Source organism: Aotus nancymaae, unplaced genomic scaffold (assembly GCF_030222135.1).
Source record: "Aotus nancymaae isolate 86718 unplaced genomic scaffold, 86718_ANA_hifiasm-v0.15.2.pri h1tg000020l, whole genome shotgun sequence".
Lineage (NCBI taxonomy): Eukaryota > Metazoa > Chordata > Mammalia > Primates > Aotidae > Aotus > Aotus nancymaae.
Window position 1 is genome coordinate 4,092,120 of NW_026988432.1, and position 72,089 is coordinate 4,164,208.

The following is a 72,089-nucleotide window of genomic DNA, read 5'->3' on the forward strand; positions in this document are numbered from 1 at the left end:
AGCCTCTTGGAAGCTGCATCTGACAAGGACGGCCTTTGTGACCTCAGGCAATCAGAGGTCTTTGTCTAAAAGCAGTGCCGAGAGAGAGGACTCACTCCTGCCACTTATGCCTGGTGGGCTTGATTCTCTGTCAGAGGTGACCATGGGGTCCGTTTTATTTTTCATGTGTTGATGGGCTCCACTGTCCAAACACAATCCTTATCCACCAGTGGAGATGCAGAGCTGCTGCAGCTTGGTTAGTGTTTGGAATTACTGGTGTCCAGTCTTAACAAACACCAGCGGTGCCACATGGTGTGTTTCCACAGGTGGAAAATGTGAAGGAAGACAATCCCACTGCCACTGCCAGACACAGCTTGGAAGCCACTCGCCTCCATGCCCTGGCCCAGGGCTTCTGGCTACAGGCCTGCCAGGTACAGATAAGAAACAGACTCTCGTCTCTTCTTGTGGCCTTAGAAGCTCACCCACATCAGGGGTTTATTTGTACTCAAGTTCATTGAAGGCCCTTGTTTAAGGCCCTGGACTACATTTCAGGTGCATTCTTACCCAAGATTTATGATTCCATAATGAATCGATGTGCAAACATCTGTATACAGCTGGCACCCAATAAATGTTTGTTGCCTGAATGAATATAGGACAGTGGGGATATAGGGCTCCCTGCTCTTGGCTCTCATGGTTGAAAAAAATCTGTGTTCTTTTCTTCTCCCTCTGCTGCCATCTCTTACTCCCAGCATGAGGATGTCTACTTGTCTCGGGTCTAGAGGGAAGGTGGCAGAGGCGTGAAATAGAATTGCTAGCAGCCACATGACTGTGGGAGGGAAACTCAAAATGCATGTCTCCCTTCTCACCTTTATCATTTATTTTAGAAACTTACTGGATGCTTCCTAGTGATTATAAAATCATTGTGGGCCAGGTACAGTGGCTCCTGCTGTAATTCCAGCACTTGGGAGACCAAACCAGGCAATCACTTGAGGTCAGGAGTTCAAGACCAGCCTGGTCAACATGGTGAAACTCCATCTCTACTTAAAATATAAAAATTAACTGGGCATGGTGGCAGGCACCTATAATCTCAGCTACTTGGGAGGCTGAGGCAGGGGAATCACTGGAACCTGGGAGGTGAGATTGCAGTGAGCTGAGATCATCCCACACTGCACTCCAACCTGGGTGACAGAGTGAGACTCCATCTCAAAAAAAAAAAAAAATCATTTTGAATAAAATCCCAAGCCTCCCGAAGGCCTCCATCTACTCCTTGCCCTCTAACACATCTGTAAATTTCCAGCACCAGATATTTGCAAATGTCCTTCTTTTGCCTCTCTTGTCCATTTCTCAGGGTTCTTCTCAAGTCTGCAGTTCACAGAGGTGTCTTCTCTACCTGTCCCAGATAGAAGGCAGATCCCAGTAGGACTCTCTTTGTCCACTAAACTCAGAGCACTGATTGTCTGGGCCACTTGTTAGTCTTTGTTAGGTATGCTGCGTGTCCAAGTTATTTTTTTCCAGTGTAAATATATCATGTAGATCAGGGGTTCCCAACCCTTTGGCCATGGACCGGTACCTGTCCATGGCCTGTTAGGAACCAGGCCACACAGCAGGAGGCAAAGTGGCAGGCAAGTGAGTGAAGCTTCATCTGTATTTACAGCCACTCCTCTTCGCTGGCATCACCACCTGAGCTCCGCCTCCTGTCAGGTCAGCAGCAGCATTAGATTCTCACAGGAGTGTGAACCCTATTGTGAACTGTGCATGCGAGGGATCTAGGTTTCGTGCTCCTTATGAGAATCTAATGCCTGATGATCTATCATTGTCTCCCATCACTCCAGATGGGTCTGCCTAGTTGCAGAAACACAATCTCTGATCTATCATTGCCTCCCATCACTCCAGATGGGTCTGCCTAGTTGCAGAAACACAATCTCAGGGGTCCCACTAATTCTACATGATGGTGAGTCGTGTAATTATCTCACTATATATTACAATGTAATATAATAGAAATGAAGTGCACAATAAATGTAATGCACTTGAAGCCTCCTCAAACCATCCCCCAACCCTGGTCTCTGGAAAACTTGTCTTCTGTGAAACCAATCCTTGGTCCCAAAAAGGTTGTGTGCTGTAGATTAGGTTCTAATTTTCTGTCACTTTGGGTTACAGAAAATGGAACTCTTATAACTCCATAGCTCTGAGGAAATGAGGGTCAGCAGGTGTACCTTCATGTTCTCTGGCTCAGGTTCTCCTAACCTCAGTGCTCTCTGCATTTGGGGTAGAGAACTCTGCTGTTAGGGGCTGAGGCAACAGATACAATCACATGCCCAATCTCCTATCTAATAATTTCTACATATTGTCTTCTGGATTTTCTTCCACAGAATCATCTTAGAAGAAACTCTTCAGCTCCTACGTCTTACCTTGTGCAGATAGAAACGTCCTCAGAAGTCCCTCAGGGAGTCAGATGAAGACTGCCCGGCAGGAAGCTAGTGGGAACTTCTAAGGTAGAAATGAAGTCGAAACCATGAATGTGGTTGACAGTGGCATTCATAAGCGATCTTATTTTAGAAAACTTGGGTAAAAGTCCTGTGTGATTTTTGGCTGTGCCCTCTGGTGGCTGCTGGGTGACTCTGCAGGAGCTGGGCCAGCAGTCAGGGAGGACAGGTCTGCGTGTGGAGGGAAGCTGGGCTGTGGGTGCCTGGGCCGGGCAGCTGCATGGGGTGTGGAGGGTTCCAGTGGTCACGAGCATGACTAGAGAATGTAAGCATCTCCCAGGAAGCTGTGGTCACATCAGGACTTGATCTCCAACTGGAGCCTGATGGAGGAATGAAATACAAGGCGAGGGTGGTTGCTGGAACAGAGCTCCTCAAGATGTTGACAGAGGCACAAATGTGCTGTTCTCAGACGAGGGACAGATGTGGCTAACGATCCCCGGTTAGGGAGTGTGGGTAGAGATCATGGTTTTAAGAACCTGGAGAATAAAACGTGCCCTCAGCTGTTTTGAGTTGAAGCTGTTGCAGGCTGCCACAGGACACCATAACTCACTCTATCGCCCTTTCTTCACCCCACTTCCTTTTTCAAAGTACACAATTCTGAATGGCAAAAAAAAAGTTCTGTTTTCTTCTCTTTAAATACTATCAAATTCCCTAACATTTGTGATTTTAAGGACTTACAGGAATTCAAATTACCAACTCCAGAATTTGTTCACTATATTTTTGTCAATTACTCCTTTGATTGTTAGCTTACAAGGCAGGGACCTGCACAGCCTTTCCTGAGGACAGCTGTCACCCAATTAAATAGTATTCTAACTCTTCTGCAACAGGAGAGATGACCACAGTGTCTCCAAAGTTACTAGGATTCCAGTGTTGTAAGAAGGAAGTTGAACAACACTTTCCAGGGACCATTATAATTAGAAAAAGGAGCTGGAATTATTGGGATTCAGTGGTTATTTTTATGCTGTAGCCACTCATAGAAAACAAAGCAAAATCCGCATTTTCTTGCCAATGCTCACCACCTAATATAGGAGTTTCTTCCTTATCATGCAATAGTAATAAGACACAGGTTGAGGCCAGATCCCAAGGTTTTATTTATATATAAATGGTATGCATGTATATATATATATACACACACATACACACCTACATACACACACACATATATATATATAGTTAAGGAAGGAGAATATATAAAAGTTGTAAATTTAAAGTTCGTGCAATTTCCTGCCTCCTAAGGGACAGGAACTTGAATTTCTCTTTGAGGCCTTCTTGCTTCTGGGAAATCACCCCAGTGGAGAATGAACCTCCTCCGGGAAGAAGATATAATGTGGCTTAGGCTCCAAGGATCTAACCCTTTTGGATAATAATGTAAAGGTTGTAATTATCGTGGTCAGAGTTACGTTGCTGCAGATTGCGATTCTTTAGAATAATTTTCTTTCCCAAATGTGGATCTAGACCACAATGTGTAAGCATTTTATTGCTTATTTTTGTGGAGTTGGTGCGTAGCTCCTCACAGGCAGTCCCTAGACAAGTTCCCTAGACTGTAGGAAACCCTGGCAGCTTGGCCTTCTCTTCACCTCTCTGCACTGGAGGAGAGATCATTGCAAAGGAAAAAGAGAAAGAGAGAAGGAAAAGTAAGTCAAGGTCAGGTCAGGGGGAAAAAAGGAAGGAATGAATTGGGCTTGGGGCAATGCGACTTGCACTAGGTCACTGGTGTTTCATCTGTTGCGTGGGTTGGAAAGGATAATCCAACCTTTGGGAAACGTACCGATGCTGGGCCATGAACCCTAATATTTTAGAAAAATATGGGTGAGGATTATCCCAACTAAATTTCACAAATAAAATATTCTTCTAAAGTAAGTGGATATAATCATTGCTGATTACCCTGGGAAGGGTTCACTAGCCCACGGCAACTGTAGCCCAGAGTGGAATGAAGAGACTGAAGGGAAACGCGTGAGGGAGTTGTTCTGTAAACTCCACTGCTTACTCACCTCTTTAATGACTTGCAAGTAGCTCTGATCCAACATATGCGACAGTAAACCCATGGAGTTCTTGCATACCCTCCCCTACCCATGTTTATCAACCTGGGTTTTGCCATTTCCATGAATGTCACCATCATTCACCTGCTTGCCCGTGGCAGTAACCTCAAAACTGTCCTTGACTTCTTGCTTTCTCCATAGTCTCTGGATCCCATTAATGAGGGTACACATGCTTCTGGTCAGGAGGGAGTAAGACAGCCTGTGATCTCCCTCCCTCTGTAAGCAACTGTAAAAAAAGGATAAAATATAGAAAGCAGCTATTTCGATATAGGGCAAAACAAGATTGTGATTCCTGAGAAAAAGGAAGAAAACAAGGTGAGCCCTGCCATCAGCCTTTCTGCCTAGAAGTCAGTCCTGGGCTACAGTCCAGGGAGGGAGAACTCCAAAAAAGTCAGGCAACTTCGCAGAGCTGAAGAGACAGAGGTTAGAGATTGGGAAGGCCAAGAAACTCTGAAGAATCTGTGAGCCAGAGTTTGCAAGAGAAGGGGCTACACAGATAAAGTACTCCAGAAATCTCATGGGAGTCCATGGAATCTATAGAAATATAAGGCCAGATTAGAAAAGCTTCTGGTGAAAGAGTAATTATGACGAGTTCTTTTTTTTTTTTCTTTTTCTTTTTCTTTTTTTTTTGAGACAGGAGTCTCACTCACTCTGTTGCCCAGGCTGGAGTACAGTAGAACAATCTTGGCTCATTGCAACCTCCACTCCCATGTTCAAGTGATTCTCATCTCATGCCTTGTCCTTTTGAGTAACTGGGATTACAGACACCCACCATCACACCCATCACATCCAGCTAGATTTTGTATTTTTAGTAGATACAAGGTCTCACCATGCTGGCCAGGCTGGTCTTGAACTCCTGGCCTCAAGTGATCTGCCAGCCTCAGCCTCCCAAAGCACTGGGATTGCAGGCATGAGCCTCTGAGCCCAGCAAGGAGTTCTAAAATGAATAATTCCCTGAACCCATGGAAAGCCAAAAATCACTCAAATTTTCTCCAGCCAGAGGGAGAGAGAGACCTCTCTGAATATATGGGGCATTTAGAAGAAGCCCCAGAAAGGCCATGACTTAGAAGAAGTGGTGAAATCAGTCCCGGAATAAAGGCTACTCTAGGCCCAAAAAACCTTATCAGTAAACCTCAAAAGAATCAAACTAATTTTTGAATAATTTATAGAACAAGTAGATAGAAAATCAGTATAGATATAGAAGACTTGAAAATAGTATTAATCAAATTGACCTCACTGACATTTACAGACAGCTTTACTCAACAACAGCAGAATACATGTTTTTCATAAGTGCTTGTAAAACATTCACTATAACAGATAATATACTGGGCTACAAAATAAGCCTACATAAATTTAAAATAGATACCACAGTGGAATAAAACTAAATAGCAATAAGAGAAAGACATAATATATGGAAAAGCCACAAATACTTGAAAATTAATAAGCTTCTAAACAGAAATTGGAAAGTATTTTAAACTGAATGAAAATGAAAATATAACATGTCAAAATTGTGAGATACAGCTAAAGCAGTAATTTGAAGAATATTTATAGCATATCATGCTTTTATTGGCAAAGAAAAGTCTAATGTCAGTCATCTAAGCTTTTACCATATTCAGTTAATAGTAAGTCCTGTCAACTGTACTACGAAGTAATTCTTAATCAGTTTCCTTCCCTCTGTCATGCTGTCACAGCCTCTGATCCCCCTATCTTGAGTCATCTCCAGTCCCAAGTTCCTTCTCGTCAGTTGCATCTCTCACCACTCCTTCCTCCTTGCACTTCAGCCTTACTGACGTTCTCTAGGTCCTTAAAGCGCTCGTGGTCTTCTCTGGGTCTTCTCACACACGTTTTCCTTGCCTGACCACTCTTTTATTTCCTATTCCCCATGCTAATTCCCACCCATGGCATTTCTCTTCTTCCTGGAAGCCTGGATCCTGCTATATGCTTCCGTTACAGCTCACTGTGCTTCCTTTGTGGTAGCGCTTAACCTATCGTAGTGTCTTCTTCAGTCTTCACCAGGGCTGGGTCTTGTCTTGTATATCAGATTGTATCTCTGGCCTCTTGCACATTTCCTGGCACTTACTGAATGCTTAATATCTACTCGATAAATGAATTAAAGCCTATTTTAGAGGAACAATTACCACGAAGCTTGTGGTTACAGGTTAAGAAGATCAGCATTTCTGGATCACAGTTTGCAGTCAACGTGGGTCACCTCCCAGCATCCATTTGTCTTTCTCTCTTAATAACAGCCCTGAATTCTGTCTGGGGGCTCATGAGCTTCCTGAGAAGCTACTTACCCTGGCTCCAGTAGTTACTCAAATATTCATCCTTGAGAAAACTGATCTGCTTTTATGGCTTAATTGCTTAAAACTATAATTACTTAAAACTGTCATTTCTCAGTTAAACATGTTATTGGGATTTCCTATAAGTGTACAGGGTCCTCTTATTCAGTCAACTCCCTTTAATGAATGGGACTAGGATACAGTTATCTGGCAGGTTCCTGTCAGGCTTTTCTGGCTGGACTATTTACTTTTTAACTTCACATGTTCAAAATGATCTGGGTGCTTACCCAGTACCCTAGAAAGAGCACAAGCTGTAACGTGACGCCCTGAGTGAAACAGGCCTAAAGCCATGAAGGAGATACAACAGATAAAGTAAGAATAAGACAAGCAAATCAAGGTGGAATTAACCTAAATTTAACACTATCATTCCTGTGGCATTTTTGCATATATCAAGCAAAAGGAAGTAGCTATCTGGCCTAAACAGAAAATGTCGTGCCTCATACCATCTTTTTAAAAAAACAATAATATGAATGATCTTTTCTTTGATAATACAAATAATTCATATCATCATGGCCAATTTGGATACTTTTTAAAAGTATTTAAAAATGAGTCACTCAAAATAATACACAAAATAACCGCTGGTAATGTCTTTTTTTTTTTTTTTTTGAGAGTCTCGCTCTGTTGCTCAGGTTGGGGTGCAATAATGTGATCTTGACTCCCTACAACCTCCATCTCCCGAGTTCAAGCAATTCTACTGCCTCAGCCTCCCAAGTAGCTGGGATTACAAGCGCCCACCACCACGCCTGGCTAATTTTTCTATTTTTAGTAGAGACAGGGTTTCACCATGTTGGTCAAGCTGGTCTCAAACTCCTGACCTCAAATGTTCCACCTATCTGGGCCTCCCGTGCTGGGATTACAGGTGTAAGCCACCGCACCCAGACCATTGGTAATGTCTTGATGCATTTCTTTTCATGACTTTTTGTACATGTACAGACAGATGTATATTTTTCTTTTCGAAATTAAGATTTTTTTGTACATCACTTTTTTCACATACATCGTAACCCAAAAAAGTGATTTTTATAACTTTCCATTCTGTGGATGCTATCACTTTTTAAACAGCGATTTTACTATTGTTAAACATTTAGGTTGCTCCCACTTTTCTACTATTACAAGTTACTCTGTGTGAGAGTCTCGGCTTGAATCACAGGTCAACTCCTCCTCTCGTGTTCTGGGTCATCTTTTGCTTTCTCAAGGCCTTCATCCCTGCAGTTCTCATTTGCTCTATCAACGTCTCCCTGTCCAGCGAGTTCTTCCCATCCACACACGCATTCTCTAATAACCTCCATGGTAAATGAACAAAAGCCCTCCTCTCACCCTGCATTCCTCTCCAGCTTTACCCTGATATCTCTGGCGCCCTTGAAAGCTACACTTACTATGGGAACATCTGATCTTGGTTGCAGTCCCCACTTCCTTGCCTAGTATTCACTCCCACACACGCTGACCAGGTATGTCCCCTACCCCTGAATTAAAACTGCTTTTTCCAAGGTTACCAGCTATTGCTGATCAGAGCCACACCTCTGTCCTCATCTTATCTAGCCTTTGGCAGCATTCACTAGGGCAAACCCTCCTTCCAGACACTCTCAGCTCCGGCTTCTGTCATCCACCCTGTGGGCTCTCCTCTCACTCCCGCATCCTCTGCTGGCTCTTCTCCCTCATCTTGTCTGAAAACTGTTGAGAGTACTTTAGGGTTATCTCTGGACCTCTTCTTTCTTTTCTTTTCTTTTTCTGTTTCTTTTTTTTGAGATGGAGTCTTGCTCTATCACCAGGCTGAAGCGCAGTGGCATGATCTTGGCTCACTGCAACCTCTACCTCCCAGGTTCAAGTGATTCCCCTGCCTCAGCCTCCTGAGTAGCTGGGATTACAGGTGTGTGCCACCATACCCAGCTAATTTTTTGTATTTTAGTAGAGACAAGGTTTCACTATGTTGGCCAGGATGGTCTCAATCTCTTGACCCTGTGATCTGCCCGCCTTAGCCTCCCAAAGTGCTGGGATTACAGGTGTGAGCCACCGCGCCTGGCTGGACCTCTTCTTTTCTAGACGTTCCCTGGGTAATCTTATTCTCTCCCCTGGCTTTAACTACCAGAGATCTACCGATGATGCCTAAGTGACTTCTCTAACCCAGACCTTTTTCAGAGGCATCACTCTAACTGCCTGCCAGCTACTCTCTGTGTGTCTATTACGCATCTCAAACCTAACGTTGCTAACACAAGTTTTCTTTTCCTCGTATCTCTAAAATACCAGTCTTTCTCCTAGCCTTCCTCACCTCCATTACCCACCGCAACAGCCACCTGGTTTCTCAAGGCAGGAATGCAGGACTCAAGCTCAAATTCTCTCTTTTTCTCACCCTTCATGTCCAACCCAGCAACAAATTCATTTCTCTCCCTCCAAAAAACTTTCAGGTCGTTCTCATCTTTCCACCTCCAGCTCCTCTTATCTAAGCCACCATCGCATGTTGCCTGGATTACTTCAACAGCCTCCTAATGGCCCTCCTGCCTCTGTTTTGTATAATCTAACCTCTACATGTCACCTAGAACAGCCCCTGTACTAGCCACTCACTGCATCCAGCCTTGACACAAGGTCTGCGTGATCTTGAGTCTGTCTGCCTTTTAGCTCTTACCTCTCATGGCTTTCCCACAGGCTCCTGACGCACTGGCCACTAGGGCCTTCTTGCTCTTCCTCTAGCACCCCAGGCTTCTCCCTGCAGCCTTGGCATGTGTTGCTGCTGTTTGGAACACTCTGCTCTGTTCACGTGGCTGCCTCCTTCTTACCACTGGGGACTCAGCTGAAATGCCACTTCAGTGGAAAGGTGGACCTCCCTTCACATTCACCTCTAGGATCCAGACAAACTTACACATATGCAAATCATACACAAATGAAAACAAATAAAAATGGCAACCGGAGATGATCCAAATTCCTTCAATAGTAGAATAGATAAATTATGGTAGATTCATAATTTATGAGATTGTGTATCTAAAGGAAAATGAATAAACTACAACTAAGTCGTTGACATGGTTGACCCTCAAAACATAATGTTGAAAAAAAAGTCACAGAAAAACACATAGAGTATTGAGTCCATTTAGTAACATTCAGATGTACCGTATAAAATATATTCACCAGTGGTGAAACTCTAAAAAATGCAACCCCAGGAAGAGCCCACCGGAAGCTCCTGAAGTTCCTGTCGGGGTCCGTCCTCAACCTGGGTGATGGTGCAAGCTCTTTGTTTCGTTATTAGTCACTATTAGTCTTTACATTGTACATATGACTGCATGAACTCTTTTGAATCCATGATATTCTTCATAATATAATTTTTTTTAATGAGGAAGATGGGAATATATACAGTGGCATAATGGTATTTGCTCATAATCATTATGTGAGTAAGAATTGCATACCATCCTCGTATTTCAGCTCCCTCCCTGCCAAGTGAAGGTGCTGGGCTCACAAGATAGACGATTCCTTTCTGTTCTATGTCCTGTGACTCAGTTAACCGCAGGCAGGCTTAACAGAATCTTGAGGGAACTCCTGGGGCATCTCCATTACTTTCCCTGCAGATATACCAGTTAATTAAGACCAGTTCAGGCAAGAGAGTCAGTCTGATTTGGAAATCCCACCTATCCCCTCCCCCAGGAAGAAATTACACAGCCTGGTTATATCATCAGCTTTAAGTACCTGAAAATTCTTTGTTTTGACCTACACAGATTTCCCACAATTTGGAGCTTCTCTCCCAACAATGTGACAACACATTCAAGGTTGGCAAATTTTTGGAGGACTAAATCTAAATGGAGCTGCCTGTCAAAATGTCACAGTTCCCACCAGATGATGGAAATCTATATTCTTTCCTAGACACAACAGGGCAGAGAAGCTACAGGATAGGGTGTGTGTGCATCTACACACGTGTGTGAAGAGGTGAGTAGTGAGGCGTGCTGGTTAGTGTTCTTCTCGGCCAAATAAAGTTGTGAAGTTGATGGCACAAATGCAATGTCCAGTGATCTCTGAAGGTAGAACCTGCCTGCTGTGTGTTAGTGTTCCTATACAGCAGGGAAACTCAAAACCATATGTTTCAATGTAAGTATTTTCTGATAATGTAGAGCAAGTATTCTGTTTCTCATAGCCCCGGAATTGAACTGCACTTGAAATCAGGTTAACTAGAGCTAAATTTAATCACAGTGTGACCTGATTGAGTATATGCAACCTGGGGTATTGGATATCCTCCTTTATGTTGTTTTTATTCTCAATTTCATCTACTTATTTCCTTCGGGACCACAGAGCAATGGTAGGTGGCAAAGTAATGAAATGTGGTAAATCTGGCTAAAGAGAAATATAACTAAAAATACTCTCCTTTGTTTCATCCCGGCAGGCCTGTACATAGTGTGGTTTACTTTGGATTACAAAGTACTAACGTTCTTGGGAGGAAAACAGCTGAATTTATTGCTCTGGGAAACACCAAGCTTGCTCAATTTTACATTATATAAAATTTATTTGTTTTATAGATATGCCATAAAAATCTCAGTTGTAACCATTAGCTGTTATTTATATTGGGGGCCTTAGCAAGTTTACCAAATTTCCTGGGGAACTTCTGAGGCAGTGGATCACATGGGCCACGTGTGTCTGGGGCTCTGTCAATCCCCCAAACTTCCCCGCCTGCAAAACAACTGCCTGGTCAGGGACTGGGATTGGCAGGGAATGGTGTTACCACTGGATGGACTTTGGATCCCTGATCACAATCTGTGAGGGTCAAGCCTCTCTGCTGATAACTGAGGGGCGTTTACACTTGTTTCTCAAAAAGTTCCCAGTGCTGTAAACTAGGAAGATTTCAGGGCACTGGCCCATACCAGTTCAGAGTGATTCCCATTTCTAGGTCCTTGAGGAATTGCCACACTGTCTTCCACAATGGTTGAACTAACCTACACTCCCACCAACAGTGTAAAAGTGTTCCTATTTCTCCACATCCTCTCCAGCATCTGTTGTCTCCAGATTTTTTAATGATCGCCATTCTAACTGGTGTGAGATGGCATCTCAGTGTGGTTTTGATTTGCATTTCTCTAATGACCAGTGATCATGAGCATTTTTTCATATGTTTGTTGACCTCATGTATGTCTTCTTTTGTAAAGTATCTGTTCACATCCTTCATCCACTTTTGAATGGGCTTGTTTGTTTGTTTGTTTCTTGTAAATCTGTTTTAGTTCTTTGTAGATTCTGGATATTAGCCCTTTGGCAGATGGGCAGATTGCGAAAATTTTTTCCCATTCTGTTGGTCGAGGGTTCACTCTAATGACTGTTTCTTTTGCTGTACAGAAGTTCTGGGGTTTAATTAGATCCCATTTGTCTATTTTGGCTTTCATTGCCAATACTTTTGGTGTTTTAGTCATGAAGTCCTTGCCTACGCCTACGTGCTGAATGGTTTTGCCTCGGTTTTCTTCTAGGGTTTTTATGGTGTTAGTTCTTATATTTAGGTCTTTAACCCATGTGGAGTTAATTTTAGCATAAGGTGTCAGGAACGGGTCCAGTTTCTGTTTTCTGCACATGGCTAGCCAGTTTTCCCAACATCATTTATTAAATAGGGAATCCTTTCCCTGTTGCTAGTTTTTGCCAGGTTTGTCAAAGATCAGATGGTTGTAGATGTGTGGCAAAATAGAAATTCCATTTGAACCAGCAATCATTTGCTATATACCCAGTATATACTATTACTGGGTATATACCCAAAGGATTATAAATCATTCTGTTATAAAGACACATGCACACATATGTTCATTGTGGCACTGTTTACAATAGAAAAGACCTGGAACCAACCCAAATGCCCATCAATGATAGACTGGACAAGGAAAATGTGGCACATACACACCATGGAATACTATGCAGCCATACAAAACAATGAGTTCGTGTCCTTTGTAGGGACATGGATGAATCTGAAAACCATCATTCTTAGCAAACTGACACAAGAACAGAAAATCAAACACCACATGTTCTCACTCATAGGCAGGTGTTGAACAATGAGAACACATGGACACAGGGAGGGGAGCATCACACACTGGGGTCTTTGTTGGGGGTTAGAGGAGGCACAGCAGGGAGTAGGGAGGTTGGGGAGGGATAACATGAGAAGAAATGCCAGATATAGATGATGGGGTGTTGCATAGGTACATACATGGCCACCTGGCCATGTATGTACCTATGCAACAATCCAGCATGATCTGCACATGTACCACAGAACCTAAAGCACAATGAAAAAAAAAAGTGATTCCCTGCTGCAGTGGGTTGTTGGTAAAAAGAAGGAAAAAAAAAGAGTGAAGGAATGATTCCCAAGGACAGCAAAGGAGCAGGCGGGAGGCACTCCCTTAGTACCCAGCTAACTTCAGGAGGGGCTTCTCAAATCTACCCACTCCATGCACTGCGTGCAAACCCTCAGTCACCCGTGAGTGAAGTGAGAAGTGAGTTTACACGGGAACGGGGAAGGACAGAGAGGACGGAGAGCTCTGACTATGAAGAAAGGTTTTCAAAGGAGTTGTATGTACATACAACGGAGACTGCTGACACCCATTAGAATGACCATGTGAACATGCCTACTAGATCCTGCCTTTAGATCACGTGTTTTTGTTTGTTTTGTTTTTTGAGATCGAGTTTCACCCTTGTGGCCCAGGCTGGAGTGCAGCAGCAAGATCTCGGCTCACTGAAACCTCCGCCTCCCAGCTTCAAGCAATTTTCCTGCTTTAGCCTCCTGCATTGCTGGGATTACAGGTGCACACCACCATACCCAGCTAATTTTTTGTTTGTTTGTTAAAATTGTTTTTATTTTTTGAGACGGAGTCCTGATCTGTTGCCCAGGTTGGAGTGCAGTGGTGCAATCTCTGCTCACTGCAACCTCTGCCTCTGGGGTTCAAGTGAGTCTCCTGCCTCGGCCTCCCGAGTAGCTGGGACTACAGGCTCCCACCACTATGTCTGACTAAGTTTTATATTTTTAGTAGAGATGGGGTTTCATCATGTTGGCCAGGCTGGTCTCGAACTCCTGATGATCTGCCTGCCTTGGCCTCCCAAAGTTCTGGGATTACAGGCATGAGCCACTGTGCCCAGCCTTTTATGTGTCGTCTTCAGGATTAGCTAGAGAACAAGAGGACATCAGAAAACTAAACACTTCTTGAAAGTAGCGACCCGCTGTGTGGCTTAGCAGGGAGAATGCTGCACTAGACGCTGAAAGATCTGATTTTTGCTCTGTGTGTCACCGGCCAGCTGAACTAGTTGCAGGCAGAGGTCAACTTGCCTCTCACAGCCTCGGTTTTCTTTTAAGCCTGCCAGGCATGGCAATGCCATGTTGCCCCTGCCTCCCAGGATTGGCCCAGGAGCCCAGCATGGCCCAGAGAGAAGTAAAAGGACAATTACAAAATCAAGAAAGTCCCACGAAAGGGAAAATACAGAGTGCTAGGAAGGGGGCCGCTAACCCTGACTTGGGTTGACCAGGCTTCCTGATGGAACTGACATATTCAGCACTGGTGGGAGTTATCCAGGGAGGGGAGCCCTGCATTGCGTCATGTCCCAATCTTGAGATGACAGTTAGATCAGTGTTTCCCACAGAAGGGTTGACTTGGTAAGAACACAGGTTTTCCCAGACTTTCTGAGGAATCTGTTTCGGATCGTAAGGCTTCAGAGCTTTGTTCTCCTCCTAGGCAAAGCAAGGTGAGAGTGAGCCTGGTCTAACTTGCATAGACATATTCTCATATTTTTCATATCACTGTTCTCAAGTGCTTACCTAGCCATTTCAAATGCACCCCCTCGCTCTTGACCTTGTTCCTACACTGCACCACTGTGTTATCTATTTCCATGTAGCAAATTAACCCCAACATCCAGTGGCTGAAAACATCTGTGAATATCCCTTGCAGTTTCTGTGGGTCAGGGATTTGAGAGAGGCTTGGTGCTGGGAAGAGATGACACAGTCCACACGCAGCAGAAGGTGGGACTCTGTGGAGCCATCCTGGAGGCTCACACTAAGCCTGGCAGGATTAATAAGATGCTGGGTGGACTCTGCCTCCCATCTGTCCCCGCTTCCTGTTGGCAATACCAACTACAGCTGTGAATTCTGTTCCCCCATCCATTCTCAAACAATCAAATTTTTGGTTACTATCTCCTGCTTTTCTGGGTCACTTAGTTTTTGGAGGGGGGCAGTTCCTCCTCCTCCCTTTAAAGTTTAAGATATGCCAGATCCCAACTTTTTCTTTTCTTTTCTTTTCCTCTCTTTCTTTCTCCTTCCTTCCTTCCTTCCTCTCTCTCTCTCTCTTTCTTTCTTTCTCTCTTTTCTTTCTTTTCTTGGTTAATTATATGTATATTTTACCACAATGTAAAAAGACTTTTTACAAATGAACAGACTATAGACATCTGGTCCTGGCTTTTCTTCACAGTGCTTCCTATTGCACGGTATAACAACTGGGATTTGTGTTTCAAGTGAGTAAAGGAATAGTTTTCTGATGCAATCTTGTTCTCTAGTTAATCCTGAAGAAGACACATAAAATAACAATACCTTAGATTCACGTGGGTTATAATGAGCTCCATCACGGAACTTTCTTCCCTCGGGTCTATCTCTCAGCACCTTCATTATGTGGATATCTATTAAATTAAACTAACTTGGAAACAGAATATGAGCTATTGGTATTTTCTGGAACTCACATGATTTGATTTTTTTAAAAAGAGGCCCCAAAAGTAAAAGCCATACAAGCCACCTGCAGGCCTAAGATCACAGGTCAGTTCACATTCTTATCACTAACCGTTTGTAATGTAGACTTCTCCAATACCCTCATCTGATTACATTACATTTCATACTATAGCAGGTCATATGTCAGGCTTATGATCGAGTTCTACTAAACTGTGGCATACTGGTTAGCAGCCACATTTTCTGAGAATTCTACTTATTTCTAGGACTTCAATTCACTCAGAAGTTAAAAATTGCAATACTATCTCAGGAAAGCATTTTATAGTCTTACCAGCTACATAAAGTGATTTCCTTCTTCTAAAGAATTTCCTTCTTATTAATAGACACATTTTCCTACATAAGGATCTGGAAGACAAATCGTTTCTTGTTCCATTTTCTAAACTTCCTAAAAAGGAAATACATTTCTTTGGAATCGTGCTGGATCTCTGTCCCGTAAGCGGCTGTCCAAAAGAAGACCAGAACTTACCAATAACAAAAAGAGGATCCCTGCTCCAGAGCGAGAAGAGCGCAGCCCATTGGACAGTGGACTGGACAGTGCAGGCCCCGCTTTGCTCAGCTGTGGTCACCGGCCCCTCACCTGCCAGGCCTCCTTTCCATTTTTCACCCTTTATTTTTCTTACTTTAAATAGACCACTTGTTGGCTGGCCAGACCTTGTGCTTCTTAAGAGGAACACGGTGGAAGTTAATTACACTCTGGGTTAGGAGAACTCTTGTATTTCACCCATTCTTACCGGAGAAGGAGAAAGAGCAGGAGGGAAGTTACGGGATCCGCAGGTGGCTGAAAGCTTCATCTTCAGAACGGCCCTGTAGCTCTCTGCATTGGAGGATGGATTCTTTCTCTTTACTTGGCTCAGCAAAGGCTAACTTACTTTTTTGTGAATGTCGCCCTTTGAGAAGGTCAGGAGCCATAGCCACCTAAAAGTAAAAATCTAGGAGTCTGAAAATCTGGGTCCCAACCTGAGCATTGTCATGTAGTTGGTTGTATGATTTTGGGCACATTTTATAAATTCTCTCCACATCATTTTCTCATCTCATCAATGGAAATAATAACCTCATGATATTATGAGGAATAACAGATGGAAAATTGTAGTGAAAGTACCTTTAATTATAAAATATAGTATAATTTAATATATTATTATATGCATTTTTTCAGAATTTGGTATAAATAATACTGATCAAAAAGCTCTTCTTTTGTGGCCTCGAAAAGCAACTGTACAAATTTTAAAATCTTTCATAGAATAAGAAGAGTAGGATAATAAGAAAACAAATATGTTTGACATATTCATGTAAGGAAAATATATACTTTTATTAAAATCATTTTTGAAGCATATTCAACAAATGAGGATTATCTAAAACAGTGTTAACTGAAACAAATCAGGGCACAAATCATGCAGTATGCGGGGCATCGTGTAAGAATAAACAGCTATATCCGCACACGCATGAAAACCTATGGGGAAGAATGCCAGTCTGTTGACAATGATTATTTTGGGGTGGTGGGATTTGGGGTGATTTTTAATTTCCTTCTTTACATTTTTCTGTATAAACTCTTTATAATTAGGATGCGTACTGGTTATGACTCCCTGAGTCACAAGGGTCAATAATATCCAACCCAAACTGGCTCAAAACAAAGGGAAACGTTTTGTCCCCATGGCAGTGGGAGACTGGGATCAACACAGAAAAGACCGTAATTGATTCCAGTGATGCCTGCCTGAGTCCCAGTGAAACGGTGCTTGAAGCCAGCTCTTCAGTCATGACTGAGGGTTTAGGTTCAGCAGGAAAAACGGCCACCTGTTTGCTAATAGAGGTGTCCTTGCTCACTCTCATCTCTGGAATGAGTGATATCCACATCTCCAAGGCTAATCTGTGAACATAACAAAGTTCTCCATTTATTTTGATTTCCTTTAATGACACTCAATAAAGTTTCATTTTTTCTCCCTAAAGTTTTTGATATTTCTGATGTTATTTTAAACTAAATTCTTGGTTTGAGGTTTCCTGGATCATGCTGGCGATATGAATGTAGGCTGAAATCCACCAGGGATGGTGGGTCCTTTTCAGGTACCTTTTCCCCTACTTTACTCAGCCCTGAGGCAATAGACCTCCATGGTGCCCTGCGGGTGGTGGGAGGGGAGCTGGTGACTGTGGCTTAGCTTTACCCTGAGGGCATAGCCATGCAGGGACACGCAAAACGTGTGTGTGGCAGGGATTTGTGGGTAGTGCTGGGGAGATCCCCAGCTTCGGTGGGCCCTGGGCTTCTTTGTTTCTATCCCCCGACTCCTCCATGTCATCAAAACTGCAGCTCAGCTTCAAATCTGCGTCATCAAATCTTTTCAGAGCAAAGTTCATTTTGATTTCTGCTTACGTTTCTGGTTTTAGACAGGTCATTCCTTATATTATTTTGGTTCTTTGATGTTTCTATGAACTTTAAAAAATCCAGCATGATGAGCTGTTGCCCATGAGAGGTGAATTTGAATAATCTAGGCTGCCATTGGCCCCAGCAGAAAGCTATTAGTTTTCAAATTCTGCTTCATACCAAAACAGGAGTTTAGAACTAAAGAGGAAAAGAAGGTAGTGAGGCTCTCTTTGCTTAATATATTTCTATATTGCTTAATAGGCTTATTTATTTCAGTATGGCAGTATTGGTAAGCAGCAGAGCTAGAAATGAATTTAAAAATTTATATAAAATTTTTATTCTCAGAAATAAAACTTTATAGTTCTGTGAGTTATCAGGATAATTTAAAAAAATAAGAGTTCATAATGGTTTAAACAGTTTGTTTATAAAATTCCATTATACTATTCATTTTAGCTAAATGACTATACTGATATATATTCCCTGTAAGTAATGACTCAGGATTTTATTTTAAGGTAGCTTAACTCATGTACTTCAGAGATTTGAATATTTCAAAATTGTTTTACTGGTAAAGTTTATACAGAATAGACCGCAGAACCAATTATGTTTTGCCAATTTTCTCCTTGAGGATGATCGCAGATTTATACTTCTTACACTGGAATACAGGCTGTCAACTAGAGCTAATTCCTTTCCATACTTTGGAAAGAAGCTAGTGGAATAAAATTTAAAATATTGTGTGTATACTCTACATAATATATTTCATAGTATCAAAGTGAATAATATATAATCTTTGAATGCAAATAGCAAAACATTTCTTGAATATTTTTAAATTCAGGAATTTCATAATATAATGAATATATATTAGTAGTCAGGATGATCTTTGTGAAATACAACATTAACACATTTTATTTTTTATGGAAATTAGAAAAAATGTTACTGCAGAAAACAGGAGTAAAAACATATGTAATATTTAAAGATTCAGTCATATTACTCTTCAATACTACGATGACTATGACTTTTCTTCTGTTACTACTAAGTGGTAGCAGGTTCCTCAAATTTAAAGAATCATAGGGGAAAAGGTTAAAATGGAAAAATTCTATTTTTATATTCTCGCTAGGTACTTTTGAATCTCCTGCCTTAGTTTAAGTGTCTACTCATTTGCTTCTTTGTTTGTGCTACCTTTGATCTTTCTTTGTGCTCCCTCGCAGCCAAGCTTCTCTTAAGAGGCCTCGGGCACTTGTGTCCTCCATGCCTGACCACCCCTCACATCTTCAGGACACGCGTTTGGATTGTGGTGGCCATTCAAACCCCCTCAGACACTAAGTCCCCTCATCTCTTTTCAGGTTCTTTTCCTGGACTTTTCACTGTACTTGACATTGTGAGCTCCTGACACTCCCTTCTCCCCAGACTCCCTGACCTAACCTCTGCTTTCTGACCAGAGCCCGACTGTCTCCATCCTCCTTCCCCCTTCCCCACTCCTCCAGTATCACTTGCGCTTCAGTCCCTGCACTCGCACACACACCTCCCGCTGACATGTCTACGTGGATGACTCCCAAATGCTGTCAGTTCCTGAGATCCAGTCTCATTATCGATTGGTTATCTTTACTGGGGTCTTCGACTAATGCCACCAACCCAGTTTGTAACACATAAACCAGGCGTCTGTCTGCTCACATTGTTTCCTACCATGCCTTCATTTTCTGTTTTTAAAAAGCAACACTCTCCTTGCAGCAGCTCAAGCTTGAAAATGCAGCTTCATCTCTGACTCCACCTCTGTAGCACATAGTGCTCTCAGCTTTGCAGGAGCTGCCATTTCTCGGTCTGTCCCTGGAGTCTGATTTCCCATCTCTGCACTCTGGATTTGTTTTCTGAAAGCCTCTGGATGACTTCACGGCCTTGGCCTGGGACAACCTTCCCGTTTCATCTGCAGTCATTCTGGTCCCCACATGAAGCTCATGCTAACCACACCAGAATCAGCACCCACTGCTCCCTAAGCACACATGCATCTTCATGCCTCTGCTCATTATAGTCTTTCTTTGGAATGGCCTTCTTCCCATTTCTCCGGTGACCCGAATGTGTTCTTCCTTCAAGGTCCCTGGGGTACTTAATGCCAGTTGGTAAAGGAGACTGGAAAAATGCATCCAGAAATGTTAAAATTATAGAGGCTGTGGGAGAACAGCATTTAAAGAAGGGGATAATCAAAAAAACAATTTAGGAGAAAACGAAAAAAAGGATTTAGAAAAGTCTACTGATGACTCTTCTCAAAGGAGCTGTCTGTTCTTGGGATTTCCAATTCCAGCCTCCCTTCTCTCTTAGATCCATTCCACAGAAACTGCTCCTAAGGATAATGATGGCCCCCGTGTGTGAAACCCCATGGTCAATTCTCAGTCTTCTTACTCCAAAACCCACTCCTCTCCTTTCAGTTGATGATAACCCCATGCTTCCAAGTCAGCCAATAATCTTGGTGCCATCTTAGACACCTCTTTCTCTTCAATCCCGAACCAGTGGGCTCTACCTTCAGAACCCCCACTTCTCATACCTCCCACTGCTACTGTAGTGGTGCAAGCCATTATTGCCATCTGTTTCTTGGATTCTTAACTCGTATCCCTGTTTCTTCTCACCTCTCCCTCTCACCCCAAGTCTATTCATAACACAGCAGTCAGAAGGCTCCTGTTGAAACCTAGTCAGATCACTTCACTTTTTTGGCCTCCACCCCATTTCAGTCAGGGTAAAGCAATTCCTCCTCTCTGCTCCTTTTACTCTAACCTGGGCTCCCCCTGAAATATTTTGCCAACACACAGGTTGTTCCTTATGCCTCAAAAGCACATCCTTCAGAGGACAACTCCATGTGGCCAACTTGCTCTCCTCGTTCAAGTCTCTGCTCGAGGAAGCCTACTCTTACTATTTCCCTTACCTTGCTCTGTTTTTTTCCACTGTACTTGCCGTTTTCTATTGCATTATATAATTTACTTACTTATCCTTATCATCTGTGTCTCCCTGCTAGAATGTAATGTCAGTGTTCACTGATATACTGCAAGGATCTACAATAATGGTTGCACATAGCAAATACTAAAATATCTGTCAAATGAAAGAATGAAGGACTTTTGAGAATAAAAGTTCTATGAAGTGTTAAGGACCTAAGGTAGCTTACGTGAGTCCAGCAGCAAATGCATGTGAAGAAATGGAACCACAGAGGGAAAGAAATTTGTAGTTTATCTAAGCCTTTCCATTCCTATACAGAGTCACTCTGACATATGAAAACTACATCTATTAGAAATATCTTTATTATTTTTAATTTGGAATAACACATTACGTAGGGTTCAACAACATGAACATTTTAAGTATCAAAACATAAGGACCGTGACATTCTTAAATATTTGTAAATACTGACCAATCTTAAGTATCAATAAATACACCCTATATTAGCAGTTTCAGTGTAATAGCCCATCATATGCAATTTGAAAACAGAGCAAAAATTGGTCAACTGGTTAGTCAAATAAAAGCTCATCATTAACAAGTCCACATTTTTTTACAAATGCAAATAAAATAAAAATGTATAATTATGATATATAATAGAAATTAAAACAAATATAGTAGGCAACCAATACTGTGAAACCTAATATATAAGAGAAGCACTTTTACATTCCTAGAAATATGATTCTTGGCATTAATTTTGACATTGCCATAGGTTTTCTAAAGTAATGGCTGATTTCTTAAGCTCCTGGACATAGGCAAACATAAAATTATTTACTTATGGTTTTAAAATTAAAATGGTTCTAAAATTAATGTACAATTGTAATATAAGAATAATTTCTCATGGGAGGGCAGTCTACACTGCATATAAATCACCAAAAACTTATACAAAGAGGTAAAACGTAGCTCCCCCTCATTAGATTTGGAATTATTTTGGCTTTCAAAAATTGCAGTGTTTTAAATGAACCAAAATCTTAATTGATTTCTCTGGTAATTTTGAACACAGAAATTTTACCTAGAACCTCTTCTTGGAACATGAAATATGAAATAAAAATCTATATTAAATCACACATATATGTATATATATGCATATATTTTTATAACTTTCATTAGGATAAATATTGTAAGATAAAAATAAAACCTAATTTAAACAAAAAATAGACTAACATTAACATGGCAGGTTTTGCTATGTAGGTTAACATTGATCTAACTGAAGTACTATACTATATATTCTAAATTTTAGACAGTAATGGAATATAGGCGGGGACTACGAAGATTACTTACATAAAGAGCTGGGATATGCTACACACTACTTCAGCAGTGAATGTATGGTTTTCATATTTTGCTCAGTGTAATAATAAAGTACGTCTCCATTACCTGAGGCATAGTGAGTGGGCAGTAGCAGGAAGGCAGCCTGGGAGTATGTGGAACAGTGGGGAAGGCTGGCTTCAGGAATGATTACATGCTATGGATGACTGTGCTCATCAACTATGCATATTTACTAATGTTATTTTCACCACAGCCTCACAAACAAAATGACATACCACTCTTTATAGCAGTCTACTAGATATCTATAATACAAACTTGAGAATGAGAAAACCATACTCAAAAATGGGCTTCAGACAAAATGCGTATCCTTATGAAAATGGTAAAATAATCAGGAAATAGAGATAATTCTGGAAAACAGAAATGCTTAAAGGTACATAGCAAATTAACTAAACACAGTTTCAGGAGGAGGAGTCACATTTACTGTTTGAAGGAGAGTTTGTGTTTACTTTTGCTTTTAATTGCAATGGTTTAGTGAAGTGGTGGAGACAATAAATCACATTTACAAGATCAGAGTTACTTATACTTGGATCTCTACCGGCTATTTTTATATAATAATTGTTTCGGTGGAATGTCCAATGAAGATTTTTTGTTTCTTTTAAATATATTGCAACAAGTATTTTGTACATTAAAAATCTAAAATGTTTGAAAGCCAGAATAATATTGACTGAGAAGCTCCATTTCTGGACATGTGCTTCAATACGTACATATCCCTAAGTCTGTGCCAGGAACCCAGAATGAATTTGACTGACACTAGACCACCAGTCCTCAGGGCTCAGGCCATGGCTGTCTCATCCATTTCTGGAGTGGACACTGTTTTCCCTACTGCCTGGCACACAGAAGATGCTAATGAGTATTAGTGAAAACAGAAATCTCCACCCCAATAAAGACTCTAGTTTGTTGAGAAATAGATTTTACATTTATTCAGGGCTTCCTGTTAGTTTGCATGTAAAAACCATAGTGAAATTTAGCGAGCCTGCAGAGATATAGTAGAGATCCCCAAAATGTAATATATATATACACATTCTTGTTTCCTGAAAAAATATACTATATCTTATGTTAGAAATATATATTTCAGTGTTTATGGGTAAAATTATATGATGTCTTGAATTTGCTTTAAAAGATTACAGCAAAAAAGAGCATGTCTGTGAGGAACAGATGAAACAGTGACAAAAATATTAATAACTGGTAGATCTGGGCAACAGGTGCTTAGAGATTCTTCATACCCCTATCTGTGCTTTAGGTGGCTCGAACATTTTGATAATAAAAATGATAAATTCAAATTTCAATAATAAAATAGTAAGGGCAAAATAAAGATATTTTCAACTATCAAAACTACTGTATAAGATCACTGGATATTTTGCAAAGATCTGCATGAGACTATTTACATGACGTTGTAATAGTGAACAATTGGGAACAACTGAAGTGTCAATCAGTAGCGGACTAGCAAATACAGTACACCCACATATAACAAAATGCTATGCAAACATTAAAAAGAAACTGTTGAGTGAAAAAGGAGGTTCCACAGTCGTATGCAGAGCTTACTTCATGGTCACAGGAGTGTGAGAGACTTCTGGAAGAGTGTTCATTGTATGTTCAGAATGGTCATCTCTGTAAAGAGAAATTACAGATTTTTTAAAAAACTTTTTTCTTGAAACTGCTCTGTACTACTCAAGGTTTTTGCAGGAGTATGTATCAAGTTTCTATTTGGGGGAAATTATTTTCTATAATGATTCCTGCAAGTGGAAGCTAAATAATGTATACACATGGACACAGAGTGCAGAATGACGGACAATACTCAGAAGAGTATGGGGTGGGAGGGGGTGAATGATGACAAATTACTTAATTGGGTACAATGTATATTATTTCAATGATGAATACACTAACAGCCCTGGCTTTACCACTATAATACATCGATGTAACAAAATTGCACTTGTACCCCATAAATTTAAAGAAATATTAAAAATTTTCTCATTATGTTACTCCTTCTACCTGATGAAATAATTTTTAAATTTTAATTTAATATTTATTTTGAGACAGGGTCTCACTTTGTCATTCAGGCTGGAGTGCAGTGGCAAACACAGCTCATTGTAACCTCCACCTCCCAGGCTCAAGCAATTCTCCCACCTCAGTCCCCCAAGTAGCTGAGATTATAGACACATACCACCATGCCCAGCTGATTTTTTTTTGGCGGGGGGACAGAGTCTCACTCTATCACCCAGGTTGGAGTGCAATGGTGCAAACTGCCTCCTGGGTTCAAGCGATTCTTTTGACTCAGCCTCCCAAGTAGCTGAGATTACAGGCGCCTGCCACCAGGCCCAGCTAATTTTTAGTATTTTTAGTAGAGACTATGTTTCACCATGTTGCCCAGGCTGGTCTCAAACTCCTGACCTCAGGCGAATCACCCGCCTCGACCTCCCTAAGTGCTGGAATTACAGGTGTGAGCCACCATGCCCAGCCCTACTTTTTTATATTTTTTGCAGAGACAAGGTCTCACCCATGTTGCCCAGGCTGCTCTGGAATGCCTGAGTTCAAGCAATCCACCTGCCTCAGCCTCCCAAAGTGTTTGAATTACAGGTGTAAGCCTCCACTCGATAACTTTTTAATTTTAAAAATTGTGTAGTTCAAAGTGAGAAAGTGCTATACCTCTAAAACAATATGAAACCTAGAATAGATTTCATTTCTTTCTTTTTTTAAAAAATATTTTATTGCACTTTAGGTTCTGGGGTACATGTGCAGAACTTGCAGGATTGTTGCATAAGTACATACATGGCAATGTGGTTTGCTGCCTCCATGCCCCCATCACCTATATCTGGCATTTCTCCCCATGTTATCCCTCCCCAACTTCCCTACCCTGTGTTGTCCCCTCCCCTATTACCCCCCAACAGACCTCAATGTGTGATGCTCCCCTCCCTGTGTCCATGTGTTCTCATTGTTCAACACCTGCCTATGAGTGAGAACATGTGGTGTTGATTTTCTGTTCTTGTGTCAGTTTGCTAAAATGCAAGTAACATCTTCAAGGCACCTGCATTTTTTCCTCAACCACCTACTGAGTGCATTAAAATGTTAAGATGTCAAAAGTACATAAAATACAACATCATAATGTATATAGGAATAAACTTAAATACCTTTTGGTTAATTAAAATCAGGTTGAAAATTCTATTAGTTATAGGAAGAAATAACAGTTGGAAAAGAAAATATTTTCTAGTTGGTTCTTAAAGAATCTGAATTGAAAGAATTCCAACAGTTCTATGTAAAAAAGAACTTGTGAGTATTTTAGTAATCTGTTTGTTCTTAGAATAGAACAGATGGCAGAACAAAATGAAATGTAATTTCCAGATGTCTTATTTTGTAAATTCAGTGCCATGAACTCAGTGTTATCAACTGAATATCAAGTTTAAACATAGTCAACACTGTAGCACTTTTGGAGTAAATTTTAACTAAATCATTGACCTTTGAAACATCATTTCAGGTTTATTAGCTTGGGTAGGTATCCCAAAAAGTAGATATTCTAGTAGCTGTCCAAATCTTCTGTCTTGAGATACTCTGCTGCTGCTGTGTGAGCAATTCCTAGTCTGCAAGGATCCCCAGAACAGAGTGGGAGGAAGCTCACAGCGGACCACTTGCACCTGTCCCTCTTCAGAGTCATTACAAAACAGCTGCTGTGTACAGTTCTTATTCAAGGGGTGTACTGTTCCCACCATGTCCTATTTCTTTGCTGATTTTAGTGTTTCAAAGAATTTAAAAGTAGCTCCTTACCAAGAGGGTGGAGACCCCTAAATAGATAATGTAAACACAAATCAAAAGATATCTGTTACCTGGTAGACGTTTTTTTCTTTCAGGTCCATGTTCTAAGCATTAGGAATGATGAGAGATTTCTTAGGCTTTGATTTATCTGAGTGAAGTATCTGTATTAGATTGAAGAACCACATTTTGTTACAAATTAACTGCATATACTTACAGTTGCTCTAGGGTAGATATTCTGTTTATTAATTAGATGGCTCTAGATGATCTTGGGGAAATTATTTAAATCCTTATTTAGGGGTTTTAAAGGTATAGTATATGATAAATAGTGTCAGATTAATTTTATTTTTACCTGCTTCTTAGAAGAACTGGATTGGTCATGGTGCACAGTAACAGAATGATGCTTCTTTGAAGCTCTGGAAGACTCTGGACATAATTTTCTCTTAGACCTATGGGCTATTTTGCTTACTATCAACCTGTGGTCACTTGGACCAACTTCTTTAGCTTGATTTTCTGATTGCTGCTGTAGCAGTCGGGGATCTTCTGTTTCTCCATCTGATTTGAAAATGTGTGGTTGTCTTTTCAGTTTTAGTGACCCATGGCTTTTCCCTAACCTTTGTGTTATATATTTGCCTGTTAAATTTTCTTTTCCATTCATTTGGAAGTCAACAACACTTTCTATCATCCCTAAATTGTTATTTGACGTCAGAAATACTGCACTATTAGATAGTTGCTTACTTTTGTTTAAGCTTACAGTCGATTTTCGATTAGAAGAGGGAAATTCTGTCATATTTTCACAGGACTTTATTTTTTTTTCTTGCAGAGGTCTGGAATTCTCCTGATTTAAATTGCTGGCAGTCTGCATCTGAATGTTACTATTAGATCTTTTTTTAATAGCTGGACCTAAATTGAGTTTATCATGCTGGATCATACTAGTATTGCGTGAAAACAAGTTAGATTGTGTCACAACATGCTGTTTTCTTTTTGGGCTGCCAAGTACTAAGGTATTTTTGTTCATTTGTAATAATTTATTTTTGAAAACTGGTACAAATTTAGAAGTGATGTTACTTTGGGAGCTAAGATTTATGTGTTGAACTTCAGTATTTCCTCTGTTGGGCATTAATACTTCCAAATGTACTTGTGGAGCCCTGATAGGCAGGGATTTCTTTCTACCCTGAACACACTCTGGCTGGAGATGCAAAGATGAGAAAATGCCTGATGTTGGCAGGCTGACTGAAAGCGCCACCTTGTGGTCCACTGCTACTGAACATGGTAGAAGACTTTGAGCACAGGCACGTTTTATGGAAGGGGCTTGAGTCAGAGATGCCCTGAACATATTTTTAGTGGTCAAATTGGGTGGCTTGACTTTGTTTTCCTGAAAGAATAGAGATTAAACAAATTTAAAAATGTTAATAATGCCCTTAATGGAAACTTAACTGTATATATTTAACTGCATATAATATAAAATATCAACCAAATGAGAATATAAAGCAACACTATGATATACAGAACAGGTAAAGAAAAACAAAATAAAAATGAGCCTTTTGATGGAAACGTATACATTTCTTATGGCTTGTATCCTCCTTTAGATACCATCTAAAGATAAAAGAACATTCCACAGTTCATATAAATCTACTATAAAAACCATCCATACAGCTACCCACTGTCCTCCAAACATGCTCATGCTGCTGTCTTGCTCGCTGAACAAGGTATGACCCCTGCTATAGAGCACACTAGGCAAACATACCAATGCTCTTCATCACACACCACTACCCTAATCCTATGCAAGGTTTCCCTGCTCAGATGTTATCCTGAGAAGAAGGTTCTTAAATTGGATTGAAGAACACTTTTATTTTAAAGAGATGTTTTGTCATAAGGGACTGAGTCACCTTGAAGTATCCAGATTGAATTTTTTCCCATTTGATGATAAAAGGGTTAAAGAACTAAGTTAAAATCAATTATAGAAAACCAAAGAACATCCAGTGTTTGGATCTTTGGATTCTATAAACTGTAGTAACATTTAAATAGCATATCTACTTCTTGAGATACAAGAAAACTCACAGGCAGATTAATATAATAAAAGTATTTGTAATTGGATATTTAACTGTACTAGAATATGTGTATTGTGTATAAAACACGTTTATATTCACACTCTATTTCTTCTTCAGCTGTCTTTTAGAAATATACATATGGTGAACATAATTTCCAGAAGTTTCTTTTGCTCCCTAGCCTAGCCTGTCAATATACTATTTACCCATTCTTTCCATTTTTAAGATAAAGTAAATAGCTCAAAGGGGGAAACCTCTAGGTTTATATTCAAAATTTATAAAAAGACTACAAAAGAGACTATGTAAACAGCAGATGATATCATAAATAATTCATAGAACTTAAATATACTTAATAGTCAACAAACTACAGCTTTGTGAAGTCACAAGCCAACAAAAAAAAACATGCTTTATTATGTCATTATCATTATTCTGTTTCACTTATTCATTAAGTGTCATTGGCAAATGTAACTTGGTTAAATTTTAATTTCTAGAATTTATATACAACTTATATAACTTTATACATTAACAAAACATTATAGAAGGATAAAAACTTGAACTCACATTTAGATATGAATGAATATCTCACAGAAGCTTAATATTAAAGTAATAATTAAATGAAACTTGAGAAATGACAAAGATGACTAATCAAAAGTGTTTTATCGATCGAAATTTGGTTCAGTGCATTGCACAACCTCAGTGTATTTCTTGCTTCAAGTTGAAGCAGAATTCAGTCAAGCTTAGATATAACCACAGGCTTACAGGACATATGGGTTTTTGAAGAATATTTTCTTTAAGTGACATGACACAACAAGGAAGTAGTCAAATTCAGAATATGGGACAGTCTCCAGGGAAAACGATCTAGTTTTCTAGCAAATAAGTGGCCTAAATAAAAGGGGACAGAGTTTGAGATGTTACAGAATAAAGAGGTTTAAGAGACATACACAAATTATGTGGGCCCTTTTTTGGATTCTGATTTAAACAAAACTAAAAATAAGTCTGTGTGAGATAAATGGGAAACTGCAGTATGAACTAGTACTTGATATTAAGAGACGTTAAATCTTTTAGGTGTAGTAATAACATGGGGGTTATGTAAAAATATTTTGAAATGAGATAGAAACGTACACCATAGTCTTTACAGGTAAAACACTATATTTGGGATGCATTCTAAAATCCTCCAGTTTACTTCCTACCCAAAAATGTGTCAAGGGAGAATTAGATGAGAAGCACATGAGAGGTGATTATATTCATTTCCATTATGTATCTCTGACGTTTTCTATATGTTAAAAAATACAAGTTTGACTAAGCATTCCTAATTTTTTTTTAACTTGACTGAGTTTTATCAAGTAGTCTGATCAATTTGATTTCCATTTTTTAAATTTATGCCTTTTACATTGCATGAATCTTAGAGTTAACATGTTTGTGGTCTAGTAATACTAATTTACTGAGAGCTCACCAAGAAACTTTTCTCTGTATTATCTCATTTAGTCCTAAAAACCACTATGAAGTAAGTACTGCAAAAGACATGACCCCCTTCAAAGGAAGGACTTACTCTGCCTCTGGTGGAGCAGAAACCCCTTTAGGGATTGCTTTGGTTACAGAGGGCCAATGCCCAAGGATATGCCTGTCTCAGGGTGACCCAAATCCAATCATGGATGCAGAAGGGGTTAGAAAGGCCTGGCTATTTGGGCCAGTGCAGAACAACTCAGATGGGCCATTTTAGTCTCAGAGCTCCTCAGAAGGGTGGCCAGGGCCATCTAGTGTCTGCTGTGTTTTTGACTTCTCCCTTTCCCCAATCTTGCTTCCTCCCTGCCTTCCACAGATACTGCGCTTCCAAGGGCAGTCCCTAACAAACATCATGTGCACTAGACTCCACCTCAGAATCAGCTCCTAGAGAACCCGATCTGTGACAAGTTTTATCATTACCACTGCTAGCCTTTGCCTCATTTTACAACTAAGGAACTTGGGCACACGGACATCAAATAACTTGTCCCAAATTATACAATTAGTAAGAGGTTCAAATTCAGGCAGCCTGTTTCTGGAGCTTGAGCTCTTAGCTACAAATATGAACTTTTTCCAATTACAGAACTAGGAATCATCTTGGGTTTCAATTCTGATTCTGCAATGCATTTAACTGTGTGGTTTTGGTAAAATTATTTGGATGTTCTGAGCTTTGGTCTCCTCTTCTGCAAAATTGAGTAAATTCTTTATCCAAAAATCAATTTTAATTATTAAATGAAATAATACACATAAAAGCAGCTGGCATGCAGAAGGCACTCAATAGAATTGAGTAGGATAAATTCTTATAAAGAGCAGTATAAAACCATAATTTCCAATTAAATGTTATTTTACATTTATGAAGCAAATTTTAACAAGTACATTGTTCTGATTCATTATTTCTAAAACAGACATGGGCTGAAAATCTTAAGTACTCCAGAAGTATATTCAATAAACATGCAGATGTAACAACATATCTTCTTCCAAAATCTTTAGATTCAGACTTGGCCAGCAACTTTAAAAAATATTATGTCTGGACAAAATTTTAATACTATTTTAAAGATGTCAACTGGCATTTGTCCACTCATTCTCCCTTCTAAAGAAATGACCTTGCCTGTAGGCCTTTGTGTCTAGGTTGTCAGGTTTCTGTACAATTTTTCTCTAACAGTGGGAGGAGTTGGCCCCTGACCAGGAAAATAAACAACTCACAATTCTAAATTTACATGTATCTAATACTGTGGTCTCAGAACACATAAAGCAAAATCTGAAAGTAGGAAAAATAGATAAATCTACATCATATTGGGAGATTAGAAAACACTTCTCAGCAACTGACAGATAATAATGTATTTGAGCTAGAAATGCCCAAAAAAAAGATAGCTAGAACATTCCCATATCTTAGAAAGTTAGTAAGTACATTTCAAAATAATTCATGTAATTAATAAGTACATTTTAAAATAATTTATGTGTAGAAAGTATGGACTGCCCTATGCATAAAATTATAAGCTATTATTGAGAGAAATTAAAGAATATATATTTAATATGTGGAGAAATATACAATATTCATAGATTGTAAGACTCAATGAAATTCCTATCAAAATCCCAACATGCTCTCTCTGTCTGTGTGTGTGTGTGTGTGTGTGTGCACACGTGTCTGTGTCTGTGTCTATGTGTAAGTTGACAAGTTGAAACTAAATGTATATGGAAATGCACAGATCAATAGATAAGATGCTTTATCAAATTTCAAAAATCTTACAAAATTTAAGATTAAAACACTATTTATAATAAATATAAAATTTAAGATTACATAATTAAGGTAATTCTAAAAGCATATATTGGTGCTAGGATCAACAAACTGACCAGAGAAAGAGATTAAAGTAGCCTGAAACAATACCATACACACAAAGACACTGGATTTATGACAAAGGTAGTGCTCCAAAGTATTGAGGGGAGAAAAAGTACTGGGAAAAATGTACTGGGGAAAGAATGGTCTATTTTATTTTTGGCTTGGACAAATAGATAACCATATTAAGAAACAAATCTGACTCCCTACATCACATCATATTACAAAAATAAATTCCAATTGCATTGTAGATCTAAATGTGAATGGAAAACAAGCTTTTATTGGATGATATTAGAGGAAAATACCTCATGACTTTGGGGTACAGAAAGATTTTTTAAATCAGATATAAAAAGTAGTAACCATAAAGAAAAAGACTGATCATTTTGATTATAAATTAGGACCTGCTGGCAAAGACACTATTAAAACACCAAGAATTAATTAAGAGAGAAAGCATGTTATAGAATGAAAGATAATTGTGTATAACTGATAAAGAATTTGTATCTGGCTTATGTTAAAAATACGTATAAATCAATCAGAAAACTCATAACAGTAGAAAAATGAGAGTGGCATTTCAAAAAAAATCCAAATGGCCAATATACATATGAAAAGATATGCAATCTCACTAATAATCAGGAAAAGGCAGATTAAAAACACATAGCAATAAATACACCTACCAGAATGGCTGAAATAAAAGACCAACAATACCAAAAATGGGCAAGGATGTGAAGCAACATAAATTCTTCTATACTGCTTTAGGGCAGAGGGGAGTACAAATCAGTTACGGAAATAGTTTGGTGTAGCCAGCAAAGTTAGAAATACCCATACCAATTCTACTCCTGGAGGTTTCATGTACATGTGCACCAGCAGACATACACAAGAATGTTCATCACAGCATTACTAGTAATAGCCCCCAAAGAGAAACAATTCAAACATTCATCAATAATATTCTGAATAAATTCTAGCATAATCATATAATAAAATGCTACATTATAAAGGAAAGTAAACTGACTACAGCTAAGTGGAACGACATGGATGAATATCACAAACATGACACTGAGCCTAAAAAGCCAGGCACAAAGGAATACATACTCTACGATTTATTTTACATCAAGTTCAAAAGCAGGCAAAATGAAATGTGATGTTTAAGGACACATACTTAGTTAATAAAAACAAAAAAGGAATAATTTCCATAGAAGTAGTCACCTTTTGGGAGGAGGAAAGGAGTTATGACTAGGAAGATGCAAGGAGGAGGCTCCTAAAGTCCTGACAAGGTTCTATTTTTTTTTTTTTTTGAGATGGAGTCTTGCTCTGTTGCCCAGCCTGGAGTGCAATGGTGCCATCTCAGCTCACCGCAACCTCTGCTTCCCAGGTTCAAGCAATTCTCCTACCTCAGCCTTCTGAGTAGCTGGGATTACAGGCATGCGCTACCATGCCTAGCTAATTTTTTTATATTTTTAGTAGAGACAAGGTTTCTCCATATTGGTCAGACTGGTCTCAAACTCCTGACCTCAGGTGATCCGCCTGCCTCAGCCTCCCAAAGTGCTGGTATTACAGGCGTAAGCCACCATGCCTGGCCAAGGTTCTATGTTTTATCTGGGTAATGGTTAAATGGATGTTTGACAATCATTACAGTACAGTATTACTTTTCTATATGTGTGCCATGTGTCACCATAAAAATGGATTTTTAAAATGCAGAGGAGACAAACTCAGTAGGAAATATCTTCCCTCCCCAATAGTTTCCAGCCTCAGTAAAAATATAAACTCTGAATCTGATTTCAAGTTAAGTCTTCAACCGCTTTTTTCTGACAAACTCTGGGGTGTAGGCCAATCCCCAAATGGCCATTTCTTCTTTAACTTGTCCATTAGCAGACAGTCAATTATATTAATTTCTTAATGAAGTCAGACAGGAGCCAGACACTAGCCCTCTGTCTTCCTTATACAGCAGAGATCATACTTTAAACTCTAAGTGGTTGCATAGAAGCCCCAGCTTATTTGACTTGGTGAGGGGCAGGCATCTTACCTTCCACTTAACTGAGCTTGTACTGACATCACAATGTCTCCAAATACATACTGTTCATAAAACTCTGTCTCTTTAATCTCCAATAACCTAACTCATTTATATCCTGGATGTGGGTGAAACATTTCAGTAAACAACTACTACTGTAGTACCATGTTAAATACAATAATAATAATAACAACAAATAGTATTAGGGAAACATTGAACTGAGAGAAAAGAATTACTCACATTGGGTTTGGTATTCCACCCCAGAAGGCAAGAGATTCAAGTAAAATAGATGGATAATCTGTCTTAGAGAACTAGATAGGACAAGAGATCGTTACCTGTATACTAGGTTTAGTTAGTTCTTGCGTGTAGTAGCATGGTTTACTTGTCATCTTTATGGGAAATCCACATATATGGTGCAGTTTAGATTTTAAATCTGAAAGAAAACTTTTCAACACAACTTCCGAATCTACTCTTGGAAGGAACTGTACAGGCTGACTTCTGATGCAACTGAGAGGATACCTGAACAATGTTAAAGAACAATGTCTGATTTTTCTACATAAGAGGCAAAAATTTATATGGAATTTTAAAAAGTATTAAAGTAGCAATGTCAAAAAGGCACACATAAATACATCCTAACTCTTTTATATTGCTTATCTGATACCAGCCACAGCTGAAAGCATGTTTTCTCACGGGGATCTTCATTCTTTCTATTCTAACGCTCCAAATCAAGAGAATTCATAATATCTTATTATATGGCTTTCTAAATGAAAGGGCAATTATGGTATTCCAAAAAAGATTTTTAAGGAAGATACTATAACCCTTACGAATTACAAAATAAGTATTATAATAAACAATGAACAGATTGCACCTCCAAAAACAGTGAAAAAATTCAGGACAGAGAAATAATACATACAGATTGTATTCAAGCTGCAAAAGCAGTTCTTTGAGAAAAGCAGTGACTTTTTCTGATGAAACATATTCTGAAGATTTTGAATAATATCTTGGCATCTTATGAAAGAAAATAATGGACGTATGTTAACCCCAGTTTTACTATTAAAATAAGTTTGGCTTAGGAAACGTAGAATGCAAAAAGACAACACTATGGCTCTTCCTTGTTTCATTTTTAAACTCCAGCAGGTCAGAATACAGATACAAATGGTAAAATCAGTACTAAGATTTGAGTTTCGCCTGAGCACTTACGCTCTTTTCATGTGTGTATTTCAATTTTTACAAATACTGTTTAAAAAGACATTTTCTTAAGTCAATGGGGTGCAATTAAGCATAAGTCAAATCATCTAAAATTTGCCTATAAAATTAGATAATCTCCTCAAAAGAAAAATCTTGTTTTACAAATAATCTTTTGTTTACCACCTACCCTTTTAATCCAACCCTTTCAACTGTATCTGAAATGCCACTGGAGGGAGCACTTGGCTAAGGAGAATCATGATTGCTTTCTACTGTCTAAGTACACATTTTTTTCTGTCTAACTTTTGTTTTCTAAATTGTTGAAGTGGTGTTAAAAGAAAATATCCTTATTAAGCTCATCCTGAAATAAAAACAGAAAGAAATTCTAAGCACACCAAAAACACTTGTACAGATTAGAAGTTGGGGGAAATGTACCATAGTTCCAGTCAGACACAGAGAAGGTTGGAAAGTATGACCATGAGAGTGGAAACAAAACTAAATTATAAGGTGGGCAGACAGCATCTGCTTCAAACAATCGGTGTGTAAAGGATATGTGAAGGTCCTTTCTCCGAGCATTTTAAAATAGATGTTGCAGTATATTTTAAGTTTTCCACAATCATCTGGAAGTTTACAGCCATACTAAAAATTAAGCACAAAATTTAAACATCTTAGAGAAAGCTGAACTTAGGTTAAGTTACAATAAACAAAAATCAAATAACTTTTTTTTTTTTTTTTTTTTTGAGACGGAGTTTCGCTCGTTACCCAGGCTGGAGTGCAATGGTGCGATCTCGGCTCAGCGCAACCTCCGCCTCCTGGGTTCAGGCAATTCTCCTGCCTCAGCCTCCTGAGTAGCTGGGACTACAGGCACGCGCCACCATGCCCAGCTAATTTTTTGTATTTTTAGTAGAGACGGGGTTTCACCATGTTGACCAGGATGGTCTTGATCTCTTGACCTCGTGATCCACCCGCCTCGGCCTCCCAAAGTGCTGGGATTACAGGCGTGAGCCACCGCGCCCGGCCCAAAAATCAAATAACTTCTAATGTAACATATATTTCCATTCCTTACCAGGACATCCCAGTGTCTCTGGAAATCTTCATATGAATGAAAAGGACAGCCAGGGGGGATGGCATGAAGAATATTTATAATTTGTCCCATTTTCATACTATGAAAAATGAGAGGAAGATATTATGAGCCAATGCTTAAATACAGTTTAATAAGTCAACTATGTGATTTAGAAAGTGTTCAAAAAAGATTTAACAACTATTTCACTAACTATATAAACTAAACATTTGCTCAAGTTTCAAACACATTGTACCAAGTCTTTTTGTTTTAACTGACAAATAAAAATAGTATATATTTATCATGTACGACATTGTATTTCAAAATATATATACATTATGATGGCTAAGTCAAGCTAATCAACATGCACTTACATACTTTGTGTGTGTGTGTGTGTGTGTGTGTGTGTGTGTGTGGCTGTGGTAGAGCACTTAAATTGTACCCTTAGTGCTATTTATTTATTTTTTGAGACAGAGTCTCACTCTGTTGCCCAGGCTGGAGTGCAGTGGTGTGATCTTGACTTACTGAAACCTCTGCTTCCCAGGTTCAAGTGATTCTACTGCCTTAGCCACCAGCTGGGATTACAGGTGCATACTACTATGCTCAGCAAATTTTTGTATTTTTAGTAGAGACAGGGTTTTGCCATGTTGGCCAGGCTGGTCTCAATCCTGGCCTCAAGTGATCTGCTTACCTTGGCCTCCCAAAGTGCTGCAATTACAGGTGTGAGCCACCTTACCCCTTCTTAATGATTTTTAATATGTGTGTAAAAAAAGTAATTGCGATTTTTGTCATTACTTTCAATAGCAAAAACTGAAATTACTTTTGCACCAATCTAATACACTCTTACTAATTTTAGTCACCATGCTGTACAATAGATCTCTTGAAGTTATCCTTCCTATATAACTGAAATTTTGTATCCTTTGACCAACATCTCCCCAATCGACCCCTTCACTTCCACCTACCCAGCCGCCGGTAAGCACTATTCTACTCTCGGTTTCTGTGAGTTCAATTGTTTTAGAGTCCACAAATAAGTGAGATGATAAGGTATTTGTCTTTCTGTGCCTGGCTTATTTCATTTAACATAATATCCTTTAGTTTCATCCATGTTGCAAATGACAGGATTTCCTTCTCTTTTAAAGGTGACTACTATTCTATTTGTGTATATACCACATTTTCTTTATCCATTCATCCGTTGCTAGACACTTAGGTTGATTCCATATCTTGGCTGTTATGAATAATGCTGAAATGAACATGGGGGTACAGATATCTCTTCAGCATACTGATTTAATTTTCTTTGTATGTATCACCAGTAGTGGGATTGCCAGATCATAAGGTAGTTCTAATTCTAATTTTTTGAGGAACTTCCATACTGTTTTCCATGATGGCTGAACTAATTTACATTCTCATCAATAGTGTGCAAGTGTTCCCTTTTCCCCACATCCTTGCCAGTATTTGTTATTTTTTGTCATTTTGATAATAGCCATTCAACAGGCATGAGGTGATCTCTCATCGTGACTTGAATTTGCACTTCCCTGATGATTAGTGGTGTTGAGCATTTTTAGATATACCTGTTGGTCACTTAAATATCTTCTTTTGAGAAATGTTATTCGAGTGCTTTTTAAAATCACTGCCAATTTTAAAATCAGGTTGTTTTCTTGCTATTGAGTTATTTGAGTTCCTTACATATTTTAGATATTAGCTCTTTATCAGATGTAGGTTTACAAATATTTTCTCTCATTCTGTAAGTTGTCTCTTCACTCTGTTGACTGTTTCTTTTGCCATATAGAAGTTTTTCAGTTTGATGTAACCATATTTGTCTATTTTTGCTTTTGTCAGCTGTGCTTTTCCACAGATACGCAGTTTTCAGTGTAGAGGTCTTTCACCTCCTTGGTTGGTAAATTTATTGCTATGTATGTTTTTGGTAGCTATTATGGACAAAATTATTTTTATTGATTTCTTTTTCAGATAGTTTGTTGCTAGTGTATAGAAATGCTACTTTTTTGTGTGTTGATTTTGTATCCGACAACTTTACTAAATTTGTTTAATAGTTCTAACAGTTTTTTGGTGGAGTCTTTAGGGTTTTCTATATATAAGTTCATGTCACCTCCATACAGCAACAATTTAACTTCTTCCTTTACAAGTTGGATGTTTTTTCTTTCTTTCTCTTGCCTAACTGCTCTAGCTAGGACTTCTAGTAGTATGCTCAGAAGTGAAGAGAGTGGACATCCTTGTTTCTAATCTTAAAGAAAAAAATCTTTCAATTTTTCACTGTTGAGTATGATGTTAGCTATGGGTTTGTCATATATGGCCTTTATTTGTGTTATATCTTAACTACTAGAAGTACTAGAAAAAACTAAATTAGATTGTAACACAAAATAATGACTAATATTTTTCCACCCAAAGATATTACTGGTAATTGTGAGACTTTAGGGAAAAGTCTGTTAGGAGTTGAATGAATTAGAGTTAAACCCATGTTTTCTATTGACCTCCTCCTGGCTTTGATGATTGAATTATTACGTGTATGCTACTAAAGTTCTTTTTCCTAAGCAAGTTAAAATTTTATCCCAATAATCCTGCTTATACTAGTAACAAATTATTTTTTCCTGAAGATAGTACAAACTTAAAACTCAGCTCATATCAAATTATAATGAATCATTAATTATTAGGTAAAGTTTATGAGGTTTTATTAATATTATTTTGATAGTTTTCATTCTATAATGAGAAATCTAGAAATATTACCTTTTTGAAGCTAGATCTAATAAAATGTGAATATATAATACAATTAGTAATTTGATAAAGAAAATTCATGACTTTCGTAAATATGACAATATTGTTTCAATGCCTTTGTGAAGTCATAATTCAGTATTTTTAAATTCACCAAAATGGTTTATACTTTTGCACATGTCAATGTTAAGAAAGCAAATAAGAGAAAACTACTATATTTTGAACCCATCTTAGATGCTACAAATTGAAATCTCACCTCGGCAAAACGTAGCACCAGTTGCTTAAAATGGAATGTCTCTCAATGACAGCATGCTTGTTAGTATGAAAATCCTTTATAATCCTCTGGGAAATCGCAAACTCTTCTAGCTTTTAATAGAAATAAGATTTGTAAGTCCTCAAAGAATTCAGCAAAAAAGAAGACATTTTAAAAGATACATATCTGCTACATACACAGTAGGTTATAAAGTAGTTTTTAAAGACTTAAGTTACATTGAATCATGGATAACCACTTTACATAAGTAATCAATGTTGCACCTCACCCTGCTTCTCCTCTATACAATATATGAAGTATTTCATGCTTTCCCTCTTACCATCCCAGTCCAAACTCCTATTTTGTAGTTATTTTAGCTGGTTTTCAGGTTTTTTTTTAAAATTATGTTAATTTGCAGGAAGTTGAATCTCTTCCAAAGGAAGGTATTCATATTTTGAAATAATAGCTTTTAACCCCGACTTTTTTTTTTTTTAATTAAGAGTGAGTAAGGGAATTATACTTCTATCTGGTCTTTTGGAGGAGAAAAGAAGAGCCAACGCTTCAGTCTCCTTTTATATCCCTCCCAGCCTCCTAGAACACTTTGTTCCCTGTTCCTTCAGTTTCCTCCCTATAGGGCATTTTAGCTTGTATTTAACCTACAAAAGTTTGCCGATTATAGCTTTCTTACCCTGGAAAATCTCCCTGAGAGGCAGTGTTACAGTTAGCCAAAGATATAAGAGACCTCAAGGAGGGTAAAAAAATAAAGTATCAAATTTTGGGTGAAAGGACACTATATTAAGATTAGAGAGAATGGTTCATAAACCCTTACCCCATTTTTAACCAACCACCTAGCATCTTTTGGGAAACAATGTTCTAACTTCACAGCCTACTACTTTTCAAGGAAGTCCAACTAAACTAGACAACCTTTTATTGCCTGGACAACTCATTAGCATTTTAACAATATAGTTGCTTAAAGTATTGTCCCCACTCTGATTTATCTGACTCCAATCAATAAGGTCCTATTGTCTGGATCTAGACCCATCTTCTCCAAGTCCAGTGACTGATCCTTCTCTGAGTTCCTACCGCTTTCATTAAGACTAACAGAGAAGCAGGGAAGAGCAGGAAAACATGAATGCAGGAAGAAGAAGATAAGATAAGCTAGTTAATTTGTGAGGTAAAAGAGCAAGGACATGCAGAATGAATAAGGACACATATTTTCCTGTGCACAAGAGATAAATCTTGCACTGTGATGTACTGTGCTTAAGAGATCAGTTGCCCAAACTGTGTGATAAAAACATGGTTAGAGCAGGTATGGTTATGAATAAGACTGGTTGCAGAGGGACGAATAAACGGAGAGAAAACAGAACTTAAAATTGAATTCATAGAAGGTAGGTATCAGGTTCGAATGTTTAAAGTTTATGGGTTCCCACATACACTTACTTATATAGCTTGAACATATATCCTTCTGGGTACTTTCTACAGTATTCAGAGACTCAGGTCAAATGCTGCAGGGACCTCAATAGTACCAGTACTTAATGTTTACATTGGTCTTTCTCAACACAGATTAAAGACTGGCAAACCACTCGACTGCTCACCATATACTCCAAGAGACTGCAAATGCTCACCCTTTGTATTTATTTATTTAGCAAATATTTATAAAGTGCCCTTCTATGACCAAAACCATACTGAAAAGCAGGTATTCAATAAATATTACTTTCTTCTTAAAATGCCAATCTAAAGAATTTGGACTTAATTTTTTCTAGGCAATGCTGAAATACTAAAGACATTTAGGCTGGGGACCTTTGTTTTAGAAAGTGAACTCTCTTGACACTGTAAGGAAAAATGAGATAAACTTGAAGCATACAACTCTTAGCAGTGGATCACTTGGCTCATGCATTGCTGAAGAACGCAGCTAGCTGTGAGAACTAATGTGATTTGCAGGACACATTGATCATCGACACGTTGAACGCACTTGCAGCCCTGGGTTCCTCCCAGAGCTTTAAGAAAAAATAAAAATAAAAAATAAAAAACTTAAAGGAGAGAAACCGGAAACAAGGCCCATATGGAGACTGGTTTAATGGTTCAAGTAAATAAAGGGAGTCTGAATTAGAGCAACAGAAATGGAGACAGAAAGGAGTCAATTTAAGAGACTAGAGTTGTCTATTAAAGACTAACTGGAAAGAGAAAACGAGAAACAGGAAAAGCCAAGGATGACTCTGAAGTCTTTAGGTAGGTAAATGATTGGGTGCTGATGCCACTAATGAAAATAATTACACAGGAGGAATAGATATGGGGCTGGGGAAGGTGACAAATAAATGTATTCAGTGTTAGACATAATTGAGTCTGACTGCCATTAGTACATTCATTTCGAAGTATCCAAGAGAGGGCAGAAATGTTACAACTATACAAGAATATTTGGGAGGTACTGCTCTATAGGCTGAAACCACTGAAATGGGTGAGCCTGCTAAGGAAAAGAGGGCCAAAAATGGAACCCTAAGAAACAGCAACATTTAAAATGATAAATGGATGAAGAACCACAAATGAATTCCAGGAGATTCTAGAAAAATCAGTTTCAGAGAAATCAAGAAAGGAAATTATTTCAAGAAGAAAAGGGTGAAAAATAGTATAAATATTCCAAAGATTTCACATATGATTCCCTCAGACATTTTCTTTTTCTCTTAATTTCTAAAGTAACATAGCTCCTATAACACTAATTTTGATACTCCATTACCAAACATTTTAAATTGTATTTTTATTCAACATATATTAGGTATCTGTTTCTGTAAGGCTCTATGGGACATGCAAATCTGAACCAAAAAACCTAAGGCTAGGTGAAGGAAGCATGGTATAGTAGAAAGAACAGAGTCGAAGGACAAACTCAAATCCTGAATCTCTTACTGACTACCTTTACGACCCAGAGCAACTTACTTAACCGCTTTGTGTCTTAATTTACTTACTTATAAAATAATAACAATAGCTATTATTTTTGAACCTCTATTAGGTGTCAGTACTATGCTAAGTCCTTAATGTACTTTACCCCATTACCCTCCTTATAACCCTAGAAGGTAGATATCATTATTTCCAATTTATAAGAAAAATGGAGATTCTGCGAGAGTAAGTAACATGCCAAAGAAGCACTGTTAATTACTGCAGATCTGAGAGTTTTAATGTGATTCTAAGCCTACACTGAATTTTCTGGGTATGTGAATATTAACTAGTCCTCAGTAAATGTTCCCTTCTTCTGGTAAGTTTTATATGTGCATGCTCTTCTTTCTTCTGACCCAGACAAAAAATTCTGACAGAAAAAATGTTTCCCATCAGCATTTGGCACATATACACAATAGTACCCAATAAATATCTATCTATGAAATAAACAGAAATTTGTTTCGAGGCACTCGTCTCCCAAATTTTCCATATAATTATATTTCAAGACAAATAGTTTAAGATTACATAATGCTTTTCTGAAATATATCCCTTATGTAACTGTGGATTCAGTTATAATCTCAATGCAGCAAACAGTAAAATGGCAATTTGCGCATATAAATTCCCTTAGAAACATTTAATTACTTTCAGAAAAGTATTATTTTAAAGTTTAACACAGTCTAAAATTTGAGAAATGAGTAAATTATTGTTTCAATTACCTCTTAAATTTTTTTATCTCTATTTAAATTGTAAGGATAAGGCTGAAATCTGCTTTAAAATTTGTCTAAATAGGGTCGAAAGTCAGGATTTTAAAAAGTACTCCAATCTCTAGCCCAAAGGAATTAAAAAAGAATTTAGAAACAAAAGTCACCTAGTTCAAAAAATAAATTAGTCTTTCACTCCAGTCAATGTTCCATTCATTCCATAAATGTTTACGAAAGTGTGTGGCAGGCACTAAGGTAGGCTTCTATGACAGAAAGATTAATAAGACACAGACCCTTCCCTCTAGAACTTCTCAGTTTAATGAGACATTTGCATAGATAGCATGTGATAAACATGGCAGGGGAGCACCAAAAGAGATGAGACTTGGGAGCTGGGGAATTCTTCAGAGGGGTAATGTCTGAGATACGCCTTGAAAGATGAGCAGGAGAAAGGGAATTACAGGCTTAGATAACAGTGTGAGCAAAGACATGGAAGAATGAAAGACCAAACCATCTTTGAGAAACGATTCATAGTTTGGCTACTTGGAGAGCAGTAATGGGAGGTGACGCTATAAGTAAGGTAGGTTTGAATCAGTTTGCTGAAAACCTTGTATGTTATGGTAAACAGCTGAGATTGCATCTTATAGTCAATGGATGCCACGTCAAATTTTTGAAAAAATGAATGAAAGCAAACAAAATAAACTGGAGGAAAGAGAAACCAGAAACATCCTCCTTCTCACCTCTTCACCCTCAATCCCCTCCGCCAACCTGACCTAATAACTATGAAAGAAAATAACCAGAATCTCAGAACCCCAAACTCACTATGCCAAAGGAAACATTAAGCTTGGGAAGTGACTCACACAAAAACAAAAAACAAATGAAAAAACCCTGCCTTCCTTTTGTTCCCAGATAGCTTAGTTCAGATTATTACTGTAAATGTAGATTTACTGGGTGACAGAAATGCATAACTGACTTTTCCTCTACCCCTCTTTTCATGTGTATAATGTAGATTCACTTACTTGCCTCATTGTCTACCCTCCTCCTTTTTCCCCTTTCTCTTTCCCCTTCTGCTTTTTCTTTCCCCTTTAAATACTGAAGTCCTCAAAACCCTCTTTGGAGAAAGCACAGGGCACAGATCCTATTGTAACTTGTGTTTCTTTTCCCTGGGCATGTCATCAACCTTGGCAAAATAAACTTGAGTCATTTTAAATGACTTTTATTTAAATCTGGCATAGCTTTTTGGTTATGTTAACCAATGCCAGATTTTAATAAAAGGAAAATTAAATGCAATTATCTTTTAGGCTCCATGGGGAATAAAGATGAATAAGACAGGACCTAGAATCTCAAAAAGATTACAGTTTAGTGGGAACATAGGTATATATGAAACTAATTTTTATAGCAGTCAGAATATGTAAGATGCCATATAAAAAAACATAAGCAAAAGTGAGACTCAGAGAAGCTGATGAACAATCATAATTTAGAGAACTGATTTAATTTAACAAGTACGTGTTGAGTGTATAATGTTGAATAGAGGAGAGGAATGTGTCTGCCCCATTTTTGATGTTGATATTTCTTTCCACGCCCAGAAAGCTCTACTAACATATATTCCTGGAATCACTCTGCTCCATCATTCATTCCTCCCTAGAGCAGATGGATGGTGATATGGTTTGGCTGCATTGCCACCCAAATCTCATCTTGAACTGTAGTTTCCATAATCCCCTCCATGTTGTAGGAGGGACCCAGTGGAAGTTAATTTATTCATGGGGGCAGTTACCCTCATGCTATTCTTGTGATAGTGAGTTCTTGCAAAATCTGATGGTTTTATAAAGGGCTTTTCCCCCTTTGCTGGGCACTTTTCTCCCACCATGACTGTAAATTTCTGGAGGCCTTCCCAGCCATGAGGAACTGTGAGTCAATTAAACCTCTTTCCTTTATAAATGACCCAGTTTGGGGTATTTCTTCATAGCAGCATGAGAATGGACTAATACAGAAGGTAAAATTGGGATGAATAACCAGGCATGCTGGCTCACCTCCTCCCCTTCCTCTTGGGAGCTGGCCTGATGGCAGAGAGTGGTGTTAGGCACTCTCTTTGATATATCAGAACCAGTGCCTGGTCTCCCAAGCAAGGCCTGTGGTTTTTCCACTACTGCAATAAGAGGGTGGATAAGTCTGCATCACTCTAAGATTCAGATAAGCCATGTCCTCCAAGAGCTGTTTTTCCAGTAATGAACAGTATGACTATATATTTCAGTTTGTGCATGTGGGGCCAGCATCCCATCAGGTTAATGTCCCTTTCACTCTCAGAAGCATCCTGTTTTGAGGATAAATTATAATCTCACTCTAGTAATAAAGGTGACATTCTGATCTCTATTTATGTCTTACTCCTCTGTCAATCTCTAATTTGGTTCAAACTCAGGTGTAGAATACAGAAGTATCATCTCTAGAAAATTCAAAGGTGAGTAAGTCACAATATTAGTCTTCATGATGCTTCTTCAAAGGAAATCAGAGGTATCAACTTAGTATAATTATAAAAATAGAAATAAGTATGTGAGTATAAACTACAATTTGACTATGTGTCCCCTCCAAAACTAATTTTGAAATTTAATTCACAATGTGGTAGTATTAAGACGCGGGGCTTTTTTTCTTTTTTTTTTTTTTTTGAGATGGAGTCTCACTCTGTAGCCCACACTGGAGTACAGAGGTACAATCTCGGCTCACTGCAACCTCTGCCTCCCAGGTCCTGGTGCAAGCAATTCTCCTGCCTCAGCCTCCAGAGTAGCTAGGATTACAGGAATGTGCCATCATGCCCAGCTAATTTTTGTATTTTTAGTAGAGATGGGGTTCACCATGTTGGCCAGGCTGGTCTTGAACTCCTGACCTCGTGATCCACCTGCCTTGGCCTTCCAAAGTGCTGGGATTACAGCCACAGCATCCGGCGATGTGGAGCATTTAACAGGTGATTGGGTCATGAGGGATTTGCCCTCATGAATGGATTAATCCATTCACGGATTAGTGGATTAGAAGGTTAATGAATTAATGGTTTGTCACGGGAGTAGGACTGGTGGCTTTATAAGAGGAAGAGAAACCTCAGCTTCCACACCCAGCCCTCTCTCTATGTGATGCCGTGCACCACCTCAGGACTCAACAGAATCCCAACAGCAAGAAGGTCCTCATCAGATATGGCCCCTTGACCTTGGACATTTTAGCCTCTATAAGTGTAATAAATAAATTCATTTTCTTTACAAATTACCCAATTTCAGATATTCTAAGTGACAGAAAACAAAGACAGTATGGTACCGGAGAGTATGAGGGTTTAAATGAGGGTGGGCAATCACACAGGATTTGGAACCTTGGGAAGGCTCCTCATCAGTCCAAGATATACATGTCATGTTACCCATTCCAGTTATTTATATGCAGGTCAACTTCCCTACTGGCTTATATCATTCTCCAGGGCAGAAAAGTAGATCCTATTCATCTTTGACTTATCAATTGTCCTTTGTTACTTATCCACATAAGAGGTAATCAAAAAATTAAATGGAAATAAGTGAATGGAGGAGTAGCATTTGAGCTGGGCCTTAAAAGATGAGCAGAATGTGTACAGTCAATCAGAGGGGCATTCTAAGCAAAGGAAGAGTTATTTGTCCTATGCCTGGGGTTTCTCAACCTCACCACTACTGACGAATAATTCTGTGGGTAGGGATAAGATTACTGTCCTGTGCAGGGAAGGATATGCAGTAGCATCCCTTCTCTGGCCTCTACCCACTAGATGCCAGTAGCAACACCATCCTTCTCCCATTGTGACAGCCAAAATTATCTCTAGACATAATTATTTCTCATAAGGAGCCAATCATTCATTTCTCTGCCCTCAACTGCTTCCACTGAGAACTACTGGCCTAGAAGAAAGAAAATAACATTGAATGACACTAGCACATAAGGTTCTATGCTAGGTGCTATGGGAATTCACAAAATAAAAGACGTATCCTTCTACTAAGAAGACAGAAAGTGTTATGTGTAAAAAACAGAGGCAAAAAAATTCTACCAGAATGTCAAGGGCAGGGGAATTAATATTAAATTAATGAGTTGAAATCATTCTTTTTACATTTGGAGGTGAAAGAAGAGGCAAGAAGTGGGTGCTAAGACAGAATAGGTTGTGGAGAGTCTCAGCACCTTAAAAAAGTTTTGAACAAAGGAATAATGTGAAAACCTGTGTTAAATGGACAGAATAATATTTTCTTTGGGGAAGCAGATTTAGAACAATATAAATATATCAAGCATTTAATAATAAAGATTTTGATAATAAAAACCTCCCTACCACCCTTCATGTTAAAAATTAAAACCTAATCCATGTTAGTAACAATAATAAACATAAAAAGTATATAGCAAATACAGTAAAGTATATAAATCACAATATGTGGTACCTCAGGTGGTGGCAGTCTGATTGTGCAAGCTTCTATACTTAGACAAACTTGAGTTTCTGTTACATTGATGTTTAATACTGAAAATAAAACATTTAACTGTGAACTAGTTGGAATTATTACTCCATACTACTAAATTAAGTATTTTAGTAACAAAGGAAACTTATTCAAGTCAAAAACAAGAACAGATTTTTTTCCATACATGGTAAAATTCAAATAATAACCACTTAATATTTGGCAGTTTAGAGATGAGACATCTAAAAGAGGACAAAGGTATGAAACAGCATGAATATGTGTGTGGGGTGCAGGTCACAGGCAAGGTTACAACAAGAAAAATGAGACACCCCACAGTTAAGAGGAAAATCCAATAAATACCTTATACAAATCTGACCTATAGATAAAAATAAGGAGATTGTCCTCTTCTGTAATCTAAAGAGGTATCACACCACGTTTCTGATTTGAGTAGTCTTTTATTAACAAATATCTTCAAATATACTGGCAGATATATTCCAGAACTCCTACAGCCTTTAAGTCTTTGCCTTTCTTTTTCATAAAGAAAACTAATTCTGAAATGTCAGGATGGTGCTGACTTTGGGAAGGGTTAGTACATGAAAAAAGTATGAGGTGGGTTCTGGGGTACTCTTAATGTTGTTTCTCAATCTGAGAATGGTTACAAGAATATGTTTGGTTTGTTAAAATTAAAAGAGCTATACACTTAAAATCTGTCATAGTGTATTAATTTCAATAAAAGTAAAAAAAAAAAATCCTAACACAGGAGTGAGGGATTTTCCTCTTCTAAACTGTTATTTTGAATCCCTACAGCTATAGTCTCATGACAGTGTTTAAAGATGAAACTAGATGTAGGTAATGAATCCATTCACCCAGAGCTAGGGCACACTGACTGATACTACACAACTTAAACATAAAACTAGTGCAAGGAGAGCAAACAGGCTTCAGCTAGAAAGTCAACTCAGATCTAATAGTTTTAGATTACAGGTCAGGATTTTAAGGCTATGCCCAAATTATATGAAATGCTATCATGACTGATTAATAATGTCTACATTATTAATGTAATGGTGGTAACTCAGGATTCTCATCTATCTGCTATCTCTGGACTACTGTTTAGGGAAGTGTCTATCTGAAATACAACCATGCCAATCAATGAAAGAACTAGATTAAGCCATATACTAAACTGTATACTTTAGATCATCTGTGTCCCTTTTTACAATTTTTTAAGGAGAAAAAAAAAATCCTATTCTTATAAGAAATAAAGCTTTGACTTACATCGGTACTAAAGAATTTTTGATGATATATGATTCCGGAAACTATACATATAAATGCCTGCAGAATTAAACTCCTTCACGGTCATGATTTTCTTGAAGTAGAGAAAATAAAAATATGGCTTTTTCCAATTAAGATGAATTTTTCTCATATAGTCTAGAATGTACATTTTGAATAAGAAGTGATTTCCCAGGTGAAATTCTGATTACAATAATATCTGATTAAGGTCTTATACAACCTAATTCCTAATTAATCAATAATTATAACAACCCAGTGATCTAGTTATTTTTATTTTTGAAATAGGGTCTTGCTCTGTCATCCAGGCTGGAGTAGTGCAGTGGCGCAATCATGGCTTACTGCATGCAGCCTCAACATCCTATGCTCAAGTGGCCCTCCACCTCAGTCTCCCAAGTAGCTGGGGCTACAGGCATGTGCCACCATACCTGGCTAACCAATGGAGTCTCATCGTGTTGCCCAGGCTGGTCTTCAACTTGTAGGCTCAAGCAATCTACCTACCTCAGTCTCCCAAAGTGTTGGGATTACAGGCGTGCACCACCATGCCCAGCATATGATACTGTTTTCTTTAAAAACTATGAATTATATTATCTATTGACTTTTGCATTTTTACTTACCAACAGCACTTTGTTTTCCCATCTGAGAAATAAAATCTCTTCCTTAAAAAAAAATTCATAGAATATGCCATATTACTACAACTCATAAATAATCATGCTTGATATTTATAACTATGCTTGATGTGAAATTATCAAAGCTAAAGAAAATACTTTAAAACGCAGTTGTTATATAAAGGAATATCTGATGACAGCTCAGAGAAAAAATATAATCATTCAAAAAGTATCTCTTCAATTAAAAGGATGGAAATACCCAATTCTTCCCCTAAATATCTATTTCCTGCTATAAAATATTTATAAAACAATCAGACTTAAATAAAATTTCTGGATAGCTTCTCAGTTTTAACAGTATTGTGTTCATTTTATCATACTGCTTCATAATTTATATTTATTCCTAAGTATCAAGTATTATATAATAATTTTTTAAAGAAACATCAGTAGGCCTTTGTATATAATCCCAAAGTAAAGAAATGACATTTATGTTGTTGTGGGCTTGCTTGAGATTGCTTAGGTGGGTCAGTTTCAAGAATTATTCTCTAAAAGTTATATATCTTAAAATTAAGGACAGATGCACATTGATATGGTTTGGCTGTGTCCCCACCTGAATCTTGAATTGTAGCTCCCATAATTCCCACATGTTGTAGGAGGGACCCAGTAGGAGGTAACTGAATCATGGGGGTGTGGCTTTCTTGTGCTGTTTTTGTGATAGTGAATAAGCCTCATAAGATCTGCTGGTTTTATAAAGGGGAGTTCTCATGAACATGCTCTTTTGCCTGCTGCCATGTAAGATGTCCCTTTGCTCTTCCTTCATCTTCTGCCATGATTGTGAGGCCTCCCTAGCTATGTGGAACTGTGAATCCATTAAGCCTCTTTCCTTTATAAATTACCCAGTCTCCAGTATGTCTTTATTAGCAGCATGATAACAGACTAATACATACATAACAGAAGTAATCTAGTTCAGAAATCCCCAATGACTAAAACGATAAAGTTACCTTGTATCAGTAGATGGCCAGTTCTATTCCAGGCTGGAGCAAGTCTAGCCGTGAATGAATATGAAAGGCAGTTCTGAAGAATTACAGGAATTACTCTTTGTGGGCTCTCCATCTAAAAATATTAAATGGCAAAATATGGGCAAATTTAGAGCAACTGCTATGTGCGTATATATTAATAGGAAATAACTGCTCATTTAGATCACCACCCAACAAATGGGCTATTCTATGTAAAAATGTAGTCATTGCTAGAGCTAATCATATCTGGTTCTAAAGTTAAAGAAGTGTTAAAATATATTCACTTCAAAACTACTACTATTGTCATGCTTTCATGGCCAAATACTACCTGCTTACCTTGGCCAATAAGTCTAAATCTTGGGAGTTCTGTGCTAAAAACCTTGATCATTACTTTATATTCTGCTCTACACAGACAAATCCAAATGAGAACAAACTTGCAAGAGTCATTATTGTTCACTCTGTTCCCCGACCAAACTGAGGGTCAGGATGCTATTTCTTGTGACTCAATAACAAGATGCAGATGAACTGGAAAGAGAGTTTTTATTTTCTGCAACTGGTTACAGGGAGAAGGCCTGGAAGTTATTACCATACCAACTCAAAATTACAAAGTTTTCCAGAGGTTATATACCTTCTAAGCTATATGTCTACGTGTAAGTCTGCATTCATCTAAAGACATAAGTAGTAAACTTCTTTTAATCTATAACTAAGATCTGAGTCATGAAGACCTTCTTTTGGAGCCTCAGTAAGTTTACTTAATCTAAATGGGTCTAGGTGCTGGGGTGATTACCTTTATCTTGTCTCCTGCTAAATAATAAAGGTTTGGGGAGTTCCTTTAGACCCCAATAAACTTGTTTGTGGAGGCCTGGGGAGTTTCTTCGGACTCCCAATAAAACTTGTTTAATCCTAAAAGAGTCCTGTTAAGAATTCCTTCATTATCTTGTCATGCTTCAAGGCCCAGGAAAAGCCTAGGCAAAACTCTTGGTGGGGTCTTTGTTACATTCCAGCCTTTGTAAAAGGGCACAGGCTCAACTAGCTTTTAATGTTTAACCTTGCTACTCAGTCAGTGCTGGGACAGTTGTAATGGAGGCCTGGGTTAGTGAGACCTGGTCTGCCACAACGCTAGAAAATACATACTTACATGGGCACACATGAAACCAAGAGAATACCTGTATTTGTATAATACCAAATTAATTTTAAAAATTAAGATTTTCACTTATAATTAAGACCAATAAGTAATAGGAACCAGATTTATCCTCCTCCTTGAAATGCCTAAATCACAAGGCAAGTTATATGAAATAACAGTTCACAAGATATTGGACATGGGGTAACAAAGAAAAGTGATTCCCAAAAGATGGAAAAAGAACAAGATAAGCCCTAGCTTCTTGATAGATGGTTCTCAGGCTGCAGTACAGGGAAGGAGCACCTAGGAAGAGGCCAGAAGTCTTCATGAATTGAGGAGATAGAGCTGAGAGTCTAGGAAGCTAGAGCTTTCAGTGTGAAGTACAGGAGAGGAAAGAATTGCACAGAAAGCAAACTCTGGAGATTAACAGAGAGTCTTTCTTGAGTAATCAGCTGAGTATGGATTAACACAGACATGTGAGGAAACTACCCAAGGCTGGAGAAAGAGCCAAGGCTGTCGGATATATAAAAATCCTTGAAAATACAGTCCAGAAAAAATTGCTGGCTTTGCCTTTGCGAAAAGAACATGCAAACGCATGAGAGAGCCAAGGAAAATTGTCTCCCAATATTATCCACCTCTAATTTTTGTACCATTTTGACTTATGGTGAATGTTTCCAGGACATAACCGATAATCTGTTGGCAAAGGATGGAACCAAATTTGTTCAATTTGTCTCATACAGAATTTAATTAAGGCTGCTATCAATAGGACTCTATAATGCTGATCTCAAACATGGCCCCAGGGGCCCAGACCCAAACAGCTGAACAAATCCCATAAGCCATCAGGGTCTTCCTTAGAGATGTAGGTGGATTTCTCTCTTAATTTCTGTATTGACTTTCTCTATGGCCCAAAAAATTAATCTAGATACAGCAAAATATATCAGCACACACTCAGCCTTGGGGTGCAAGGAAGAAGCATGGGGCAATTCTGTCATTCATAGCCATCCTGGCTGGTGACCTGAATGCCTTCCAGTGCAAAGGCGGTGTGATTTATCACTTCAGCTAAAGTCAGGGACAAATTCTCTACCACCTTTTCTATGTGGGTGACTGCCATTGTCGGGAAAGCTGTTTACAGGATATGCATGAACAATGGATTGTTATCTCTCTAAGAAGCTCTTCCAAAATAACCAAGGACAGTCTCATTTTGGAGAGATTGCAGCAGTTGTCTAAGGGCTACTAACAGAACTTCAAGGAGAAACAAATAAATTCCTAATTATAGGTAAAGACTTCAATACTGCTCTCTTAATAACTGATACAAGTGAACAGAATATAAGTGAGACTACAGCAGGCTTAAAAACACTATCAACCAATGTGACCTAATAAACATTTACAGAATACTTGATGACACATTTATAGAATACTCATTTTTCTCAAATGGACAAGAAACATTTACTAAGATATACTATATTCTGGGCCAAAAAATCACCTCAATTAATTTTAAAAGATTCAAGTTATAAAGAATGTATTCTCCAACAACAATTAAATTGGAAATCAACAGCAAAATGATCTCTAGAAGATCATAAAATATTTGGAAACTATATAACACACTTCAAAATAACCCATTGATCAAAAAAAATCAAACAAGAATTAGAACATATTTTTTAACTGAAGAAAATCAAAACAAAAACGTGTTTAGGAAGAAATGTATCGTATGAAATGTCTCTATATTACAAAACAAAGAAATTCTCAAATCAATGACCTCAGCTTCCACATTAAGAAACTAGAAAAATAAAACCAAACTAAGCCCAAAGTGAGAAGGAAGTAATAGACCAGAAAGAAAATCTATAAAATACAAAGCAGTAAAAAATGAGAGAAAAATCAATGAAACCAAAAACTTGTTCTTTGAGAAGACAATTAAGATTCCAACCCTCTAACCAGACTGATTGATTAGGGAGAGGAAAAATAAAACATACACATTATCAATATCAGAAATCAGAGAAGTGACATCACTACAGATTCTACAGCAAAGGAAAATAAAGGAGTATTATAAGCAACCTTCTGTCAATGAATTTGACAACTTAGATGAAATGGACATATTCCCTAAAATAGATAACTTGAATAGCTCTATTATCTATTAAATAAGTTGAAATTGCAGCTAACACCCCTTCCACAAGCTAAGACCCAGATTACTTTATTGGGGAATTTTACCAAACATTTACTAAAGAAATAACAAAAATTCTACATAAATTCTTCCAAAAACTTGAAAAGATAGAAATTTTTTACTGCTATTAGATTACCAAGGACAGAGACTTTATCTGGTTCACAGCTTGATCCCCAGAATCAAGTAGGGTGCTTGACATATTACAGGTGTTCAATAAATATCTGCTGATTATGCTTATGTGAAAAGTATTCATATAAAGAAAAACTGAGCATAACCATAAAGGTTCAATGAAGGCAGAAAAGAAAGTGATACTGGAAGAATGCTCATGAATAATAAAGAATTCAGGATTGGAAAGTCTAGTGAAGGGAAAAAAAATTTAGTTTATAAGAATGAAACTGAGATAAATGGAAAAAGAATAAGAGCATAAACAGAAAAATCTTAAACATTTTGGAGATGTGATACCTTGCACTGATGAGATCACAGGTGTGAATTAATAAGGTAGAAGAAAAATATAGTACAAAGCATTTTTATTGTTGTATAAGAACTATGAGTGATAGTCTTAATTTTTCATTTTTTCTTATAAAGTACACATAAAAATGTGATGCTTAGTATAAATGTTGCTTTATTAAATCAATACAGTAGGTCCTCATTTAATGTCATTGATAAGTTATTTCATACCATAACTTTAAGCAAAATGACATATAACAAAACCAATTTTGTTATATTGGTTTTGGCTATTGCCAAAACCATAGGCTAACTGATATAAATAAAAGTTCCTATGGCATAGTTCTGGTCACAAAAAATCCCCAAGCTTTTAAAATAAAGACCAAAAACACTTCTAATATTAATATTGAAATAAATGTAAGCTATACATACATTTAAGAAAGATTAATAAAAACAAGTTAGAATTATTTACCCAATTTTTGCTGCATCAGTGAATGACAGTGGTAGTAGCGGTTGTGGGTAAAATCAAGGAATAAATGTTTGCAAAGCAAAAATCTTAAGGAGCACCTCTTACTACCACACAGTTCAAAACAATCACAAATAAGGCAGGCTCCCAGAGTGCTTTTGTACTGCATCACTTACTGTAGTGCATCTGTATGATTACTGTATACTTTATGAACATTTATTTTATAATAATTTGTATTCGTGCATCAATTAATTCATTCATTTTCCAACTAGCTTATTCTAGTTCAGAGTGGTGAGTAGCCAGAGCCTATCCTGGCAGCTCAAGGTGCAAGGTGGGCACCAGCACTGGACAGGACTCCATTCCATTGCAGGGCACGTACACATACACACACACACACTCACTCACTCTTATTCAGCCTGGGACACTTAATACATGCCAACTCACTTAATGTGTGCATCTTTGGGATGTGGGAGGAACCTAGAGTATCAAAAGAAAACCCGCTCAGACAAGGGGAGAAGCTGTAAACCACACAGACAGAAGCCTTGGCTGGGAACTGAATTTTTTTCCTTTTTCATTAATGCTATATTGAAACAATATCAAATGAAATGATTTTATTCAAGGATCTGCTATACTAAAATGTTACCTATTCTTAGGCCTTAGTAAATAATGTAATTTGGTAGAGATTGCTTAAAGACCCAAGTCTTATGTTTAGGTGAATGACATACCATAAATCTAGTTCTCAGGCTAGCTCATAAATGGCCTTTCAAGATAACCAGAATCCTTAGATGAACAAAGACTTGTCTTAGGAACAAGATTTAAACATATTCTTTCCTCATTGCTCCTAAATAATACTGTTTTCCTACAGACTGTAACTGATGACCAGCTTTCAGGTCATTCAACAATTTCTCACAGGAACTGGAAAGTACCACAAGGTATTACTGAAATCTTACTCGCCTAGGACCTAAAGGCAGCATCTAATTTTAAAGATGACTAGAAACCTCATTATCCCAAACTCTACTAATTTAGGAACAGAGGCCAGCAGTAATGGCTGGACAGGCTTCTGAGATAACCAATGACACAGTATCTCAGAGTTACATGCAGAGGTATGAAAGAAGCTCTAGCCAAGGCTCCATGACTCTATTTACTGAGACACAGAGAGGTCTCACTAAATGAATACAAACCACTGCATTCATCTTTCTATTTGTGAAGATCCAGAAGCTCATCACCATGTAGAATACAATCTAAAATGTTTTATTCCTCTACACGTTAGCTATATAATGGGAATAGTCTCATCTCTCTGGGTTTATCTTTGAAAATGAGGAGATTCACTTATTTGAAGATGTATATGGTGAATAAAATTATGTCACATAAAATGCCTGAAATAAAGCATCCAACAAAAAAGCCTCTTCTCTTTCTATATTAAATGTGCACATAATAACTGTTGGAAAAAATTTGTTGGGCTCTTTCATATGCATAACAATATTTATGAGAAAGATTCTCCAGTTTTTGTCTGTTTACAAAAGGAGTTAAATACATTATCAATATAAACAATATATGCTATTAATATTTTAACACTTACCTTAGCTCCGTATTTTTCAACATAGGCATTAAGTTTTCTTGCTTTATAAAATGGTATCTGTAACAAAAATCCACATTTATAAAAAGGACTTAACATAAGTATGTAATTAAATAATGCAATAAGGAAAGATTTTAGGCATTATTCTGCAAACAGCAAAGAATCAGGCCATCATCTGATTAGCCTCTGTGCCTTACAGAAGAAGTGATGATCATTCTCTCCCTGAACTGGAATGTGTGGGCACATTTTCAAAGTGAGGAAAGCCTTTCTGGGAGTGGCATGACCCCATTATCCATATAAAGGAAAAGGCCAATAAATTTTGTAAATAAATATTTAACACCTTTCTTAACATAGAATTCCTAGGCATACATAAGGAAAATGGACATAAATGGAAGACCATGTTCAAAAGGCCTAAGTGCTCCAACTCATTAATAAAAGGAATACAAATTAAAAGAAAATATTATTTGTAACCTAACAGACTGGCAATTATTTAAAGTCGTGAATACCTACAGTGTTCATGAGGGTATGGGAAAATAGGTTTTCTCTTAGACCATTTGGTAACATGCAATCCAGCAAAAAGCTTTTCAGACAGCAATTTAGCAGTATCTGTATTAAAGTGTATTGCAATCTACCTCTAAAAATGTAACAGACAGAAACTATCAGACAAATAAGTGACACAATTTCAATGATGCTTTCTGAAACACTATAATAGCACAATCTCAGATGTACACTGGAAAGTATTAAGTAAATTACTATATATCCATACAATGAAATATTTCACAGCCTTAAAAATAAGGAAGATATATATACTGACATGGAAAGATATCCAGGAAAGGTTGTTTAAGGGGAAATGAATGGCAAGTTTCAAAATAGTATGTATGTAATCCCATTTTCTACTTTAAACATCATTTTTTTTACCGAATACCTTTGTAAGAAAGCAATACATTTTTAAAAAACAGATAGCTACTTTCCTCTTATCACCCTTGCTAAAATTCACATACTTGAATTTGCTAGTACTCTAAAATAATGTCCTTGCTCCATAAAGATATTCAGGTAGAAAAAGATACAAATAAGAAATATTAATTTCCTTGTTCACCGAAAGCTTGTCTTTTAAAAAAACTATATTAAGAAAATATGGCTGTGCATGTGGCTCACGCCTGTAATCCAAGCACTTTGAGAGGCCAAGGAGGATTGTTTGAGCTCAGGAGTTCCAGAGCAGCCCGGGAAACACAGTGAAACCCTCTCTCTACAAAAAATACAAAAAATTAACTGGGCATGGTGGTGTGCACCTGCAGTCCCAGCTACTCGAGAGGCTGATATAGGAGGATTGCTTCAGCCTGGGAGGTGGAAGTTGCAGTAAGTCAAGATGGAGCCACTGTACTCCAGCCAGGGAAACAGAGTCAGACCCTATCTAAAAGAATAAAATAAAATAAAATACTATATAAAATAGAGGGAGGGAGGGAGAGAGGAAAGAATGGAGGCAGGGAGGGAGGGAGGGAGGGAGGAACGAAAGAAGGAAAGAAGGAGAGAGAAAGGGAGAGGGAGACAGGGAGGGAGAGGAGAGGAGAAAAGAAAAGAAAAAAGAAAAAAGAAAAAAGACAAGATGGACATATAACCTAGACCCAGGAGAAAAATAAAAGAACTTTTAAATTATTTGTGAGCATTGTTAATAAATGTTGATTTCACTGGATTCTGGGGAATTAAAATATCAGAAAAACAGAGTTTCCAGAAAGATTGTTGATGAAAATCTTAGGATAATATAATTTTTTCAAAAGATTTTGGCACTTCATTATATTCCCAGTTACATACAGAATTGTGAAATGTTTCTAATACTAATTTTAAAATTTTAAGTGTAAAAATATTTTTAAATAAAATGTTCTATTAGAAGAAATGTTGGTTCAAGTTCTTTAAAAACAGTTGGAGATTTGTTGAAACGTCAAATTTTTTCCTTTTAGTCTAAATAAAATATGATAAAATGTATCAAGCCCATGCTATTTTAAAAATCATACTGTAGCATGTTTTATTAATCACTAGTCTTTATCTTAGCATTAAAAATGAGAAAAATAAATGTTAAATTGAACCACAAAAATGGATTTTAAACATCAGGCATATCAATGTTAAGTTAATAATCCAATTAACCTGTAACACATTGTGATTAATCAATTAATCCTCATAAACATCTTAACTTTAGCTATAATATCTAAATTATTATTTGTCAATATTGCTCTCAACTAGTAATAACATTTCAAAAAAATGTTAAAATACTAACCGACATCACCACCCAAATTTGGTTTACTATTCCAGACACAGGTGATGTAAGAATATCTTCATGCAAACACAGCAGATGCCTGTGGAGATGATGAAATATTACAGAGTGGACTTGCTCCCGGATACGGCTTGGCTCTATGTTCCCACCCAAATCTCATGTTGAATTATAATCCCCAGTGTTGGAGGAGATAACTGACAGGAGGCGACTGGATCATGGGGGTGGATTTGCCCCCTGCTATTCTTGTGATAGTGAGTGAGTTCCCATCAGACCTTGTTTAAAAGTGTGTAGCACTTCCTACCCTCAACACTCTTTCTTGCCACCATTAGAAAAAGGTGCTTGCTTCTCCTTCACCCTTCCGCCATGAATGTAAGTTTCCTGAGGCCTCCAGCCATGCTTCCTGTTAAGCTTGCGGAACTGTGAGTCAATTAAACCTCTTTTCATCATAAATTGTCCAGTTTCAGGTAATTCTTTATAGTGTCGAAACAGACAAATATACTCACGGTCTGTTTTTACTTTATTGGAACATTTTAAACATTTGCTTAGTAAAAATGTTAAGTTTCTCCTAGGCAACAATTGTGTTAGAGACTTTCTCTCCCCACACTTAGCAGAGCACCTTGAACAGTATAGGTTTAGGTACTCAGCCAATATTTGAAGTAAGAGAATTAGGAAGTTTTAGATACTAATACTAATATGAGAACTTGTCCCTGCATCCGAATTTCCCAACCTCTTTCATCTGTTAATCTAATATTTTAGAATTCAATTTTTGTCCTATATACCTGAAGAAATCTAAACACAGTAAAGAATCTCTCTTTTAAGTCCTATTTCTTCCATTTTTCTTTGTAAAAAAAAAAAAAAGGTGGTGGGTAGGGGGAACTAGAGGCAAAAGTCTAAGGATTCACCTGTCAATGAAGTTATCAACCACTTAAATATATAGAACCACTGACTAAATTCTTTTCCTTCAAAAAGGAAATTCTTCCCAAGCCAGAAAGAACTGGGTAGTGGTTTCAACAGCCAAATGAACAACAAACATCATCACAATCAAATTACCATTAATAATTAAATTTCAAGGTTCAAGGGAAAGATAGAAAAAACACACAAAGAATACAATTGGAAATCTGAAAACCTTCAACATTACTAATCATCAAAGAAACAAAATAATGATTAGGATGTGTATGGGGTTACCTTAAAAAGCAACATGGGCCAATCTGTTTCTCGTGGCTTCATATATGTTGGAACCCAGGTGGATCAGGTACTTGCTTTGGCAAGGCCTGCCGTTATCTGACACAGCCAGATGCTAATAGAGAGGGCTCTGCTCTCTCTATTCAAGACTCGCTGTCAATTACTGGGAGGGTGAGTTAAGATAACCCCACTCTGTGGGCATGGCCACCTTCAATTTGAGGGCAAACAGAAGAAAAACCTCACTTTAGGTTTTCCACCTATTTTAATATTTCCAAAGGGAGTCACAGATTAAGTCCTTAATAGCTATCAAATTATACTTTAGCAGGAAGGGTGATGCCCTTGGGTGGGAAGATATGCAATAGGGAAAAGAAAAACTGTAAATAAGAGGAAAATGAAGGACACCCCAAAAGTGGCTTTCTTATTTCTTGCCCCTGGCTATCTTCTAGTTGTTTATTCTTCTCTAAGTAGTCCATTTAAATATATAATCTTCTCATGTATTCTATGACTTTTCCTTTGAGTGCCTCAAACAATTTAAGGGAGGGTCCTCGGTAATCATGGAATCATGGAATTATACTTTAGGCTTCTCTAAGCTGTTTTTCTTTTCTTTTTTCTTTCTTTCTTTCTTTCTTTTTCTTTTTTTTTTTGAGATAGCATCTTGCTCTGTTGCCCAGGCTGGAGTGCAGTGGCACAGTCTCGGCTCACTGCAACCTCCAACTCCCAGGTTCAAGTGATTCTCCTGCCTCAGCCTCCTGACTAGCTCGGATTACAGGCGCCTGCCACCATGCCTGGCTAATTTTTTGTATTTTTAGTAGACAGGGTTTCACCATGTTGGCCAGGCTGGTCTCGAACTCCTGACCTCATGATCCACCTGCCTTGGCCTTCCAAAGTGCTGGGATTACAGGCATGAGCCACTGCGCCTGGCCCTCTAAGCTGTTTTTCAAAGACTGTGAGGGATCAGATATTTTGAGACAGATCCTAGAAAAATACTACTCAGTGTCTCATACTGACTTGAGAATTAAGAAACTATACTAATCTAAAATGTTTATAGTATCTCTAAGTGCCCCATAAACAGTAGATATTCCATAAATATGGATTAATTAGGATCTCTAAGTTTTTGGGAACTTGATTTAATTCATGAATGTCTGTGGAGATTTTAAACGTTTAAAAAGCATGTAAGAGGTCACAAATATAAAAACTCAACAGGGAGATATTCTTTTGCAAGTATTTTAAGTCTCTCCTTAAATGTAATCCAATATACCTGGTTAAAACAAAATTGACTGCCTTTATTTTAAAATTATAAACACAAATCGAGTGAATGAGTATTTTGCTTTATAGAAATTCCTCTAAGACAGCTTTTATAGGTCTTAAGTTTTAAAAGTCTTGGTTATAAGATGTATTTTTTTACCTGCACATCTTCATTTGTGTAGTCCTAATCTCAGTATCTGCCACCTTATTACTCAGTATTATTCTGACAGCACAGAGTTTGTTTAAATCTGGAAGTGTGATGAAGAACAGAGACTGCTGCCTAGAATTACTCATATTTTCCTCTTGACTGAGTGTCTCAGAAATCAGACCTTTAAAACTAAACAGCAAAAAAAAGGTAGTAAATTATCTTACCAATAGAGTTCTAATACCAAGTCAGCAAACAATATTTGATACTGTGTTAGAATAGAATCATAGAAACAAGTTAGTTTGCAAACTTCAGCAGTTATATATCACTGCCATTTACCTTTAAGATCTTCTAATGATTTTCTAGGATTTTTGGTACAAGTTTTACCAAGATACAGTTCACATAACATAAAACTCACCCATTTAATGTGTACAATTCACTGTTTTTTACTGTATTCAGAGTTGTGCAACCGTCACTGCAATACATTTTAGAATATTTTCATCACTCCCTTTTCTATAACAATAATTATTTTTTGGCTGGGTGTAGTGGCTCACGTCTGTAATCCCAGCACTTTGGGAGGCCAACGCGGGCAGATCAACTGAGGTCAAGAGCAGCCAGACCACCATGGAGAAACCCCATCTCTACTAAAAATACAAAATTAGTCAGGCATGGTGGCACATGCTTGTAATCCCAGCTACTAAGGAGGCTGAGGCAGGAGAATCACTTGAACCCAGGAGGTGGAGGTTGCAGTGAGCTGAGATGATGCCATCGCACTCCAGCCTGGGCAACAAGAACAAAACTCTATCTTGAAATTCAAAATAACATTATTATTATTATTTTTTAAAAGTCAAAGTGTATAGCAAAGTCTTTTGTTGTTTCAGATTTTTCTGTAAAGCACTTCAAGGTTGAGGAATGTATTATTTTTCATTGTACACAAAAGAAAGTGTTCACTGAAGTCTCTAAATTGTTATGCAGTTTTTGTTTCCACTAAGTTACCCCGCTTTAAAATTCTATTGGAGGCACAATGTACAGTTGATAATTCACAAGGTATACCTTTGAAGTCTACATTACGTTTTACTACAGAAACGAAAACTGGAATATAAAAGCAAAGCAACCTAGTGAACCTTCAGTACTCTAGCATGCACAAACACATGGGGGAAAAGTAAGCTGGACTCCAGTTACTTCCAACTTTTCAACATCAATATGTTTTTTCTTTTTAAGAAGGAATAACATACTGGCCCAGGAATGTGCAGTGTGACTAGCCGTCTAATTACTGAAATGAGTTTGTGGTGTCATCTGAGGAATGCTGGTAATGCCCTTTGGCTCCAACATATCTCCCTCATTCTAGCATCACAGCATTTGAAATTTTCATCATTAGAGAACCAGTTGGTTCTTTTAAAAATGGAAGTACTCTTAAAATGGTTAACATAAATTCACACGTGGTGTTGATGAATTAAGATGATTCCTGGTTTCATGAAAAATAAAAATACTCCCTTTCTGATTCTACGTTTTGAAAAGTTAAAAAAAAAGTACAAAGTTCCAAGGTAAACACTGCTGACTTCACACTTTTAATTCTCTTCACCTGAAGTTTTTTAGTAGAGAGCATCAATAACGATCAAGGTAAAATATACGGCAAAAGGCTGATTATGGCTTGGCTCAGGACAAATACATATTTTAAAGAAAATAGGACAAAGACGTGGGTAAAAGTTTGTGGGCTGTTACTTTCATTTCTAACACACATTTCCAACTAAAATTACTTTCTTTTTCTTTTGCTTTTTGAGACCAAGTTTTGCTCGGTCGCCCTGGTTGGAGTGTAGTGGCGCTATCTCGGCTAGTTGCAACCTCCGCCTCTGGAGTTCAAGAAATTCTCATGCCTCAGCCTCCAGAGCAGCTGGGATTGCAGGTGTGTGCCACCACACATGGCTAATGTTTGTATTTTAGTAGAGACGGGATTTTGCCATGTTAGACAGGCTGGTTTGAACTTCTGGGCTCAAACGATCCACCCACCTCTGCCTCCCAAAGTGCTGGGATTACAGGCGTGAGCCACCGCGCCCCGCCGATTTCATTTTTCCTTTAAATTATAGTAGAAAGGTAAATTCTAGGTCACTGAAAAGTTCCTGGGTGCAAGTCCTCCCGTTTTGCCAATCTTCAAATACTCACGGATTGGAAAATTGTATGTAAACAAGAGTGATCTGATCAGGGATAAACATGGATTTATTAGAATCACTACTATTTTTTAATTTTGTGAGTTCCTAGTTAGCAAAATTTTCAGATTCAAAAAGGGTATAGTTTTCTTTGGCTAGGCTGTAAAGGACTATATTGTGAAGCTCAAAGCCCGGCCAAGCCTTGTTAAGATCTGCGGATGCGCTATGAACATCCTGTCCAGGGAGTCGCTGCACTATGTTTCTGTCCCAGGATTTCATCCTCGTTCCCAACCCCGAGCAGGGCAAGGAACAAGTGCTAGGAGCGCACAACAGGAACCCACACAATTCTACACGCGAGGACTCGGAGAACCCCAAAGGACCAAGCCCTGGGAGCGCCCAGCTCCTGCAGTGCGGCGCGCGAAGCCTTGGGACCGTGGTCCCATCGGGAGCTCCACTGGCCTCTGCCCACGGGACCCCTCCTAAAAATCAGCCTGGGCGGGGTTCAGGGCGGCCCCCAGGCAAGCGCCCACCCCTCTCCCGGCCGGGCTGTGTCCACAGTCACGGACATGAGTGGAAACCAATCTAAGGTCTTTGTTCTGCTAAATCCGTTTTAAAAGGTGATTCTATAAACTTCCAATACATAAAATGCCCGAACAACTGGGGCTCATGGGTCTTTGGAGATGAAGACATTTTTTTCGTGATCCAAACCAACGCCCTCAGGGCACAGGCACTGGGATCCTGCTCTCAGAGAGGCCTTGACCTGCTCCTCCCCAAGTGTGTGGAAGAGAATCGGGAAAATCCTCTTACAACTGGAAAAGCAACGCTTCCAACGCCCACAGGCTTCTCCTCAGTGGGAGGAAAGGGCGGGTGGGCGGCAGGGCCTTCAGCGGCCTCCTTCGCTTCCGCTCTGCCTCCTCCAAGCAGCTGCTGCCCCAGGCCAAGCCTCCTGGCCTCCACGGGGCATCGACTGAGAACCCGCGTGCCGCAGCTCCCTCCTCGCGGCCCTCAGGAAACCCCCGTGGCTCCCAGCTTGCCCGGCGTGCCCCACCTTCCTCAAAGTGTCCCTCGCACCCTCCTCGCGGCCCTCAGGAAACCCCCGTGGCACCCAGCTTGCCCGGCGTGCCCCACTTTCCTCAAAGTGTCCCTCGCACCCTCCTCGCGGCCCTCAGGAAACCCCCGGCTCCCAGCTTGCCCGGCGTGCCCCACCTTCCTCAAAGTGTCCCTCGCACCCTCCTCGCGGCCCTCAGGAAACCCCCGGCTCCCAGCTTGCCCGGCGTGCCCCACCTTCCTCAAAGTGTCCGTCGCACCCTCCTCGCGGCCCTCAGGAAACCCCCGTGGCTCCCAGCTTGCCCGGCGTGCCCCACCTTCCTCAAAGTGTCCCTCGCACCCTCCTCGCGGCCCTCAGGAAACCCCCGTGGCTCCCAGCTTGCCCGGCGTGCCCCACCTTCCTCAAAGTGTCCCTCGCACCCTCCTCGCGGCCCTCAGGAAACCCCCCCGGCTCCCAGCTTGCCCGGCGTGCCCCACCTTCCTCAAAGTGTCCCTCGCACCCTCCTCGCGGCCCTCAGGAAACCCCCCCGGCTCCCAGCTTGCCCGGCGTGCCCCACCTTCTTCAAAGTGTCCCTCGCACCCTCCTCGCGGCCCTCAGGAAACCCCCCTGGCTCCCAGCTTGCCCGGCGTGCCCCACCTTCCTCAAAGTGTCCCTCGCACCCTCCTCGCGGCCCTCAGGAAACCCCCGGCTCCCAGCTTGCCCGGCGTGCCCCACCTTCCTCAAAGTGTCCCTCGCACCCTCCTCGCGGCCCTCAGGAAACCCCCCCGGCTCCCAGCTTGCCCGGCGTGCCCCACCTTCTTCAAAGTGTCCCTCGCACCCTCCTCGCGGCCCTCAGGAAACCCCCGTGGCTCCCAGCTTGCCCGGCGTGCCCCACCTTCTTCAAAGTGTCCCTCGCACCCTCCTCGCGGCCCTCAGGAAACCCCCGTGGCTCCCAGCTTGCCCGGCGTGCCCCACCTTCCTCAAAGTGTCCCTCACACCCTCCTCGCGGCCCTCAGGAGACAATCTCAGTGTGTCCTGTGCTCTCCCAGCGTGCCCTGCGCTCTCCCAGCATGCCCTGTGGTATCCCAGCATGCCCTGCAAGGCTTGCGTCCTGGCACGCAATGAAGCTCAACTTTTCCCGCCAACGCAGGAATCCGCCAAAGCCGGCCTTGGAGGACCCAGTGAATCCCTGAGGGCTACTCTCAGCCCGAGCTGGCGTGGATGGGGCCGAGGCACAAGATCCTTGCCGCCCTGGAAGGCGGGAAAGCTGGATTAGCGAACACGAATGACTGCGGGGAAGCTGCCGGCGCTGGAGCCCGGACCCACTGCCTGCTGCTCGGGGCGCCCTGGCCTCTCACCTCCGCACATTTCCCCTCAGATTCTCATGCCCGACTTGACAGCTTCTCCAGTGCCTTTAGTGGTGCGGAATCTCCATGACTGGAACATCTTAATGCCTGGTGTGGAGGGGAAGCGTGGTGCAAGCTCGTGGGAGCAAATGCAATAAGCGCCTACCGTGTACTGACGCATTTCTCGGGGCTGCTGCTAGAGCACTAAGCAAGCAGCATTCCCGGTCCGCGTGGGACGCACATTTTCCTAGGGAGTTTGAGAGAAACAGGTAAGCAAGATAAAAATGTGCAAAATCTTAGTATGGCAGGTGGTGATAGGTGCATTGGAGAAGAATTAAGTAGGTTAGGGAGACGGGCGTGCCGGGGAGAGGTCGTTATGTTCGATCGTATGGTCAGGAAGGCCTCATGGAGAAGGGGACATCTGAGATAGACATGAAGGCGATGACAGTGGGCAGCCTTGTGCGTGTCTCGGGGGAGAACGTGTGTTACGAGAGAGGGAGTCACACAAAGGCCAGGGCAGGAGGGGCACCAGCTGGCTGCAGCAGAGCAGGCAAGAACTGGCTCCATGAGGCCGAGGAATGAGTTAAAGAGAGCCAGACAGGGTTAGGCCCGATAAGCTATGAAAGTGTTAAAGATGCATCCAGTCTACTGTGCTGAGAATGGACAGAAGGGGACCGGGAAAGGAAGAAAAGCAGTTAGGAGGCAATGGCAGTAAGGAGAGAGGTCGCTCGGATCAGAGTAGTGGCAGTGGAGGGGGTAGGTGGGTTTGGATTCTGGATATACTTTGAAATTAGATTTAATAGGATTTGGATACGGATGTGGGGTTTGAGAGAGAGAGAGAGAGAGGAATCAAGCATCACTCCAGGGTTTTTATACTAAGAATTTAGAAGGATGGATGGGATTGCCATTCATTGCAAAGGGGAAGTCTAAGAGGAGCAAGTTTGGGGATGAAGATCAGGAGGGTTCGTGTCAGTTTTGGACGTGCTGACATTGAGACATGAAGAGGAAGAATAAGAGTTCTGGGGAGAGATCTGCATGTAATAGATGTTATTTAAAACCCAAGACCAGATTACATCTCCAAGAGAGTGCATGTAGGAAGAAAAGGAACCCTCACACTGGATCCTGGGACACCCCAATATAAGGTCAGGGAGACGATGAGGAACCTTATGGGTGGAATGTCAGGAAATTTGCATTGAGTCAGAGATTTGCAACTTTTCAATCTCACATCTTCCCAGCTCCCAGAAGTGGTGTTGTGAAAGAATGAAATTTTATATTGTGTTTGAAGTCTAATCAGTTAGTCATTTACATATTTTATTTGCAAAATAATTTTTGGCAAAGAGGGATGTTTTCAATATCCTCCTATTAAGAATATGTTCAATATTTACAATTGTTTGGTTACTTATGACCCCAGATGTGAGATCATAGTGATTATCACAAGGTTGTTGAGAGAAGTCAGCTTCCTAAGACAAATATACTTTGCATTAATTGAACAAAACACAATCTTCTGAAATAGTCTAATGAATGTAATATCTCAAATTTAACATTTATAGTTTGAAGGTTTTATGTCACAGTCCTTGGAATTATTAAAACAAACCTTTCAATATTACAGAAAATCTCTTTGTCCTACTTGGTATATACACATGGGGAAAAACCCCTCTGTTTTGTGAAGACAGGTAGAAAGTAAATATAGATTCAATTTAAATTTTGTGATAACAGTGGATATCCACTAGTCTTTCCTATCTATATAAACAAAGGGAAGCCAAGTGTTCTTTATTTGAAAAGCACATGTATCAACACTTTATGTTCTTAATATCTGTGCTGTCGAACTTAGAGCCTCTGGTTTCAACAATAATTTTAACCAAGGCAGAATTAAAGACATTTGAAGTTTTAAATTATGTTCACATTACCAAATACCCAAATACAAAATAGGCCATTTCTAATCCCATAAAAGGTGCTTAACAAATATTTACTGAATGCTTTCACAAGTAGACCTCTCCCAAGCTTTTATATTATGCCTGTGAGAAACTGGTATCATTTTATGTCATGAATTCTGAATCTTGTTACCATCTTTGATTTAGCCAATAAGAAGCAAATTTGAGATCCACTTTGAGCAATTGTGCAGGACTTGAGGAAATGCATCTTTATATATGCATGAGAGGAGCTGTTGTTTAGTGGTTAAGAGCATGGTCTTTGGGGCCAGACTGCCTGGATTTGAATCCTGGGTCTGCCAATTACTAGCTATGTGATGTTAAGGTAGGACACTTAACCTCTCTGTAGTGCAGTTTCGTTACTTTAACAACAGGGATTATAATAGTACTGTTTAGGGTGATAATATACCCCTTAACATAATAAAGGAGTTAATGCACATTAAATACATAAAATACTTATATCAGTGCTTAATGTAGGGACAATTTAAGTGTCAGTTATAGTTAACATTAAAACCATAGGGAAGAAGTATAAAACAGGCTATGAAGGCTGTGTGTTATACTAGTATGCTTTAATACTAGTCACGTTTACTATGTGTCCTTGGGCATGATATTATGCTTCTCTAAGATACTATTTGACCAATGGACACATGGGAATGATAGTAACTAGCTCAGAGTCTTCTTGTTAGGATTAAATGAGATAACGCATATGAAATGTTTGGAAATACTTCTACAAAACAGACACTTACTGAATGTTAGTTCCTCTTTTTACTAACTTTACTCTTGTTTTAATTTACTTTACTGCCTTGGTTTTCCTTTGCTTTGGTTTTTATTTGCTTTAGATTGAATCATGTCCCTCCCCCAATTCATATGTTGAAACTTAAACCCCCATGTGACTATATTTGGAGACAGAGCCTACAAGGAGATAATTAAGATTAATGAAATCATAAGGGTGGGGGCCTGATCCAAAAGCAATAGTCTTCTCATTAGAAGAGACAGTTGTGTGCATGCTCGCACGCACGATTCTCTCTCTCTCTCTCTCTGAGGAAGTAGCAAGAAGGTAGCCATCTGTGAGCCAGGAAGAGAGCCTTCACCAGGAACAGAATCTGATGGCATCTTGATCTTGGACTTCTAGCATCCAAATAAATGTCAGCTGTGACAAATAAATGTCTGTTGTTTAAGCCACACAGCCTATGGTACTTATGGCACCCCTAACAGACTAAGACACTATATATTTTTTAAATTTTATTATACTACATGAATATCTAAGAGCTATCTCAACATCTTTTTAGAAAAAAGATTTTAAATAAGTTAACTAATTAAAATTAGTGAAAGCAAATCAATGAGGGCCATTGTTTTATTGAAACTTGACGATGGTTTATGAAAAGAATGAGGTATCTACTTCCCAAGAGCTTGTGTACTAAAATAAAATGGCAAGAGAGATGCGAGATATACAAAACTCATAAAAGCTGTTTTCTCTAAAGGTTAAGAAATTGGGGAATCAGGATACTCAATCTGTGTAACATCAGTATTGTACCCAGACTAATGGAAGAGTTGGGTGGTGCAGTTCATTATTAAACATTTTAACTGGGTTAATGCAAAAACTAGAAAAGAATATACTTAGCAGGCATTGACTCAAGATACTATTTTCTAGTAGGATACGCAAGGGAGTGGGATTTTAGAAATGGCTGCCTTTCCCTATTCAGTTTAATCACATCGGCATCCTGAACTGGTAGGAATCCTTCCATTTCAGCTCTGGGTGGGGGCTGTCCTTCCATTTCATCTCTGGGTGGGGGCTGTCCTTACATTTCAGCTCTAGGGGCTGCCTCATAGGTCCACTCCTCTCTTGGTCACTAGATATCCAGACCTGGCCCCTTTCTTTCTCTGTTTAACCCCTCCCTACCCCCACTTCTTTCCTGAGTCTCCCAACATTGATTTCCGGCAGGTTTTAGTCAGGAAGAATCTGGAGGATGGTTTAGTTCATACATTACAACATTTACAGGACAAGCTACCTAGATAGGCACTCTCATAACAAATATATTGGGTATAATTTTGCAAAAAGAGGCTAGGTTTTTCTTGCTTTTCATTCATTTCTAATTATTCAGCATCTATTGGGTACTTACTAGAGGATGACTTTCAGTACTGAGGATGTAGCAGTGAGCAAAACAACAAGGTCACTGCTATCCTAGTGTTTATACTTTAATGGAGGGGGAGCAGATAATTACTAAATAAAAATAGAGTTTGCTGTGGAAAAAATAAAGAAGGGCAAGGAGTGAGACAGTGATGGAAGGCCAAGGGGCTGTACTGGACAGGGAGGCAAGGGAAGTCCATTCTGATAAGATGGCTTTGGAGGAGAGATGCAGATGAGGTGCATGGGTAAGCATGTTCCTGGCAGAGAGATAAGAAAGTATAAAGGCCCCAAAGTGGAAGAATACTTGCCATGTTTGAAGGACTCCAGTGGGCCTGGAGTGGGATGAGCAAGATAGAATTGGGAAAGGAGATCAGAGGGGTAACAAAGGCCCAGATCTGTGGGACTTTGTGGGCTGTGGTTTAAAACTTGAAGTGAGATAGGAAGCCAGTGGAGAGTCCTGAGCTTAGAAGGAGCATGATTTAATTTGTGTTCACTCTGACTCCAGTATTAAACAGAGATACAGAGGCTTGAGATTGGAATCAAGGATACCAGTTGGAGACTCCCACAGTAACTCAGGGACAGGCATGGCTCCAGGTTTTGTGAGGCCTCAACTTTGTGGGGCCTCAACGTTCAAGAAGGGAAGCCCTTTTTTTTTTTTTTTTTTTTTTTTTAGGAAGCCCTTCTTGAAGAAAAGGAATATGAAATTACAAATGCAAAATTAGGTATGGGATCTTGAGAGGAGCCTGTGCAAGTGAGGGATCCTGAAGCTTGAGCTTTATTAGTGCCACAGTCTGCTTATTAAATGGGAGGCAACTGTAGCTTGAATTAAGATGGTAGAGGAAGAGGAAATGATTGAATTCTGGAAATATTCAGAAGGATGGCCTGATGGGTTTGTTGACCGATTGAATGTGGGTGAGAGACAAAGGGGAGACAATACTAATGCCGAGGTTTGGGGCCTGAGCAAGTTATGAGACCATCTACAGGACACACAACACATTTCTTCAAAAAATAAATTTTAAAGGGGAAAAAGGGTAGTGATTAAAGGAGACTTCAAAGACGTTAGCCAATTAAAAGTATGAGCTTTATTTGGATCCTCATTTGAATAAGCAAACTATAAAACAATGTATAGAACAGTCAGAAATATGGATACTGACTGTATATTTGATTGAACTAAGGAATTATTTATTTTCTAGATGGGGACAATTACATTGGTAACATCTATACAATACTTATAGACATATATACTGAAATATTAGTGATGAAATGGTATATCTGGTATTTGCTCTAGAATGATTCAGTAGATGAGGGTGACAATAAACATAAGACAAAATTGGTCATCTGTTGATAATTGTTGAATATGAGTGAAGTTTCACATTGTTATCTGTACTTTTGTGCATTTCATGTACTATCCTCTCTACTTTTGTGTATGTCTAAATGTTTCTATAATTAAAAGTTTTTAAAACTTAGTCTTTCAAAAGTAAAATAAAGAAAATGAAGATACAGGCCATAAATTGATAGTATATATCCATACGTGACTGGTTTCTAGATTATGTAAACAACTTTTACAAATAGATTGTAGTAAGACAGTTTCATAGAAAAAATTATATAAGTTATTAACAGCTGTTTTGCATAAAAAGGAAATGCACTGACTACAGAAGCATATGAAAAGATGTCAAACCTTATTAGGTATCAAATAAATGTAATTTTAGACCACAATGAGATAATATAATACTGGCAAAACACCAAAGGTAGGTAAAGATGCAGAATAGGATTTTGAAATGTAGGAATGTAACTTGAAAATAACACCTTCTTCTGATGTTGAACATTCATATATCCATAAATGCAGCAATTCCTATTCCTTTGTATACCATTGCCCTAAATAAATCCTTGTATATTTGTACCAAGAAGTATATGTTTGTAGCAGCACTATCTGTCAGAGAAAATAAAGTGCAAAAAACAAAACCACTAAATGTTCAGTGACAGGAGAACAGATAAATAAATTGAATTATATTTACATAATTAGGTATTATAAAGCATACAAGAAATAACCACATCTGTGTGCAACAACATGAATGAATCTTTTAAAATTAAAATTGGACAAATCATAAGTAGACAGTTTGATGCTTTTTCAAAAATGACTATCCTTTTATATCTACCATCCTGATCCAAAAATAGAATATCACCTGTCTCCTTAAAGCTCTTCATACCCTCTCTCAGCCACTTACCCACTTCCTGAGAAGTAACTATCATCCTGACTTCTAACACCATAGATTAAATTTGTGTTTTGAAAATATATATTAATGGAGTCATACAAAATGAACTCTTTTGTGTCTAGCTCCTTTTTTAAACATTATGTTCATGAGGCTCATCCATATTGTTGAGGATAGCAGTTTGTTTTCATCACTGCATAGTATTTCATTCTGTGTATATATGTCAGTTTATCCTTTGTAAAGGTAATGAATAATTAGATTGTTTCCCCTTTAGGATAATTATGAATATTACTTCTCAGAGCATTCTTGTACATTTCTTTTTTACTTCCTTCTGTTCAACATGGATGAATTTTAAACATATAATTTTGAATGGAGAAAAGTTATCCCAGAAGATTACATGCAATGTAATTCTATTTTTATGAAGCCTGGTAGTTTTCTAAGAAAATCTAAACAATATATTGTTTGTATATATACACACATACACACACACACACACACACACACACACACACATATGTAGAAAACTTTTTTTTTCTAGGCAAGGAAATGATAGACACAATTCAGGATAGTGATTATCTTGAGGGAGGCAGAGGATGGGGTATACGATATGGAAAGAATACATAATCCCTATGTCAAGTGAAGGGTTCACTGGTGTTCATTTATGTTTTCTTTCAAAATATATATGCTACGTCCATTTTATATGTATAAAACATTAGATAATAACTTTTTACTTAAAAAAAGCTATAAAGCTATAAAAAGTCATAAGCTATACCAGAATTTTCTTATAGGAAATAACTTCCTTCATAGATGATATTTTGATGACAAATTTGCAGGCCAGCTTACTCCATTTACCAGTTCTGTAAGTTACTTATGTTTCCATCTATTTCACTTATAGGCATTCAAGATGTAAAAGAATCCTCTGAAGGAGTCCACTCATCAGTTTCTGGCTGTAGGTATCTCTTTTATGAAGATTAAGATTGGTGCAAAAAGCTAATCATTATATTATGTTAAACCATATTTAAACTGTGGGGACATACAAGGATTAGGAAAGATTTTGTGCTTAGGCAGGTACCATGTAAAAATGAAACTCATCTGTTAGAGTTTACCTGGGGAAGGGGCAGATCTTTAGACAGGAAGCTGGAACTATAGTGGCAGGCCCTTAGTAGGGGCTCGGCTGGTTCAGCATGCACCCTGGCCTGGAATTTGAAGAGTTTGGATGTCTAAGAT

General features: G+C 38.7%; 1 protein-coding gene and 1 pseudogene across 1 annotated transcript; one reads left to right on the forward strand and one right to left on the reverse strand.

Annotated features, from left to right (window-relative positions):
* Positions 1–21,160: 21,160 nt before the first annotated feature.
* On the reverse strand, positions 21,161–57,872 carry CUNH18orf63 (chromosome unknown C18orf63 homolog). Its single transcript, XM_064378934.1, has 13 exons — positions 57,862–57,872; positions 57,511–57,589; positions 55,245–55,301; positions 49,463–49,574; positions 48,474–48,515; positions 46,564–46,640; positions 38,529–38,638; positions 35,555–35,651; positions 35,042–35,127; positions 33,639–33,822; positions 26,269–27,291; positions 25,991–26,080; positions 21,161–23,783 (listed from the first exon to the last, which is right to left on the reverse strand). Exons 1-12 carry the CDS (start codon positions 57,870–57,872, stop codon positions 26,024–26,026), a joined length of 1,935 nt encoding a protein of 644 aa, XP_064235004.1. The 3' UTR covers positions 21,161–23,783; positions 25,991–26,023.
* LOC135276170 (5.8S ribosomal RNA) lies at positions 40,387–40,531 on the forward strand (annotated as a pseudogene).
* Positions 57,873–72,089: the final 14,217 nt, after the last annotated feature.

What these genes read in the sequence shown, in the direction of transcription:
- CUNH18orf63 (XM_064378934.1), bottom strand. An exon ending in GGGAAAACAAAGTGCTGTTG is followed by an intron (nt 46,641 to 48,473) that starts GTAAGTAAAAAT and finishes TTTTATTTTCAG; the next exon opens with TATTAAACATCAATGTAACA. An exon ending in CCAGTTCTTCTAAGAAGCAG is followed by an intron (nt 26,081 to 26,268) that starts GTAAAAATAAAA and finishes AATCTAATACAG; the next exon opens with ATACTTCACTCAGATAAATC.